Source organism: Barbus barbus, assembly GCF_936440315.1.
Source record: "Barbus barbus genome assembly, chromosome: 45".
Classification (NCBI taxonomy): Eukaryota; Metazoa; Chordata; class Actinopteri; order Cypriniformes; family Cyprinidae; genus Barbus; species Barbus barbus.
In genome coordinates, this window is record NC_136723.1 from 3,223,973 (window position 1) to 3,278,841 (window position 54,869).

Genomic DNA, 54,869 nt, shown 5'->3' on the forward strand with positions numbered 1-54,869 from the left:
GCTCCACCTGAGTTTCCTGCTCTGCCAGCTCCAGTCAAGCTCCCTGCTCTGCCGGCTCCACCTGAGTTTCCTGCTCTGCCAGCTCCATCCAAGCTCCTTGCTCTGCCGACTCTACCTGAGTTCCCAGTTCCACCCCAGCTCTCAGTCATGACGGAACCATCGGGGCTGCCTGCCAAGCTGTTGGCTCTGTTCGGACCTCTGGGCGTGCTAGTGCCCGCCTGGTTCGCCCCTCCGGTCCCACCCTGGCCGTCTGCTGGGGTTTTGGTGGGGCTGGAGCCTCCCTGGTCCATTCCTCCGGATCCGCCCTGGCACGCGGCTCGGCCTCTGTCTCCCGGTTCTCTGCCTCCACACGGACCTGGCCCACCATCCCTCCCCCGGTGTTGCCGTTCTACCCCCCTACGGATCACGGATGGAGCGTCTGGAAGCCGCTCCTTTGAGGTGGGGTACTGTCATGAGGCCGGGCTGCAGGTTTGCCCTTCCCCGCTAGAGGTCGCTATTCCCCTTTCCCCCGGACTCTATTCACTGGATTATGCACATACACCTGTTTGATCACACACACCTGGCATCTCATTACACTCACATTGCACTCACCTGGATGATTACACGCGTCTCACACAATCAGTTCACTCACAGCTGATCCGGATCACCATGAACTATAAAGTGTCTCTGCACCCGTCTCTCTGTCTGGTTGCATTGTCTTATGTTTCATGTCTTGCCTGATCCTGCCTGTTAACCTGCCTTGTTTATGTTTTATATGTGTTTGTTGTGCCGTGTTGGCCTTTTGTTATAAATAAATAGCACTCACCTGCATCTTGGACCCAGCCCTCATCTGTTCTCGCTCTGTGTCGTGACAGAATGCAACCAGCTGAAATGGGTCCAGCGGGGAAGTTGCTTAACATCCGCCAGGGAGATCGGAGCATGGAGGATTACGCCAGGGAGTTCACCAAATTGGCTCGACAGTCGGAGGTTCATGGGGAGAGCCTGGTGGTCTTCTTCTGGGGTGGTCTGGCGGAATCCTTCAAGTCTTGGGTACCATATTGGGACCCAGAGAAGTCGTTGGAGGATTACATCAACTTGGTTTTACAGCTGAGCGGCTCAACGTTCAGAGTGGAGTTAGTGGCGGAGATGGCGGTGGCCGCGCTCAGTGCCTCTGGTCCACGTCTGGAGTGTTTGGAGCTAAGGCGCAGTGTGTGGGAGCCTTCATTGATGTCGGTGCGAGCGGCATTGACCGCTCGCGGTTCCTCCAAAGCGACAGTATCTGCTCACAAGTCTTCTAAAGTGGCGGTGCCCGATTCCGAAGTGGCGATGCACGTTCACGAAGCTTCCGATGCGGCGGTGCCCGATTACAAGCCTTCCAAAGCGTCGGGGCACGCTCACAAGATTTCCGAAGCGTCGTTACACGCTCACGAGGCTTTCGAAGCGGCGGTGTCCGCTCACAAGATTCCTGAAGCGTCGGGGCACGCTCAGAAGGTTTCTGAAGCGGAGATGGCGGAGGATGCCGCAGTTGCGCCCCCTGGGGCAGCCAAAGTTGCCGCTGTATTCCGCTCTCAGAAACGGAGGAGGAGGCGGAGGAAAGCCTCCCATGCCCCACAGGGCCAGGAGGCCATTCAGGAGCTCACGGTTGGCCAGGAGGCTGGGCCAGCGCCACCCAAGCTCCTTGCCCTGCCGGCGCCACCCAGACTCCTTGCCCTGCCGGCGCCACCCAGGCTCCTTGCCCTGCCGGCGCCACCCAGGCTCCTTGCCCTGCCGGCGCCACCCAGGCTCCTTGCCCTGCCGGCGCCACCCAGGCTCCTTGCCCTGCCGGCGCCACCCAGGCTCCTTGCCCTGCCGGCGCCACCCAGGCTCCTTGCTCTGCCGGCGCCACCCAGACTCCTTGCCCTGCCGGCGCCACCCAGACTCCTTGCCCTGCCGGCGCCACCCAGACTCCTTGCCCTGCCGGCGCCACCCAGACTCCTTGCCCTGCCGGCGCCACCCAGACTCCTCGCCCTGCCGGCGCCACCCAGGCTCCTCGCCCTGCCTGTGCCACCCAGGCTCCTCGTCCTGCCGGCGCCATCCAAGCTCCTTGCTCTGCCGGCTTCACCCGAGCTTCCAGGTCTGTCAGCTCCATCAAAGCTCCTCGCTCTGCCGGCTCCACCGGAGTTTCCTGCTCTGCCAGCTCCAGTCAAGCTCCCTGCTCTGCCGGCTCCACCTGAGTTTCCTGCTCTGCCAGCTCCAGTCAAGCTCCCTGCTCTGCCGGCTCCACCTGAGTTTCCTGCTCTGCCAGCTCCATCCAAGCTCCTTGCTCTGCCGACTCTACCTGAGTTCCCAGTTCCGCCGGTTCCACCCCAGCTCTCAGTCATGACGGAACCATCGGGGCTGCCTGCCAAGCTGTTGGCTCTGTTCGGACCTCTGGGCGTGCTAGTGCCCGCCTGGTTCGCCCCTCCGGTCCCACCCTGGCCGTCTGCTGGGGTTTTGGTGGGGCTGGAGCCTCCCTGGTCCATTCCTCCGGATCCGCCCTGGCACGCGGCTCGGCCTCTGTCTCCCGGTTCTCTGCCTCCACACGGACCTGGCCCACCATCCCTCCCCCGGTGTTGCCGTTCTACCCCCCTACGGATCACGGATGGAGCGTCTGGAAGCCGCTCCTTTGAGGTGGGGTACTGTCATGAGGCCGGGCTGCAGGTTTGCCCTTCCCCGCTAGAGGTCGCTATTCCCCTTTCCCCCGGACTCTATTCACTGGATTATGCACATACACCTGTTTGATCACACACACCTGGCATCTCATTACACTCACATTGCACTCACCTGGATGATTACACGCGTCTCACACAATCAGTTCACTCACAGCTGATCCGGATCACCATGAACTATAAAGTGTCTCTGCACCCGTCTCTCTGTCTGGTTGCATTGTCTTATGTTTCATGTCTTGCCTGATCCTGCCTGTTAACCTGCCTTGTTTATGTTTTATATGTGTTTGTTGTGCCGTGTTGGCCTTTTGTTATAAATAAATAGCACTCACCTGCATCTTGGACCCAGCCCTCATCTGTTCTCGCTCTGTGTCGTGACATTAGAGGGCTATAAAGATCTAATTTTGACTATGTAAAAGTCACGAATGGCCAGTTCTTATTTGAAGCTATTTTGCAGAGGTATTTTAGAGAAATGTACCATTATTTTACGTCAAAGGCTTGTAGAGAGGTGTAATATACTAAGTACAAAAACAGTTGATTCTTATAAGTCATTTCCCATCTTCTACACATTCATCAGAGGAAAACATTTTACTGTATCATTTTTAAGGAGAATGCTATTATTTCAATTATAGAGTTATAAAACCGTACATTTATGCTTTCTAATAAGTAAAAAAAAAAATCAACAACCACTTTTTTATAAGGGGCCTCTCATACTATCTGCACCCTTTATATGAAAACATTTTACTGTAGCAATTTGGAGTTCAAAGTCAAGAAGATTCTCAGACATTGCACAATTTTTCCAGCATTGAAAACTAGAAATATTATTTTAAATAAGTAAAAAAAAAAAACCTTCTGCTTTTTCAGCACTCCTAATGAGAAGTCTGTGTACTATGGCAGTTTGAAGTTGCATACATCCAAATTCAAGTTCTTAAAAACAGTTATACATTATTTCTCCAATTTTGAGGCTTATAGGAACATCAATTTAAATATATAGATAAAAATAATGGCCTTTGCATGCAAGGCACCTCCTACTTTATCAGCACAGCTAAAGTCACACACTGTCAGAACTGTCACACTATAACTCATACACTGTCGGAACACCTAATATGGAGTCTTTGCTCTGTGGCAGTTTGGAGCACGGATGGATCATAGCATATGCCTAGTCTTGCTTATGGAGATCTCACTAAAATTTCAGCCTAATCTAATTAAGAGTCAGGAACAATAGATAGTTACAGGCAGGTTTGTTGGAGCAGGACTGACACTGAATTCTGCAGGAAGGTAGATCTCCTGAAACAGAATTTGGGTACCCTTCATGTATTATGTGCCTTTTAAAAAATAGTCAGTGGTTCTACTTATTTGGTTAAATAGCATTTTGTTGTATTCGGATGCATGCTATGTACAGTACACAGACTTCATTTTAGCTGTGCTGATAGAGTAGGAGGTGCCTTGTATGAAATGGCAATTGTTTTTCTCTACTTATTTAAATGGACATTTCTATAGGTCATAGAATTGGAGAAATTGTGCAATGTCGCAGAATTATCTTGATTTTGAATGCATGCAACTCCAAATTGCTACACTAAAATGTTTTTATATAAAGGGTGCACATTATATTAGGTGATGTCCCTTATAAGAAATGGTTATACATTTTTTATTAATTTGAATGGATAAATGTACAGTTTTATAACGCTATAAGTGAAATAATTGCATGCTTCTTAAACATTCTACAGTAAAATGTATTTATGCATACTGTAGATGTAAGAAATTAACATTTTTTTTTCCAATTTACTAGATTTCCAATTTATTAGATTTATTTAGACTAGAATTTACCTCTCTATGAGCATCTGAACTGGAATAATTGGGCATTTCTCTAAATTGCCTCATATAGTTTCATATAAAAATAGTTTCACATAAAGTGTGCATAGGACCTGAAATGTCCCCTTCAAGAACTGGCCATTCGTGTCTTGTACTTTACAGAAATTAGGTATTTATGGCCTTCTGAAGTAAAATAATGTCCCATATCTTGAATACACAGCAGTAAAATATTTTTATGAGGTGTGCATATAGTATGGGACGTCCTATTTACAAACTGACTATTGTTTTTATTTTTCCTAATTATTAGAAATGGGGTCTTTATATTGCTCTAAAAATAGAATGATGCACCATATCTCGAAAACGCTGCAGTAAAATGGTTTAATAGGAGGTGTGCCTGTAGTATGGGACGTTCTGTTTAAGAACTGACCATTAATTTCTTCGATTTATTAGAAATTAAGTCTTTATAGCCCTCTAAAGTGTAATAATGTCCCATATCTCAAAAACGCTGCAGTAAAATGGTTTCATATGAGGTGTGCATGTATGGGACGTCCCGTAAAAGAACTGACAATTAATTTCTTCTCCTTATTAGAAATGAGGTCTTTATAGCCCTCTAAAGTGTAACAATGTCCCATATCTCAAAAACGCTGCAGTAAAATTATTTCATATGAGGTGCGCATATAGTATGGGATGTCCCGTTTAAGAACTGACCATTCATTTCTTTTACTTATTAGAAATGAGGTCTTTATAGCCCTCTAAACTGTAATACTGTTCCATATCTCAAAAATGCTGCAGTAAAATTATTTAAAATAAGGTGTGCAAATAGTATGGGATGTCCCCTATAATAACTGACTATTGTTTTTTTCTACTTATTAGAAATGTGGTCTTTATAGTCCTCTAAAATGTAATAATGTCCCACATCTCAAAAACGCTGCAGTAAAATGGATTTATATGAGGTGTGCATTTAGTATGGTACGTCCCGTATAAGAACTGACCATTAATTTCTTCTACTTATTAGAAATGGGGTCTTTATACCCCTCTAATTCAAATAATGTCCCATATCTGTCATGACACGAACAGAGAGAAGAGGCGAGAACTCAAGCGCAGGGAAATGATGATACTTTAAGCATAAAAGGAACAAAACAGAAACAAACTACCCCGAGGGGGAAAACAGAGCATGGCAGAAACAAGAATCAGGAACACACACGACTGACCGTACACAACATGTAACAACGTGGCCGAACAGAACTGCAAACACCAGGAACATAAATAGGGACACAAACGAGCAGGAACAGGTGAATTCACTAAACCAATAACGAGATAACAAGAGGGCGGGGTTAGACAATAGACCAGGGAAACACATGGCACAAACAACAACAAACCCATGTGCTCAAACAAAGACAGTGACATCTGGTGGCCAACCAGGGCACACCAGCTGGATCGTGACACTACCCCCCATCAAAGGAGCAGCTTCCAGATGCTCCACCTGAGAAACACAAAAACAAATGTCAAGGAGGGAGGAGGGATAGAGGCAGATCAGGGGGAGGGATGGTGGGCCAGGCCCGTGTAGCGGCAGGGAGCCTGAAGACCAAGGCCGAGCAAAAGGCCAGGGTAGATCCGGAAGGATGGACCAAGCAGGCACTAATGCGTCCGAAGGCCTGGACAGAGTCAGCAGCTTGGCAAGCAGCCAAGATGGCCTCGACATGACTGGACGCTTGGGTGGTGCCGGCAGAGCAAGGAGCTTGAGTCTGGGTGGCTCTGGCAGGGCATGGAGCTCGGGTGGAGCCGTCCGGGCAAAGAGTTCGGGTGGAGCCGGCAGGGCGAGGAGCTCGGGTGGAGCCGGCAGGGCGAGGAGCCTGGGTGGCGCCGGCAGGGCGAGGAGCCTGGTTGGCGCCGGCAGGGCGAGGAGCCTGGGTGGAGCCGGCAGGGCGAGGAGCTCGGGTGGCGCCGGCAGGGCGAGGAGCTTTCGCTGTTCAGGAACAGCCTCCTGGCCAGCAGTGAGCTCCTGGATGGCCTCCTGGCATTGTGAGACGGAGGAAGCCTTCCTTCGCCTCCTCCTCCGTCTCCAGGAGCGGGATGCCGTGGCATAATCAGCCTCCACTGGGGGCGCAGCTGCGGCCTCCTCGGCCGCCTCGGAAGCGCTGTGAGCGGGCACCGCCGCCTCGGAAGCGCTGTGAGCGGGCACCGCCGCCTCGGAAGCGCTGTGAGCGGGCACCGCCCGAGGCACACAAGCCACTCCCGCTGGGAAACGTGCCAAAACCTCCACGAACTCCCCAAAGTTCAGGTGGTCCAGCCCCCTCATCCACCACTCATTGAGGGGCTCCTCAAGGGCCCTGTTGAAGAGGTCCTTGAGAGCCTCATCATTGTACCCCAGACCCTCCGCTGCATCACAAAACCTGAGGGCCAACCTCCTCACGTCAGTGCCCCTCTGACGGATGGAGCGCAGGAGCCGAACCTGGAGGATGCGTTGGTAGGCGGGGTTCCTCACGTTAGAGGCTGGCGGATGGTGAGAGTCCATTCCCTGCGGAGTTCTCAGAAGTCGGCCACGTTCTGTCATGACACGAACAGAGAGAAGAGGCGAGAACTCAAGCGCAGGGAAATGATGATACTTTAAGCATAAAAGGAACAAAACAGAAACAAACTACCCCGAGGGGGAAAACAGAGCATGGCAGAAACAAGAATCAGGAACACACACGACTGACCGTACACAACATGTAACAACGTGGCCGAACAGAACTGCAAACACCAGGAACATAAATAGGGACACAAACGAGCAGGAACAGGTGAATTCACTAAACCAATAACGAGATAACAAGAGGGCGGGGTTAGACAATAGACCAGGGGCCTGTACCATGATGGTGGCTGAACAAACTCAGGGTTACAGGATTAGTTTTGAGTCGACAAAACCAAACCAGTCCAATCCGGCTTTGTTGGTACCATGAAGCTGATCATCAACTTTCTCTGTCAACTCAGGCTTTGATCCTTAAACTATGATTAATCCACACGCGCGTGCACATAAAAGAGTGACGTCGACACTGAACAACCAATCGCGTTCGATATCTTCCACGATCGTTGTCTTCAGTGTCTGGGCTTCCAGCACGCTGAAGCTGCGTTCGTGGATGGTTTATGCGTTCATTCAGTGTGTAACCATGGCAGCGCTGCGATCGTGCCCATCTCTCCTCGCGGGGATGGGAGGGGCTCCCTCTGTCACTACCCGCGCTGGCTTCTCTGCCACTAGTGCTTTGGATTTCAGATCTGAGGGTTACAGTGAGAGCCTTTCCGCCGGGCCAGTCCCCACGGACCTTTCACTCCTCCTGCAGCAGCTGTTCTGTGCGGCTCCCCGGTGATTCTGCTGTGCCGTCTTACGGCGTGCCCAGCATTTTCATTCGGCGTGCCGGTAGAGGATTAGATGTCGATCGCGGCATCGGGGGATGGGCAATCGTCCTCTGAGGATGAAGGTTCGGCGCAGCTGCCCCCTCGGGGTTCGCGGCCACCGCCGAATCGGACCCAGAGTTGGCGGCCGTGCTTTCCCGGGCCGCCGCGAGATCGGTGCCCTCGCGGTGAGATGATTGGCTCCTCGGCATGGGCTGTGGCTCGTAACCACGCCCTGCCCTGGTTCCTTTCTTCACGGAAGTGCACGAGGAGCTGATGAAGTCGTGGACGGCCCCTTTTTACGGCCAGAAGCGGCGCGTCTGCCTCCTCCATCCTCGCTACCCTCGATGGCGGGGCGGCTAGGGTGACGCTGACATTTCCCAGGTGGAGAGAGCGGTCGCGGTGCACTTGTGCCCGTGAAAGGCCGCCACTTGGGGGAATTGTTCGCGCCTCCCGTCCAAAGCCTTTAGGCTGATGGCCGTTCTCGGCCAAAGCTTACAGTGCTGCGGGCCATGCCGCCCCTGCCCTGCATGCCATGGCTATCCTGCGAGTACACAAGCCATCGTGTGACCATCACGCAGTCGTGTCGCCGCTCTTTCAGCCCCTGGTCGGACCTTGTGTTTCTACGGGCAGGGGTGCCCTTAGGACAAGTGTCCTGGCATTTTGTTGTCACAACAGATGCCTCCAGCACGGGCTGGGGCGCTACATGTAACAGGCAGGCAGCCTCGGGGCTCTGGACAGGGCCTCGTCTGCTTTGGCACATCAACTGCCTAGAGCTGCTGGCAGTGCATCTGGCCTTAAGGCAGTTCCGGCTGCTGCTGGTAGGCCAGCACGTGTTGGTCCGTACGGACAGCACTGTGGTTGTCTCGTACATCAACCGTCAGGGAGGTGTACGATCACGCCGCATATCACAGCTCACCCGCCATCTCCTCCTCTAGAGTCAGACGCAGCTCAAATCGCTGTGCGCCATCCTCATTCCGGGGTAGCTCAATCGTGCGGCCGACGCGCTCTCACAACAGCTCACGTTCCCTGGAGAATGGCGACTCCATCCCGAGATGATCCGGCTGATTTGGAGTCGATTCGGGGAAGCTCAGGTAGACCTGTTTGCTTCCCGCGAGTCCTCCCACTGCCAGCTGTATTACTCCCTGACCGAGGCTCCCCTCGGCACGGACGAGCTGGCACACAGCTGGCCGCGGGCTCTGCGCAAGTATGCGTTTCCCCCAGTGAGCCTGCTCGCACAGACCCTGTGCAAGGTCAGGAAGGACGAGGAGCAGGTCTGACGCCAGGCCCAGTAATGGTGCTAGCTCGCCCGGGTCTCCGGTCAGCCCCTGTACTCGGCTAGGTGTCCGTATGGCCTGATTCCCTTCGGGTAATCCCACACGTGTATTCGTCCACGGTACGGTTTCCCTCACGGTAAACTCGTGTCTTCCCTTTGACAGAGCTCTGTCAGGCCCTGCTGGCAGCCCTCCTCCCTACTCCTAGGTAGGACCTGCCCCAGGGTCCAGTCGTATGTATTACTGCCCCAGGCCTGGGCCAGTCCATATCAGTGTCTCCACATGTTACCTCCCTTCGGGCAGGATGTGGCCTCCGTAGCGCCCTTCTCCGGAAGGCTCGCTTCCCCGTCGGTACTGCCAAGCTGTACAACAAACAGGAAAGACTTGAAGCATCTTTCATGGAAGGTTGAAATCCCTTCCGACTTCTTGGGGTAAGGAACAGCGGCTTGGCTATCTCCAGCAGCAATGTACTCAGTGGCCCCTGCGGGCACCCAGGTTAGCGGATTTGCGCTGGGGCGATGGGAAGGTTGCGACCTTCGCATGGCATTTGTCTGTCACGCGCTAGCTTGTCAACATCTGCATGCCACAAGATCGTGACGGGGTTCAGGTTGTGGCGCTTTCCATAGGACCCCTAATGTCGTCATGACATTACTCGTAGTGACCGACAGATAGGGAACGTCTCGGTTACGTACATAACCCTCGTTCCCTGATGGAGGGAACGGAGACGTTATGTCCCCATGCCACAATCCTGAATCATCGCTGGTTGCCAGGGACACGTTCTCGGCTCCTCAGCGGAAAACCTGATGAGTGGATGCACCTGTCGCCCTTTTATACCCGTATGCACGGGGAGTGGCTCAGGTATGCAAAATCCACTAGCCAATATTCATTAGCGTTTTCTCTTAAGTCAGAGATGATTGGGGCTTCCAAGTAAATCCCCTAATGTTGTCACAACATAACGTCTCCGTTCCCTCCATCAGGGAACGAGGGTTACGTATGTAACCGAGACGTTTTTCTGTGTTGTTCCTGCAATTACCTTAATCATAGTAGTAAACTAATACTAATTTCAATCGTGGTTGGTTTGACTGTGTTTTTCTGGACTGCAGCTGACTTGACCACAGTAAGGTACTAGGGATGGGAAGATTCACAGATTCGCTCGGTGAATCGGCAAAAAAAAAGTTAACGATACAATGCATCGATTTTAAAAAAGTATGCATCGGATACAAGTTGCCATTTGTATCTCGATGCAACATTTGTAACACATTTGTAAAAAACGATTTATTTATATATAATTACAAGTCGATGCGCTATACTTTTATTGTTTAGAAAGTGAGCAATAATCTGTGGCCATTATTTTATGTAGATTGATTTTTCCTCTCAAAACTGTTTCTCACGTGCATTCTTTCATCACCACTGCACGTGAATATGATGAAGACAACACTACTGAGACCTGAGGAAAAGCAGGAATTAGAGTCCAAAACCTGACCTGTAATAAAATAACAAATCATTTGGGGCTAAAGCAGTTCTATAATGTCAATTTAGGCTCACACAATCTCACTAATTTGATCCAGGTTCAGTGAGTTACTATAATTTGATGTGCACGCTTATTCTTAAGCAGACCTTAAAGGGGTCATATGAACATTATTTTGTGTATTTGGTGTAATGCAATGTGTTTATGTGGTTTAAGGTTAAAAAACACATTATTTTTCACATACTGTACATTATTGTTGCTCCTCTATGCCCCGCCTTTCTGAAACGAGTCGATTTTTATAAATCTCATCATTCTGAGAAGCGAGGCGTGCTCTGATTGGCCAGCTATGCAGCGCGTTGTGATACCTCAAGCGTGTGACGGAAATGTTACGCCCCTTACCGTATTGTGATGCCGTGTCCCGGCACGACTAGACAAAAACAATAAAACCCATTATAAACAAGGCGTTTGTTGCATCCAGTGGGGACATAATTACTGATTATAATGACTTATACTGTCTTTTTACACTTTGCGTTGCATCGCATAAACATCACCATGTCTGCATTTGTGATTGGAGAAACGACAAACAACAATCACTACTCTACACTGCCCAAAACTCGCGTTTGAATAGTCAGTAGCAAATTCTTTAAATATAAAAACATACTTACAGGCTGTGAGTCAGAAGCACCAGACTGTCCTTGCTAAGTTGTGGGAAGTCGTGACCTAATGGTTAGAGAGTCAGACTCGTAATCCAAAGGTTGCGGGTTCGAGTCTCGGGCCGGCAGGGATTGTAGGTGGGGGGAGTGAATGTCCAGCGCTCTCTCCACCCTCAATACCATGACTGAGGTGCCCTTGAGCAAGGCACCGAACCCCCAACTGCTCCCCGGGTGCCGCAGCATAAATGGCTGCCCACTGCTCCGGGTGTGTGTTCACTGCTGTGTGTGTGCACGTTGGATGGGTTAAATGCAGAGCACGAATTCCGAGTATGGGTCACCTTACTTGGCAGTATGTCACTTCACTTATAAAGTTGGAATTGCCCCACTTTATAGAAACAGCCTTTGAGCAAGCCAGCATTGTAGACTACTCTTCCAGGTTCAGGAAATAGTCCTCCGTAAAATGCACCACTGATTTCTAGTTGTGTCCTCTTATGGAAGCCCAAACAAAGTACTTTCGCTTTCACCACGAAACACAGAGTCTCCAGGACATGACGCCGGCGGCAGCAACAATACTACAGCGAGAATAAAAATCAAGCCCCCTTTCTTTCCATTAACATTTGGGCGGTGTTATGAAAATCTTCCCACATCGTGACGTAGACATGTGGGGGTGTGTTTAAATGAGGTGTTTTAGGAAGGCGTGGACAAGTCTTAACTTTTATAAAGAAATCTCTTTGGGTTTGAGACTTTAGTCTTTGCAACTTTAGGGATCATATCTATGCACGAACAGCTTGTAACACCCCAAAGAGAAACGGAAACTTGAAATCGCATCATATGACCCCTTTAATGTCGATCATGGATCAAATCGATCCACCATGGCAAACAGCGAATATATTTGAAGTGTGAAGTGAAGTGACATTCAGCCAAGTATGGTGACCCATACTCGGAATTCGTGCTCTGCATTTAACCCATCCAACGTGCACACACACAGCAGTGAACACACACACACAGCAGTGAACACACACACACCGTGAACATACACCCGGAGCAGTGGGCAGCCATTTTATGCTGCAGCGCCCGGGGAGCAGTTGGGGGTTCGGTGCCTTGCTCAAGGGCACCTCAGTCGTGGTATTGAGGGTGGAGAGAGCGCTGGACATTCACTTCCCCCACCTACAATCCCTGCCGGCCGGAGACTCGAACCCGCAACCTTCGGATTACAACTCCGACTCTCTAACCATTAGGCCACGACTTCCCAGCATATATTTGTGCTGTTAAATGCATTGGAGACGTTGTGTTTTCCTCAGTGCATAACTGACATGTCACAAGTATATTTACCATCTGTAAATGTTAGAAAGTCATGCAAATATATCCTGTCAGGAGTGGGTGAGTCTTACGCAAATGAAAGAGCGCTGCTGCGAGCTAAACAGACAGAGCGCAAAAACTCTGAGTGAAATATGTATTATGCTAAATATTTGTTGTTGGACATTAAATGTGCCTTTTGTAGAATTTTAAACCTACCCATAAGTGTATTTTTATGATATCAGTAACTGTAACGAGACTATTGTAATGGGTAAATAAAATGTAGGCTAGTACAGTCCTAATTAAGCTCAGATGTACTTTTTATTTAGTGATTTTAATGCTTTAAAGAGCAATGTTACATTGTAATGTTCTAATGTTCTGCTATTTGTTCTGCTAACTATAAAAGGTACAGCTTTCATAAAACAAGAGAGAAAGGCTGCATGGGTATAATTGTCAGTCCTCTGTCATGTGTGTCATGTGTTCCAGCCTCTTGTGTCCTTATTTGGTTTGTTTCCTGTCCTTGTTGAGTGATTATTAGTTCATTCTTGTCAAGCTGTGTTTTAGTAATTATCTATGATTATACTGTGTATTTTAGTCCTGTCTGCTCAGTTAGATTTCGTTTGGTCTACTCGTTACTCCCTGGTGCTCCTGTCTGCGTCTACCGTGCCTTGTCTTGCCCTGCCTTGTTTGGAGTCATTAAAGACTGTTATTTGCGTTTATCCTCGTCTCCGTGTTCCTCGTTCATCCTTGCTGTGTGCACCGTGACAATAATAGTGTGTGAGAGAGTGGTAATATCATTGCGTTCCTATTGGTCAGTGTTAGAGCAGCTCTGACAGTTAGCCTGCCCTGGACTAGGTTAGCTTTCCAGCATAAGTTGCCACAGTAACTAAACTTGATCTAGGCCTATGTTAAATTTGCTTTATGGAACCAAATAATTTGACAATGAGTCAGACTAACTGAAATAAACCTGACCTATTTGGTAAACTTGTTTTATGAAACAGGCCTTGAGGCCTTAAAAGTCAGAAGACACATAAGTTCATTTATGATTTGCTTTCTGTCTGATCATATTTTTTCCATTTCATTGTATAGCGTCGAATTGCATTGTGTTGAACCGAATCGGAATTGGATCGCTATGCATTGTAATAGGTGTGAATGGCATCACTAGCTGCTTCATATGTATCGTATCTTTGTCTATGCATTGCGATGCGTACCTCAGTTATGTACCATTGACATGGAGGCATATATTGGAGTTGTACAGAGAAATATACTGCCGTCATGATCAATGTTCCCTCTAAAAATGAGTTGAGAAAGCCATTTGATTGTATTCTAGTTAAAACGACAGAATTGCAATGCTCGGGTAAACCGCTATAGAGCTAGAACCAGTGAATGCGGTTTACAGGTTTCATAGAAAGAGAATGATGTGCACCAAACCGAATACTTCAATGGTTGCGTCGAAATATCTCAAATCGAGAGCCAACGCAATGACATGTGAAATAAAACGTCCTCATGTTATGTATTAAAGAAGAGTAGCTTGATTAAGTGCTGGAAATAGCGGATGATGGGCACAGAATGGTAAAAAAACGGAGACATTTTTAGTCTCACACAGGTGTATTGTGCAAACTGTAGGCCTACTTTAGGGATGTTTAGATAGCTATATAAGAATTCACTTTCACGTTTTCTTTTTTTTAATATATATATATTTAACTTACAGATCTCAGTTTAAATGCTTTGGTGTGTTTTCTATTCTCTTCTATCAGTTTAAATGCTTAAGTTTTGACATTTTATTATATTATGTTAGGCCTATATTATAAACCTAATTAACAATTGACCTTTTTTTTTTTTTTTAAATGGAGTCACTAATGCTCATCAAGGCTGTATTTATTTGATCAAAATACAGGGGGGAAAAGTAATATTGTGAACTCTTAGGCTATTGCAATTTCTAATATTGGTTTTCTATTTTAATATATTTTAAAATATAGTGTATTCCTGTGATGCAAAGCTGAATTTTCAGCATCATTACTCCAGTCTTCAGTGTCACATGATCCTTCAGAAATGACAGTGTTGAAACTGTTGTGCTGCTTAATATTTTTTGGAACCTTTTTTCTTTGATTCTTTGATTAGGCTAATAAAAAGTTAAAAAGAACAGCATTAATTAAAAATATAAATATTTTCTAACAATGTAAGTCTTTACTATCACTTTTTATCCATTTAACACATCCTTGCTGAATAAAAGTATTAATTTAAAAAAATAAATAAGAAAACATTTACTGACCCAAAACATTTGAATAGTGGTGTATATTGTAACACAAAATTTCTATTTTGAATAAACACTGTTCTTTTTAACTTTTTATTTCTCAAAGAATCCTGAACATATCACAGGTCCCAAACCATATTAAGCAGCACAACTTTTTCCAACATTGATTAAAACATAATTTATTATCCACATGATCCTTCAGAAATCATTCTAATATGCTAATTTATAAAGTATATTAAAATAGAAAACTGTTATTTTAAATTGCAATAATATTTCACAATATTATTTTGTGAAATATTCCATCCATCCATCCATCCATCTTCTTCCGCTTATCCGGGGCCGGGTCGCGGGGGCAGCAGTCTAAGCAGAGATGCCCAGACTTCCCTCTCCCTAGACACTTCCTCCAGCTCTTCCGGGGGGACACCGAGGCGTTCCCAGGCCAGCCGGGAGACATAGTCTCTCCAGCGTGTCCTAGGTCTTCCCCGGGGTCTCCTCCCAGTGGGACGCGCCCGGAACACCTTCCCGGGAAGGTGTCCAGGAGGCATCCGGAACAGATGCCCGAGCCACCTCAGCTGACCCCTCTCAATGTGAAGGAGCAGCGGCTCTACTCTGAGCTCCTCCCGAGTGACCGAGCTTCTCACCCTATCTCTAAGGGATCGCCCAGCCACCCTGCGGAGAAAGCTCATTTCAGCCGCCTGTATCCGGGATCTTGTCCTTTCGGTCATGACCCAAAGCTCATGACCATAGGTGAGAGTAGGAACGTAGATTGACCGGTAAATCGAGAGCTTCACCTTGCGGCTCAGCTCTTTCTTCACCACGACGGACCGGTACATCGACCGCATTACTGCAGAAGATGCACCGATCCGTCTGTCAATCTCCCGTTCCATCCTTCCCTCACTCGTGAACAAAACCCCAAGATACTTAAACTCCTCCACTTGAGGCAGAAATATTATTTAGTATTTTTTATCAAATAGATACAGCCTTGATGAGCCTAAGAAACTTCTTTAAAATAATTACTGATCCCAAACTTTTGAACGGCAGTGTATTGTACTGTAAACACGTTTTCTCAGGTAACCTAAAATGTACATCATTTAGTTACATCAAGGGTCAAATCAAATATAAATAGCACATTAAAGTTAAAAGTTACACACTTTTTTGTGTGCGCACTGTACGGGTCTGGTATAAAGAATGTTTTTGCTCAGGTGGCCAAAATGTTGGCCCAATAGAGAAAAGTTTTGCTCAGCAAGAAAAAAAAATTGAGGGAACATTGGTCATGATGTCTTTCAAGGGAAGTCCATGGTTATTATATCAAGACAATGCCAGCTCTCATTCTGCATGTGCTACAACAGCGTGGTTTCGTAGAGACCGAGTGAATGTGTTAGACTGGCCTACCTGCAGTCCAGATCTGACTCCGATTGAAAATGTATGATCAGTCATGAAACGGAGAATCAGATAACAACAGTCACAGACTGCTGAGCTTCTGAAGTCTTTTATCAAGTGAGCCTGGTCAAAAATTTAGCTTGAAAAACATTAACAATTAGTATCCTCAATTCCCAAACAATGAAACGTAATTAAAAGGAAGGTTGATGTGACACAGTGTTAAGCACGCCTCTGTCCCAACTTTTTTGGAGTGTGTTGAAAATCCAAATTTGTATTTAATTGTATATTTACAAAATGCATTTACGTTGGTCAATGAAAACTTTGGAAATGTTTTCTTTGTACTTTTGCCAATTAAATAAAAGTTAAAGAGAATGAACAAATCACAGATTCTCGATTTTATTGCATTTTTACAAAACGTCCCAACTCCTCTGGAATTGGGGTTGTACAATTTTGTATAAGGTGTATGGGGATATTTTAGGTAGACATAGTGAAAGCAATGTTCTGGGATTAATCAGCTGCTTTAAAATGTTTAAAATGCAGATGGTGTCAGAGCTTTCACAAAACAAGCATCAATCATCTTTTAATGATGGATTTGTTTCCTACAAACATGCACCTTTTTTACTTAAGACGTTAACTGATGGACTGAAGTGGTGTGGATTAATTGTGGATGATTGTGGTGTTTTATCAGCTGTTTGGACTCTCATTCTGACGGCACCCATTCACTGCAGAGCATCCATTAATGAGCAAGTGATGCAATGCTGCATTTCTCCAAATCTGTTCCCATAAAGAAACAAACTCATCTACAGCTTACCGTAAATGGCGTGAGTACATGTTCAGCAAATTAAATTTTTTGGGTGAACTAGTTCTTTAATATGCAGAGACAACTAAGTAGGACATTCTAAGGAATTTCCTGAGAAGAGTAAACACTGTAACTCATGACTCTTTCCAAATTTAGCTTCTGGCCAAAGGCAAAAAATGAGGAGAGCTAAGAAAACTTCATGAGTTTTTAATGATGCTAATGCTGAAATGGATTCTAAAATTCTGAAACAAGGTCAGCATCAGCATTGGATGCCCGATATGCTTCAGTTATAGACATCCAACCAACAGTTTGAAAAGGTATATCTATATTGCATTGGTGAGCAACTATCAAGTATGAGTTTTCATAGTGTCACCCAATTAGGTTTTTCTCAAAATAAAGCAAGCGTTGTATATGATGGATTTTTTCTTGCCAAACAGCGCTGAGTCGCTCAACCTTATCATAATCTTGAGTGACAGGAGAGGTCAGGTGACCTTTAGATGGCTGTTATCACCTATTCATTCAGAGGCCCGTACACTTGCTGAATTATTGCGGTGTCAAGATATGTGCTCAAACTCTGCTCTCTGCTTAGGCAAACTGCTCTGGCCTTCTGTTGCTAAGATAACACCTGTGCTGGTTTTATGGGATGTTGATGAATAACTGGAAAATGCAGTGTTCTCACAGGCACACATAACAGCTTTTATTTGTTCAGCTGTGAAAAAGACACTGCTGCAGAAAGACACTGTGAGACGGAAAAACTTACAAACCTCTGTGTTTGAGAGAGAGGAAGAGGTTCATATTTTCAGATTAGAGAGGCTGTCCTGATTTAATAAACTAAGTAGACTCAGTGGTGATTCTCAAAGCTGCAGGTCAAGAATGACCAATGAAACAAAAATTTACAGTTTACTTTAAGATGTAAACACGTTGATTTGGAACAAGAACAGCAACAATCACGGGTTAGTGGATTCAAAGATCAGGAGCAATGGTGCACATGAACACTTGCTGACAGCGGTTTCTTTAATCTTAAATTGTATATTTACAATTGCATTTTTAATGAAACCAGGTAGCATGTTTATTTTCGAAAGCTCTACACTGAGAATAGAAGACTACAGCGCAGAAGACATCCAACACATACTGCTGTAGGATTACATTTACATTTCCTAACAAAAATCCAGTGCTCTCTACTGAAAGTCCTCTTCTATAGTTATGATAAATTTCCTGCAAGCTTATATTTTCACATGAGCTTTGTGGCAAAATGTTCCAAGCAACTTCGTGGCATGCAGCGGTAGCAAAAATTTTAGTTATTTCAAATGTCCTTACAGCCTAAAACAGCAAAATAACTAAAACCCACGACACTGGCCAAACAAATAAATATAGTAAACATAAGGATACAAACGACAGATTATATTCATGTTTTTGCCACAAAATTACGTTTTATAATGTACGGAAAGCACATACGCTATCTCTGCCGCGCTCTCTCCCTAACAGACAGTTTGCACACACGTTAACATAAGGCTAATGTTGTTAGTGCTACTCTGACGATTTTATCAGTAACATAGTTTAACAACTTAAAAAGTACATGACTTCTCACAAGCGAGGTAACAACAACGGCGCTGTTCGTGAAGAAAGTTAACTTCAAGTTTCAGTATAACTAATGTTAGAGACACTGCTGCTGAACACTTTTGAGAGACGCACAGACTCACAGAAGTAATCTCTCTCTCTCTCTCTCTCTCTCTCTCTCCTCTCATAATTTAGTTATTAACTGCATTAGCTGCATTAGTCTGCTATCAACGGCTCAAGTCTCCGTTACGGTCTAAAATTACGTTTTGGATTTAGCAGGGGCCTCGTTGGATGAGATGCGGAAGAAATAATCCTACTCACAATAGAGTTTTAAGTAGAAAAACTGGACGAATGCCTTGAAATATATCATCTGATCGATGTCTTGAGGTGTGGCAACCGTGGTATAAGCGGAATAATTGACTTCGGTCCGTTGAATCGCTCCGCTTCGCGTTGTGGCCGCATCACCACCTCTGGTGTGCATTATTTTTCTATAATTCAACGGCTCGTCGTCAATTATTCCTTACGTAATCTTTTGTCATGCTTTAAATTAGTATTTTTGATGTGTTTACTAACTAAAATCTGAAAATATACATTTAGTTCACTCTTAAGTTTATTATTTTAAAGCATGTTTTCCCCGTAATAATTCTGTAAAATAATCTTTTTAAAAGTATGCTAGTTTTTTCACACAGGGCCCACTTTTTGGTTTGATTCAGGACAGTGTTTGGTTAGTGTTTCCCAGACGTACGTGTTTTAATCACTATTTTCATTTATAAAATTTACTTATAAATGGAACTGCAACAGGAATGAAAAGTGAAAATATAATATATAATCAATAAGTAAAATATAGTTTATTTATTATTTAAGATCCACATTTGGAAAGGAAAATGTACTTTTCTAAGAATATAGTAACTAGCCAGCCGCATAATTTCCAATGCATGTCACAGATCTCAGTGCAGAATTACAGTGATGGAAGAATTACATAAAATGGCAACTGATATTTTATTTGATATTGCTGATTTGAAATATGTCATCGGAATGTGAGAAGGTCAAATAGTTTATTTCTCCATTCCTTTAGATAGGAGCTGTACTGAAAATAGCTGCCTGAGGGCGCTTTCGAGATGGCCAACTGAACTGACCTGCTTTGAAGGAGACTTTGTCTGTAAATTTCCTAAATTTAGCTTTAAGTACTTTATAACTAAGCTTTCAGAATAAACACTTAAGCAGCAGCCATTGCCAAACACTGAACCTGCAAAGTCTGCTTGTAAAGTATACTGCTTGTAAGCAAAAGGCATGTCATGTGCACTTCTACTGCATAGTCTCTGTTTTCAGCTTTTCTTTCACTCTGGCTGCAGGCAATGTTTTCATGCTGCTTTCAAACTCTACCAGCGAACGTTTGTTATTAATTTCATCATACATTTACAGTATTTGGGTAATGATTCATAGAAAAGCATTCATCCAGACCAGAAACGATGTCCTTTCCTGCATCGATATGACCGCTCTTGAAACCTCTGACGTTCATTGCAGGATTTTGCACTGCCCTAAGCAGCCTTTGTACTCTGTTGACTGCAAATCATCTAGAGGTTGGCAAAGTTTACTGCAGGGTAAAAGGGCCCTTTTCAAAGCCTCCTTTTGTCTTTTCCTTTCTTTCTCCTCCACGCCCCAGCCAACGCTCTCTGCTCCCTCCCCTGCCTTTCTTTCTCTGCCACACAAATCACAAAAAAGTGGCAGCTTCAGGTCAGGTCATGTAAAACGAGCAGACATCAGTTTCTTCTTTGTCATGAGGGAGAATACCACAGGTTGAGGGTATGGCCGCATTTGTGAGATAATGACCCTTTCATTGGCCTGAGGGTGCTGCTATTGAACCACAGCAAGCTTACAACGTCTGAGGGCTGGGATCCACCCCGAGGAAACTTCTCTGGTTCAGGAGGCTTATCGGAGGCCTTCAATTTCTTAGAGGAAATAAAAATAGACATGAATGAGTCTCTTGCTGACATACAGTTCAGTTAAGGGTGTCCAATCCTGCTCCTGGAGAGTTTAGCTCCAACACTCATGCCTGGATGAGCCTTAATAAGCTGCTTCAGATGTGTTTAATTGGTGCTGGCCCTCAGGAAGCAGGATTGGACACTCCTGAGAAAGAGTATAGAGCTATACAGTATAGTATATGACTGATGTGCTTATTATAGATTCACTTGGTCATGGAAGAATTTGACTTGAATTGTTTGTTCGCAAATTATGGCAAAACCTAGAGAACGGTGGTTTTCAATCAGGGAGTCGGGACACAGTAGGAGGCTCTGACGTGCTTCCAAGAAGGCCACGAAATGGCTTGAAATGATTTAAAATAGGACCAAAATAAACTTTAAAATAAGATAAAATAGCTAAAAAAAAATTAAGAAACATTTGTAGTATTTTTAATGAGCCACAGACACTTCAAATTTAATTCTAATTTACATTCTTAGACCCTTATTGAAGTTTCTCTAGATAGTGAGACTAATTAAAGGAATAGTTCATCCAAAAATGAAAATTTTGTCATCATTTTCTCACCCTGTAGCAGTTTCGTTCTTATGTTGAACATAAAAGAAGATATTTTGAAGAATTTTGAAGAACCAAACAGTTGTTAGTCCCCATTGACTTCCATAGTAGGGAAATAAATACTATACTGTAGAAGTCAGTGGGGACCATCGACTGCTTGATTACCAGCATTCTTCAAAATATCTTTGTTCTCACATAAGAAAGAAACTCATACAGGTTTGGAACGACATGAGGGTGAGTAAATGATGACAATGTTTTCATATTTCACTCTTAAAAATAAGCTTCCAAAAAGGGGGTTTACACAGCAATGCCATAGAAGAACCTTTTTTTATTATTATTAGTGTGAACAACATTTTAATAATCTAAAGAACCTTTTTCCACTGTAAAGAACCTTTTGTAGAATGAAAAGGTTCCATGGATGGTAAAGGTTCTTTTTGGAACCACTGATGCCAATAAAGAACCTTTATTTTAGGTGAACTACCCCTTTAAAATTGCAGCTCTGCAATGTTAAAGTTATTACGTTTGTGTGTTTAGAGGTCTGTTGGTGTTCAGCCGCTTTGATAGATTTGCTTTTTCTTTATTTTTTCTGCCTTTCTGGAGTGAAGGCCTAATGTCTTCTTTAAAATAGGAAGGGCAGTTGTTTTTAAGTATTAGAGAGGGAGGTTTTACTCTTGAATAAAAGTATTTGAATGATATTGTTGTGTGATGCTATGTCGTTTGCATTAATCAATACCATTAAGCACGTCCCCAAAATGTGATATTCTTGACGCTGTCCTGCTGCACTGTACTGCTCTGTATGTTGTTAGGATAAGAAAAAAAGTAAAATATTACATGAATTCCAGCGCAGTGCGGTTTTGCATTTGTATGCAGTGAAAGAGTTCAAGGTTATAGGCTAGCTACACATTTAATATATGTCAACTGTTTTACCATATGTTAAACAGTAATCCAGTGACGCAAATTACACAACTTTTTTTGTTTTGAATTGCATCTATAAAATTTAGGGTTAGGGTAAAAAAAAAAAATACATTTTAAAAATTCTGGAACGCTTCCCAAAATAATTTATCTTTGGCTGAAGAAAGAAAGTAATACATCTTGGATGGGCTGAGGTGGAAAAAAACAAAATCATGAAATATTTGTTTTTGGTTAAACTATTCCTTTAAAAATAACTATTCCTAATGGTTAGAGAGTCGGACTCGTAATCCAAAGGTTGTGGGTTCGAGTCTCGGGCTGGCAGGGATTGTAGGTGGGGGGAGTGAATGTCCAGCACTCTCTCCACCCTCAATACCACGACTGAGGTGCCCTTGAGCAAGGCACTGAACCCCCAACTGCTCCCCGGGCGCCGCAGCATAAATGGCTGCCCACTGCTCCGGGTGTGTGTTCACGGTGTGTGTGTGTTCACTGCTGTGTGTGTGTGTGTTCACTGCTCCGGGTGTGTGTTCACGGTGTGTGTGTGTTCACTGCTGTGTGTGTGTGTGTTCACTGCTCCGGGTGTGTGTTCACGGTGTGTGTGTGTTCACTGCTGTGTGTGTGTTCACTGCTGTGTGTGTGTGTGTGTGTTCACTGCTGTGTGTGTGCACGTTGGATGGGTTAAATGCAGAGCACGAATTCCGAGTATGGGTCACCATACTTGGCAGTATGTCACTTCACTTCACTTCACACATACGCACATATATACAGATATGCATTCACCTCCCCCGATCCATCGCCTTCGCCACTTTGTACCGCCAGTCTGACAAGTGGGTCTGTGACCAGCGCCGAGAATGGCTGCAGGACCGGATGGCTGCTTGCCAGAGCTGGATTACCTCCCCTGTTGTAAAGTCGTGTGTCTATGCTGTATTGATTATGTGCTTTTGTTGCTGGGCTGTTTTTCCTGTTCTCACACTGTACTCCCAAAGGAGCATAGTCTGGGGGTTATTCCCCCCCCCCCCCCCCCCCCCCCCTCCTTCCTCATGTTATGCTGTATTTCTTCCTCAATTCCCTGTCTTCCTGTCCTGTCTACCCCCTTGTCATATTGTATGTTGTGTATGTATGGACAGGTTGATGGCTAATTTCGCTGGTACTCGTGACTAGTGACAATAAAGGGCTACTACTACTACTACTATATATATATATATATATATATATATATATATATATATATATAATTTGTTTATTATTTATAATTATTTTAATTAATTGTTTTAGTTTATTGCTAAAATGAGCAACTTTGCTATCTTTACAGCAGGACTAACAGAAATATCTCGGGAGACCGTGTCATGAACAGTGATTCAGAAACACTGGGCTGATGGAGGGGTGAAGGAAACACAAAGGACAACAGGAGCTCTATCTTGATTTGTTCACCAAGATCAGAAGTTGGGTCCAGCCAAATATTCAGTAACTTCATTCATTTCTAAATAACTTTGCCACTGCATATAAACTGGCAGTCATTAGTTGACTGTCTGCTAAATCTCTGCTAACACTTTATTTTTATTTCTACTGACTAGAACTTTGCAAGTCAACCTGTTCTATACTAACCCTAACCTAACAGCCTACTAATACTCTAATGAGAGTTAGCTGACATGTAGTTGCAAATTAATGAGAGCTGGTTGAAATGTAGTTACAAAGTTACTTACACTTTACTTATTATTTACTTATGGTTAATGCACTGAATTTGCATGACCAACAGAACTCAATGTGAAATTTGTGTGTGTTGAAATTTTTCGCTTTTGCACAAAATTTGCAAATGCAATCAGGTTAGATGCCATGCCAACGCTATCTTATGACCAATGCGTATGTATTTTACGAGGTGGCTAATTCATATGAATTCGTATGACCTCACTCGCATGAATTTGTACGGTTTGTCTAAACCCCAGTGACGGGTAGGTTTAGGGGTGGGGCTAGGTGTAAGTCATTCGTACAAATTCATACGAATTGTGCAAATAATCGTATGAATTTGTACGAGATTGCCGTGTGATTGGGCTGACCATGCTGCATTTAACCTGGATGAAAACAAGGCTGTGAGAGTCACACTTGGTCTTTGCAATTGTATGCACTATTTAAAGGTCCTAGATCACGTAACTAACAACCTTTTTTTCAGAACTGTTTTATGGAGCATTTGCCTGATACCAATTTTTTTTCAGAAAGACTTCAATACCATACTTCACCTCAATACTCGTTTTTTGTTGTTGTTAAATAACAGTATAATACATTGAAAGAACTGTACTTCTGTCCCTCACAGCCTTATTTTCATTTCTGTGAAAAATAAAATGGTACACTACCCTAATGATGGTCTGTTGAAAGGACTGGGTTTTGCCCATGAAAATTCACCAATGCAACAATAAATGTGAGCGCACTTGGATGCTCATATTAGACATTGCATCTTTCTTTACATACACACAGTGTTGGGGGTAACGCATTACAAGTAACGCGAGTTACGTAATAATATTACTTTTTTCAAGTAACTAGTAAAGTAACGCATTACTTTTTAATTTACAAGAAAATATCTGAGTTACTTTTTCAAAAAGTAACGCCATTTACTTTTTCCCCATTTATTGACTGACAGTGCGCTGTGTGAACATGCTGTTACTGTAGTTCTAGACTAAATGTGAATGCATTAATTCATCCTACTCGCAAAAAACAGATTTAGTATTCATCAAAATGAATTAAAACAGTGAAATGTTAAACAACACAAATGTATCTAATCCCATTTTATTAACCAATGTCTTTGCTGCTGACCTTTGATGATCCAGTTCAACCATACTAATAAGCAAAAATGACTTTAGATAAACTAACAATTGTGCTTCATTGTTTTTTTATTGCCGAAGAGTGTTAAACCTTCTTATCCTGAGTTTTACTTTACAGACGTGAATTTACTTTTCCTTCACAAGATACAGGGCTTTTACATTTGTATTAATGTAATTTCTTGTATTAAAAACAATCAAGCCCTGCTCATATTTAAAAAGTTACTTTTTTAGGAAGTAATGCAATATTGTAATGCATTATTTTTAAAAGTAACTTTCCCCAACACTGCATACACATCTCCTAAGGAACCTATTTACCTGCATATTTAATAAATATTAATTTGTTTAAAGTGATAATCTGTTCTACATCAAGACTTTCTGTTCACATCTGTCATGATGAACGGTGTCAAACAATGTTAGAGAGGAAAGTTCAAAGTCACTCGTGAGATCAAAGCTTATTCTTCATCCTCAAGTTTCAAACCCATACTATATGGTAATAGTACGCAAGTTTGTGGATGTGCATGTCCTTGTGCAGATAAGAGAGGGGTGTGGAGGGATGTATTAATGAGAAGAGGATGTGTGTTACATCCAGCAGCGGGACGTCCCTCCACACACTTCCTGATCAGGAGCTCAGCCCTCTCCACTTGGCAGACACTTTGGAAGCTTTTTTGTGAAGCGCATCCAAAAACGCCCCAGTGGTGCTGGCACTGCTGTTTCAAAAAAATGCTTAGAGAAGGAATATCAAAGTCATTTCTGAAAAACAAGTCTGCTCAGATGAAAAGCACTGGAGCATTCCTTCCTTGCTCAATTGTCATATTCTGTATCGCATCTGAGAGACTGTATCAGGTACTGATTAGTGATTATATACAAGATTTGTATAAAATGTATAGAAAATTCATTAATTTTGTTCTTCTGAGTGGTGTACTCAGAGATACCACTTGTGAAAAAAGAAGTGTGCCTAATTGTATTAAATGTGACTTAAATGTGTATTTAAAAAAACTGTATTTACAGAAATATTATTTTTAATATTAAAAATAAAAAACAAAAAACACTTACAGGATTCCATTTTTATGTGCACTTTTGTAAAGTTTTGCTTTAAAATATATACAATTATTATAATATAAATTATTATGATTTATGAATTGTTAGTACTGATAACATACTAAATCACACGTTCAGTTTGCACTTACGTATATTATTTTAAACTATTTTATTTCTGTAATAAGTTCCTTTTTTAGAAGTATGTTAAAGTGTACTTTTTTACCTGCCAATTTATTTTCATTTATTATAATTATTATTAATTTATTTTGCCAGTTTCACAATCTCATCACATGAATCTTTCAGGCACGGGAGTGAATGTCCAGGAGAATGGAAAATGTCCGGGCTTCATCACAAACTTTCTGAAAGTGCACAGATGCATGTACTGTATACCCACTGTCCGGTCTCTGCCGCTCCCATCCCCCTAAAATACGCCCACTCTGCTCCGCCTGGCATCTGGGAGAAGCCAGACATCTCCCACACAACTGACGTTCCCATCTCAAATTCCAAGGAACAAAAGAGGCTGCCCACAGCCGGCACAGACAAACAGCCGGCCTGCAGTGCTCCAGTGGACACAGGGCCCTTGGCAGAAAGCCACTCACTGTCAAGAGGACAAGAAATAGATTCCTCTTTTTTGACAAAATGAAGAGAGCAGGGGTGAGAACCCCCACCTCTTTAAAGGAATGTGTTAATAATTCACTTCATAAAGATGAAAAGGCCTTTGATATGATGAGGAGAAAAAAAGCATTAACATACAGTAACATCTCAAAAGGCTCTTTCCTGTGCACATGCAGTGTATTGTAGATTTTCAGTTACTGTTTGGTCAAAAAATGCTGCAGACGTACACAACAGAGCCACAGTTCACAGTCTTGATCAAAGTGTGCTGACAGTTTATACAATATACAGTTTATTTAAAACCTAGCAGTGTGGATTTGTTGACTTGTGTATTATCTATTAAATATTTGCCTTTCGTCGGTGCTAATAGCCTCATGTTTAGTGCGCCGATATGTGACCCTGGAGCACAAAACCAGTCATAAGTCACACGGATAAATTTGTAGCAATATCCAACAATGTATGGGTCAAAATGATCGATTTTTCTTTTAAATTAGGATATTAAGTAAAGATCATGATATTTTGTAAATTTCCCACCATAAATATATCAAAACTTAATTTTTGATTAGTAATATGCATTGCTAGGAACTTCATTTGGACAACTTTAAAGGAGATTTTCTCAATATTTAGATTTTTTTGCACCCTCAGATTCAAAAAATATTTCAAATAGTTGTATCTCGGCCAAATATAGTCCTATCCTAACAAACCATACATCAAAGCTTATTTATTCAGCTTTCAGATGATGTATAAATCTCAATTTCAAAAAAACGTACCCTTATGACTGGTTTTGTGGTCCAAGGTTACATATATAGCGCAAATGTGCTCGCGGTGTCACAAGATCAATTCCTGTCCTTTCCAATAAAACATAAAAGTCTATAAATGTAACCTTATAAAGAAAATGCAATTTTTTTGCATGTTTAAGATTTATTCCTTGGTGGTATTTTAGTCAGTGAGAAAAATAGCAAAATTGTAATGCTTACTGAATGTTCATATGCTCTTCTATTTTTTTCTTTAAAAAAATAAATAATGACATCATATTTCAGGACGTTCTATTTGATTTCATCTGTTTAGATGAGAATGTTTATTTACCATAATTGCTCCAAATTCCAGTGTGTGTGTGTCAGCTTATAAATGAGGGTTAAAACAACTTCAGCCAGGATAGAGACGGCAAATATCAAAGAACCTCTTCGTTCACATCTGACAGACAAATGCTAAAATGGTGAATAAAGTACTGAGTAATACATTTAAGGCTGCATAGCCATGTTAGAAGACAGCATCTCTTGAAATTTGACATAATTGGGCTTCACTTATTTTGTGCGTATGGTGCCCTCTGCTGGACCAAAGGTGATTCAGAAAGAAATGGTACACTGATTTTGTAGAATTGAGTTCCTTCTGTGGAGGCTGTATTTTTAATATAGTATTTTGTATTTTTGAAGAAACACCCTGCTGTTGGTTTCAAACAATTTAGAATTTGCCATTTGATATTGCATATCGTATACTGTAAATGGACTAATTCATGTATTTTAATAACTTATTTTAAATTTTGCCATACTTTCTCTTAGTTTTCTGTGTGTCGAGAGTTAAACACCCAAAGTAACTTTAATCAAATATATGCTTATTTTATTCCATTGTGCACTCTTAAGAAAAATGGCTCTAAACAGTGCCAGAAAAGTGCTAAATAGAACATTTTTACATGTGTTTATGTAAAAACAATTATGTTTATGAAGGCCAAAAGCAAAAATGGACAGTATGTGAGCCCTTCACAATCTAAATAGAAAAAAGTGCTAAAAAGTCATAGGGTAGTTTTAATATTTTTTTGTGACTGGGTATGTTTATACATAAACCCAAGTAATAATTTGAAAAGTCTAACAATATGAATTTTAAATTCATTGTCTCTTTTACTTAGTGGAGAAGAGGAGAGAAGTTTCCAAAGCTTAGAAGAGCTGCACACACTTAGGCTATATGTGACCAAAAAAAAAAAAAAAGATAAGAACATGTTTGTTTGAAAACCGGTTACAATTTTAAAGTTAAATTTGTATTGTTGAGAGTTTCTGTGTAATTGGATCACTGATCACTGAAAATCAGTAATGAAGTGCTTTGACAGGAGGAGACAAAGAACCCTAAACTCTAACAAAGAACCATTTCGGCATAAAGGCTCTTCAGAATGCTATGGTTCTAAATAAAACCATTACTGCATGTAAAGAACCTTTAAAGAACCATATTTCTTTAGAGTGTGTTTTAATCAAATTTATTTCTCTATGTTCATATTTTAGTGCATCCAAGAAAACAATCACAATTTTTTTTTGTTAAAAATGACTTTATTTCTTTTTAAAGCATTTTTTGACAATCGTATTGCAGCCATACTTGTTCAGTTTGCTCAGTATCTCATCAAACTGAGGAAGAGCAAGATTTTAATGTGTCATGCCATGCTGTTCAGTTATCAAGTCTGGAGCGACTGAATCAAGCTGACAAATCACAATGAACATGCAATGAATTCACATATAGGACAGCAGAAACATGGAGGACACAAATCCTAAAAGAAGACCCTGCTTAGACTGTCATAGATGACATGCAAATGATCTGATTACATTGTACCACAAAGTTGAGTAACACTCAACTTTTTAACCATACACTCGATGTAAAAAAAAAAATTGAATTTGGCACTTAATACTGTAGACATGTTTAGATCTTGACTGGTCATCCTACTGCTGTTACATAAAATACTGGCTTGGCTTCAAACACAAAACACTGATGCTCTTTCTAAACATGCTTTTAGAAGCAAAATCAACCTTTTTTTTTTTTGCTCATTAACACAATTTGTACAGTTTCTAACAAAAAGAGTTATTGCTTTTACATGATTAAAAACAAAATGCTGTCAATCATCTAATTAGAATTTGCACCAATGATGGAGGGAAAAAAAACATATAAACAAATATTTTCATGAAAAATGTCACAAATCACTATACCACCTTATACGGACTGACTGTTTTGGAATACTGTATTGCATAATTGTATATGGTTGCTCATCACTGAGATATGTCATAATAGTAATGCCGTAATCTGGGTTCAACTACTGAAAATCCAGGTCTCTCGTCCGCCCTGCGGAAACAGAACAGAACCATTTATTATCCTTCAATGTACTGAATTGAATTAATCATTATTACACAGGAATACTAGACATTTCTATATGTGACCGTGGACCACAAAACCAGTCATAAGTGTCAATTATTTTGAAATTTAGATTTATACATCATATGAAAGCTGAATGAATAAGTTCTTTCTTTGTTAGGATCGGACAATATTTGTCTGAGATACAACTATTTGAAAATCTGGAATCTGAGGATGCAAATAAATCAAAATATTGAGAAAATCACCTTTAAAGATGTCTAAATGAAGTTCTTAGCAATGCATATTACTAATCAATAATTACGTTTTGATATATTTACGGTAGGAAATTTACAAAATATTTTCATGGAACATGATCTCTACTTAATATCCTAATGATTTTTGGCATAAAAGAAAAATGGATAATTTTGACCCATGTGTATTGTTGGCTATTGCTACAAATATACCCCAGCGACTTATGACTGCTTTTGTGCTCCAGGGTCACATATGATAAATAAAATGATATAATTTATTGCTTATAATCAGTGTTGTAGTTTGATCTCCTATCAGTATCAGATCAGTATATTCATGTGCAGGATATTAAAGACTGCTAGCATAGTGCACTGTAAATCATTTTTCTTTTCATTTATGGATTGATTGCAAATGGATTATAATCCAGAGTTATCAATATATAAATGCTGATATATCCAATAAACATACTTGTATGTCCAGCATTTCCTCATGAGGTCGTACATCTCAGCCGGGCAGTCGGCCGGGGCAGACATTCTCTCTCCACTATCGATCATTTGGATGACTTCATTTCCTTTCATACCCTACAGACAATATGGAATAAACCAACATTGCTAAAATAAATGCTCATTTTCAAACAGCGGCTCACATCTGGAGGTTTAAATGGATGGATGTGCAGTTTGTGATTTAGATTAAGTTCAATATGCAGTATATTTAAGGGATCCTAAAGCCCACATGTCATAGTGCATACAGTTTATTTAATGCTATTGAGTTTATTAAGCTGTATTGAATAAAACAAACAAAGCCCAGTGTGAGTGTAGCTATATTAGTGAAACAGTTGTGGCTTATAAGCCACTATTTACTTTTCAAGTTTGCGAGGTTAATTAATAATAAGTTAAATAATATTATGTATTAGTGTAGTAGGTACCATGAACTAACAAAGACAGTATTTTTGGTTTTATTAATCACGGTTAATGTTAATATATTATTGTGTTCTAATACATTTTTAAAATTTCATGTTGTATAAACTAACATTTGTTAATGTATTATGAATATTCATTATTTATATTTACATTTATCAAGTAGATAGAACAGAGAGAGCTAGTGTTACAAAGTCAAGTATAAAAAAATAAAAAGAAAGGTGTTTTATTGAATAAAAAGTAAATAGAATATAAAGTGCTAGTGTTAGATGGTCACGTTTTTTTATGAATAAAAAGAAAACAAGAAGCCAGAATATAAATATAATTATTAATCATTATTCATTAACAAAGAACATATTTATAAATGAACATTAACGTTGATTAATAAAGGCTAAAAATATCTTTATTGTTAATTCGTGATAGCTAATGCATTTAAATTGTATGAATGAATTGAACCTTATTGTAAAGCATCACCAGGAAAAATTAAAAGCATTGTGACCATTTCACAATGTTGCCTCATTTTCAAACATATTCACTTATCGATATATTCAATCATCAGTATATCACCCAGTCCAATTAACAATGCAAAATATGTCTTGCATATTATAAAATATGCATATTCACACCTTGTAGGGTTTCTGTCCGCATGAAAAGGCCTCCCACATCAGGACACCGAAGCTCCACACGTCGCTCTTGGACGAGAACTTCAGGTAGTTCATGCACTCGGGAGCGTACCACTTCACCGGCCATTTACCATGACCTTTGGCCTACAGGAGCAGCGAACAAAGATCAGTCAGGGCTACGCTCTGCTTAAACCCCCATTCTGTGTCACTAACATGACGTTTTTGTAATGAGGGTGTGTACTGTACATCTAAAAGGGCTTTCGTTCTTACTTGTAATTGAAGCATGTATGCGATTAGTTTCTGGTGACTATACCTTGTAATAGTTCTCATCTTCTGTCAGGGCTTTAGAGAGTCCGAAGTCGCTGATCTTGGCATAGTGCTGAGTGACTAAAAGCACGTTCCTGGCTGCAAGATCTCTGTGAACAAAGTTGTGCTCTTCCAGATATTTCATTCCCATAGAGACCTGATGAACCAGCTCTGTGATGTTCTTCACAGAGATGTTTCTGAAAACACACAAAGTGAAAAGCTATTAACAATAGACAAGGCAAGGCAAGTTTATTTAGGTAGCACATTTCATACACAATGGTAATTCAAACTGCTTTACATAAAAGGAAATAAAACAATAATTTAAAAATTGATTTAAACAGTTCAGAATAGAAAATCAGTAGAAATAGAAATTCAGTAAATGCACAGCTACTATTGTTTATAACTCATGAAGCTGCACAAGCCCAGTTACTGGTCCAAAACCAATGACCAAATACATTCACTTCTCAAATCCATTACCGGGATTGTATGCAAAGAGTATTAGTTTATTTTTGGTGAAATTTTGGGTAAAGAAGTCAATAGTGTAGCAATGCATGAAGCACAGCTCACACAGAAGTCAGCTTTCCATTAGTCAATTTGCATAACCAACGCAAGCAAAGTCTGCTTAAGGAACTCCTGGTCCTGTGAATTATCATTTAAAAGATTAGATAATGTCCATCATATTTCAACGGTAAGTGAGACCAATGGTTCTTCTCATGTCACTCAATGCAATGCTTACCTGTTATTGAGGGGAACTTTTTCAACTTTACAATTAGGCCTCATTTTTTTACTTTATTTAGCTGAAGTATTTAACATGAAGTAACAATGAACAATACTTTTATTAATTATACACTCAAAGAACCTTTAGTGAACAGTTCTTAAAAGAACCATTTTTAAAACATTTAAAAAAACAGTTTTTAACCTTTTCTGCATTTGAAAGGTTCCATGGATGTTCAAGGTTCTACATGGAACCATCGATGCCAATAAAGAACCTTTATTTTTAAGAGTGTAGTTAATCTTAATTTCTAAAATCTAAAGTTGTAGCTGTTAAAATGTATTAATTCACTGTGAACAAACATGAACAATTGTTTTTCTGGTAACTAGCATTAACAGAGATTTAAAACTTTAGATTAGGGGAAATTAGGAGATTATTGAGGGAAAACTATAGTAATTAATAGTGAATATGTGATCTAAAGTGTTACTACATAGAATAATAAATGCTGTAAAAATATATTGATAATTGTTAGTTCATGTGAGCTAATGCATTTACTAACAAATTAATTAACAAATGAAAAGCAAATTTTCTCTGTGCATCTCACACAATGCTATCATGACTTCAGAAAACTTGGAATATACAGTTTTTAGGCACTATGACGAGTTTTGGCTTATTCACTGAACTGTTTTTGTATAGAAGAGTTAAATAGCTGCAGAATGTTAATAAAATCTTGTGAATGTAGTTACTGCACATTGCTTATCAATGCATATTACTATATTCACAGTTCAGCACATGTTCTGAAGTATTTCGAGCATGGCGTACTTGTTCTTCTGGAGGAACTTGTGCAGGGGCCCCAGCTCAGCGAGCTCCATGACCAGCATGAGGCTCTCAGCTTCACAGATGCCGATCATGCGAACGATGTACGGGTTATCCAGCTGCTGCATGACGCTCGCTTCCCGCAGCATCTCGTCCTTCACCGCCGCGTTATTATCGTCGTTCTTCAGGATCTTAACAGCGACAACCTTCTGTGTCCTGAATCAAACATAAAAGAACATCCATTCTGATGTCGTGTCGGAAATCATGTTTATGAGCTGAGTGCACACGAACGACGCCATTAAGAGGGAAAAGCAACACTTCTGCAACACATGAGGAAGCAGACAAAACCACTTAGCAACCAAACCACATTTTCCATAATACTTGGTGGCAAGAAAGAAAAGAAAACACACAACATGATTTCAGGCTTTTAGAATACAATACCAATACGTCATTAATTTGATTGCATTTTTTAAGAGTGAGAATAAAGGCTTATAAGATCGTCCACTGAATTCAGACTACCTTGGGCAGCATTTACAGAATTGATATCCTTAAAATAACCAAAGTCTTCTATGTAAACTTGGTCGACTAACTTTTTCATCTGGTAGACTCCTCTCAGGACAGTGCCGAAGTTGCCTGAGCCCAGCTCTCCATCTTCCAGAGTCAGGTCGCTCCGTTTCACTGTCGTTGTCCGCAGCTCTTCAGGATCCGCATATGGACTCTCATACACCTGCGTGTCCATTGGCATAGCCTCTGTCAAAACAACAGTGTGAGTTTTAGTCAGAAGAGAAAGACTTTAGACTTAAAGATCGTTTAAACAAGTGGTGGTGTGTTGAAGCAAGTCAACTAACCTGCGCTGAATATATTAGGCTTAGGAAGTTCACCTCTGAGGTTTCTGAAGTTATATGGATTTTCAGTATGACCCTACAAGCACACAACACAATTACAACAGTGAAAATACACAGATCCGCATAGAAAAAGCTGATAGGACACAGGCACGTTCTCTGAAATGCCTGCATGCATCAATGGGACAGAGGGACAGGGTCAAACCAAACTTTCCTGTGTTCTTCATGGCACCTTAAATCAGAATTGAATGCATAATTACATTTACTGAGATGTTTCAATGTTAAATGAATGGCAATTCATTATACGTGATGCGATCAGTGTCCATGAAGAAGAGGAGAAACTTCTTCCAAAAGGTCAAAGCCAACGCACAGTGTATAAATAAAAAAAAGAGATCTCTTGCATATAGGATTGATAATTATGTCATTTACATCATTAAAAAGGAGTGATAGAGAAGGAGGATGAAAATATGGAGGTATGATTGGGGTAATGGCACCTCTTAGAAGCTGAAAAAGTCAATATCAACACAAATGATTGCCAGTCGTTCCTTTCGTTCAAAGAAGATTGATTTGGTGACCGACTGAAACATTTGGCACAGGCAGCAACTTTTTACTTTTAAACAGCACTTCTTATACAAAGTGTCCAGCAGACTGATTCCAGTAGACTGTGGTATCTCAAAAATGAGAACAACCACCTCTCTTTTGTGCCAGAAGTACCATGATGCCTTCAAATGCACTGAATCTAATAAATAATCAAATGTATAGTTCTGGATGGAAGGCAACATTTATGATCCACCTTATTTTTCAATGCGGAAGTAAGCGGAAGACTTCCGGGTCATTAGCTGCTGTAGGGAAGAATAACAAAGTGCAGTAAACGGTCAAACTGTTTGCACTATATACCAGTGTGTTCATAATTAAGATTATACATTAAAGTAATGTGGCAAGACACACCAGTTTGCAATATCAATCAGCAAAACGAGCTGTTTTTTACAGCTAAAAATAGCTGGAAGCGAATGACACCGGAAGCTAGAGACATTCAGTTTACAAATGTCCCTCTCTTACAGGAAAAATAAGGTGGATAGTGATGTGCCAAATTTCTTTGTTGCTCAATAAACATAAACAGCTGCTATCTGTGTTATGATAGCTCGTATCGACAATGTAAAAGTTTTTACTCTCACTTTTGATCAATTTAATGCATTCTTGCTGAAAACCCACATTTTTGAATAGTAGTGTATCTAAAAGTAGCTTCATTTTAAAATGATGTAATTATGCTGACTATTCCAGTCTTAGTGTTTAACTGTGTTTTTTTTATCTCTCTCTGATGGATGTAAGAGCTAAATAAAATCCAAACATTATATTATGCAGTTTTCTGAATAAATACTGTCACCAACATTACCAATGCAGCTTAATAAAAATTAATTTACAGTTTTTTTTTATTGTTGAAGAGGAATGCTTTAGGTTTTTCAAATCCTTGCTGGAAAAGCATCTTAAACCAGTCTAAACTGGATTAGCTGGTCTCCCAGTTTAGCTCCCGAAACCCAAGACCAGCTCAGACCAGTAAACCACATAAATACTATTAATGTTGTAGTATGTATATATTCCAAAAAACGTTTAACTACAGAAAAATACAAATAAACTCAAGCACACATGCCCTGACTTACATCCTTTATCCACCTTATTTTGCAAGGCAGAAGTAAGCTATTTTCTTTAAATGTGCGAGATTCCAATTCATTAGCCACTAATGTAAAATAACCAGAAGAAAAACAATGCACTACAATAAATTTGCACTACAAAACAATGTGGTTTTGATTTTGCTGATAAATTTTAAAAATAAGTTTTTGTAGAGCTAAAATAACTGAAGCCAATGACACCGGAAGCCTCGCACATTAAAAATAGTCATGCCCACACTTATGTTAAAAATAAGGTAGATAACCAGTCAAGATGGGTCAACAAAAAGTGTGCAACCATTCTTTTAATTTATCTGAGTGTAAATCAGAACTTGATTATGTCTGTATATGAATGTGAAGAGTTATTGCTGGTGATTGGATGTGATGGACAGGGCAGTCAATGGAGGAAGAGATCAGAGAGGGGGTCAGGCGTCCCACAGGCGAAGTTAGAAGCAAAAACCACACGCAAGCAAGGCGGGTGTCCTACCACTGCCAGATGGGGATAGGGAGGAAGAGAGGGGTGTGTTAGTGCACCTGTTTTTGGCCGGGTTTGGGGAAGGAGTATGATTTGATTCTGGAGAGAATCCCACCTGTGGCACCTAGCTAGAAACCACAATTTTAAAGAGCATAAGGTTATTTTTAATCCTACACTATTTGATGCTAATGTTTAATGCTATACATCCATGACCCATTCTTCAATAATTAGCTCTGCAAACTCACTAATTCAATGCACATTCAGCAATATTTACATGACAGCATTTGCAGTGGTGCTTGTGTTAATTGGATTTGTACAGTCAGTGGTTCTCAGCAGGCTTTACTTCTGGACACAGATTTAACACTGGACGTCAAGTGGTGACTTGGTTAAATGTCTTTAAAATCAAATGTTGAAATGGATTATATAAACTGCATGAACCCAGTAATGTGTAAATTAGTTTATGTGAAATTAGAAAATTATTTTCTGAATAAGAATATGAACGCTTTTGGTTTCTTAATGTCTTTAACTTTAGAGGTTTCATGCTCTTGGCAGCCAATAATTCAAAGCACAAAACAAACTGTAGCCAGAAATATAATGTTTATCCCTGATGTCCTTAATCATTCTTAATCTGCTTCTTCCTCTTATTTTTTATTTCACGTAACTGTTTGAGAATGAGGAAATGTAATAAGCTTTATTTTGTTTTGCTGTTCGGAACATGGTGATGGGAAAAAAATTAGATGAGAGCGAAAATTATATTTCAGTGCATTTGTGGTTGCTTGCAAAAGTTTTGGATGGAAAGTTTCTTGGCTAACTTTTGAGTTCCTTGAGAGCAAATTCAAAGTTTCTTGTAAAGATTTACAGAGGAATGCCAAACGTTTGCGAGCGAATAGAACGTTTCTTAGGCCAACTTTTGTGCAACAAGCGCATGCAATATTTTTCAGAGCAAAGCAACATTTTTTCAAGCAAACACAAAGTTTCTTGGGAATGCTAAATTTTTAAGAGCAAATGCAAAGTTTCTTGGACTAACTTTCCTTGTGAGCAAGTAAAGATTGCATAATTTTTGCGAATGAATGCAAACATTCTTGGGGGAAATTTAGCCTTTCATGAAATGGGAAGTTAATTACGCAAATTCTTGCAAGTTTCTTGAGGGAATCCAAAATTTCATCACATGCAAGTTTCTTGGAGTAAAGCAAAACTTTCATAAATGAACGCAAAATTTCTCTGTGAATCTTTTCTCGCAAAACCTGTGTTGCAAAGTTTCTTAGAGGCACTTTTTCTTCCATCTCATATTGTTAACATCACCATGTCTGTAAAGGATTTAGTCAGTTGCATTTTATTACTGCACTTAGCATCGTCTTTCCCTATTGTCTGTGACAATATTTTGGGGTCATGACCCACCAGTTGAGAACCACTTTATTTTCAATTTACACTAAGTTTAATGAACTGTTAACAAGTTTAATTACAATTGCGTTTAAAAAGAATTCAGTGAAACAATTAACAATTATCTGTGGATATTTCAAACAGTACACCAGTCGTGAGAAGTTTATATAGTCTGACATGTCAGTGCAGTCTCTTTTCTTTAAAGCAAGCTGATATGAGAACACATTGTCATTTGTTAGAGATGTGAGTGTACTTACGACCGAATTCTGTGACGGTCTCGGGCAGGTCTCGGTGAGCACTCGGAGCAGGCCGTCAGGCTTGTACGAATAATGCTCTACCAGCTGTAACACACAACACAGTGCACATCAAAGCCAGATTCTGGACATCATCTCAGTGTCACACAGTATTGTGGTTGCGCTTCTTACACCGAGGCCTGTTTCACAGAATGCTTTGCTTTTCATGAACGGTCGATAAACTCTAATCAATGTACTGTCACGTAAAGCTTCAGCTGAAAAGAATATACAGTATATACACAATATATATATTTTATAAACACACTGCTTGATACAGGAGGCTTTGTTTATATAACTCTAAGCACGACTTCTTTACATTCTCCAAATGAGCTCACCTTTGAAAAGCTACACGGTAGTGTTGTGACGCATCACTGAAATCTATTTGTATATCAACATACGCTTTTACTCTCACACTCACCTCATTCGAACCATGCACTTCTCTCCTAATCACAGTGAGATATGTTTCTGAGGGCTAGTTTATGGCCTAGCTGTAGCATTTACCTTGCTTGGCCTTTGATGCCATGCATCATGCGCAGCCACTCAACCAGGAAATCTAAATATAACATGGCGTTTGTCCTGTTGGTCACCACACCAAAACAACTGTCTAACTCTACAAGATCCTCTTTAGGACATCAGCAAATACCACAAGCCTGAAAAATAATACATCACTTATTTTGCTAATTATCTAAGGTTATTATTTTCTATATATACAGTACTTGGCAAAAGTTTGGAAGTCTTCAGTGTCACATGATCCTTCAGAAATCACAAATATTACTGTTTTTGCTGTATATTTGAGCACAGCCCTGGTGAGCAGATGAGATTGGCCACACTTTATTTGAAGGTCCAATTCTCATTAGTAACAAACCATTAACTACAACTTTTGCCTCCATAAACTGCTAATTAGCTGCTTATTAATATTTAGTGCAGTAGTTGTTAAATTGAGGTATTGGGTTATACATATATATCTACATCTACATCTATATTATATATATAATATGTGCTTTATAAACAGCCAATTTGTTAATAGCAGGCATGCTATTAAGCAACTAGTTAATAGTGAGAATTGGTTCCTATACTAAAAGAGATTTCATTCAAAACATTTAATAATGGTAAAGTTTAAAGTAAAGTGTGTGTATAGACTTTGAGGTCTGCTGATCTGCTCTGAAGTCAGGTTTCTCTTGACAGGTTTATTTACCTGCCAAAGTGTGTCGAACTTCTTCCCGTCAGGAATGGAGAGTTTGCCAGCCTTGTCTTTATCAATGCGATAGTGCATGACTTGGTTATTATGCAGGAGACACAGAGCATAGGACACGTTTCTGCCAGTGTTTTCTCTTTGTCTAATTCTGTCAGGAGGAGAGAGAACGGCACAGTAAATGTTAAGCAGAGGATGGAGAATAATTCAGTCATTTACAGAGGCTCTTGCAAACCGAGCTCTGATTATATTATACACAAAGCAACACTAGATGGAGCTGGAGGAGAAAAATTCACGCTTATCAAAACAGAGATTCGGTATTGAGATTCGATATACAGTGGATGCAGTTGTAAACTAATGTTTTAATATAAATAATCTAAACAATACAATATAATATAGATATATTTTTGGAAAAGCTTTAGTAAAAAAATAGTAAGTTCAAAGCTAATGACATGACTCTCATGATGATAAAGCCATGTTTTTCTTCTTTTTCCATTGTTTTGTACACTTCATAGCATACGTGTGTTTTAAGATGGAGGCAAGTGCTCTATTTAAAGCAAGCACACACTGTACTGACACACACCACCCCACCCAGCCTGCTCTTGTTTTCCGCCTCCACACTGCATCTTCGGTCACTTCAGGAAGTCCTCTCAAACAGTGTGACAGCGGAAACCACACGCTGCCTCTCTGCCTCGCTTCTGTCACTTCAGAGCGGTCCAAAGCCTGCCTGGAATCCACTGCTGAATTTAACCTGCACCTTTCAGAAGTTATTTCTTCGCAATAGTTTTGGGATTCAAATTTTAAGATGATTGATTAACTTTTTTTTTTCTAGGTTATATCAAATCTTAATCTTGACACTTAAAATGATTAGAGTGCATGCACGTATGTTATAATTTAACCACAACTCTAAATGACTAACATTCATGTAAACTAAGATATATAAAAAATATATAATAATAAAATACATATTGCTTTACTTTGGTGTCCTTTAAATGCTGATGCAATATAAACAATTATGTATTTTTATGAACTATTTTATGCCATTTAAAAGACTCTTCTGCTCTCCAAGGCTGAATTTTTAAAAAAAAAAATACAGTAAAAGCAGCAAAACTGTGAAATATTATTACAATTTCACATAACTGTTTTCTGTGTGAATATATTTTAAAATGTATTTTATTTTATTAGTTTCCAGCATCATTACTCCAGTCTTCAGTGTCACATGATCCTTCAGAAATCAATCTAATATGCTAATTTACTGTTTAAGAAACACTTATTGGAAACAGTTGTGCTGCTTCATATTTTTCTGGAAACTGAGATACATTTTGTGCAAGATTCTTTGATTTTGAAAGTTCAAAAGAACAGCAATTATTTGAAATCTTGGTTAGACTTTATTTTAAGGTCTCCTTGTTACGGTGTTATTATACATTTAATTACTGAGTGATATTAATTAACTGTTTACTGTTTACTGTCGGTTTTGATCAACTGAACGCCTCCTTTCTGAATAAAAGTATAATTTCTTAAAATAATAAATAAAGTATGACCCTAAGCTTTCGAATGGAAGTATAAATCTAGATTATAAACTGTAGCTAATAAGGTATGTATTCTGGGTACACTCTTAAAGGTTCTTCACAGCGATGCCATAGAAGAACCATTTTTGGTTCCACAAAGAACCATTCAGTCAGAGGTTCTTTACAGAACCATCTCTTTCTTACCTTTTTATAATCTGAAGAAAGGTTGTTTAAGGTTCTTTTTGGAACCATTTTTACAAAAATGGTTCTTCAAGGCATCGTGAAGCACCTTTATTTTTAAGAGTGTAATTCTTAACACCCAAGATTATGTCTCATTTATCTTGGACTTGCAGAATAAGTCCAACGAGGGAATGAGACTCACAGGAATTTGCCGTTGACGTGTGAGCTCCTGAGCAGCCGCTGCTCTGAGTCCTCACGGTCGATCTTGCCATGGAACCACGGCATCTTCTCATGAGCCGTTGTGGCGATGAGTTTCTCCAGCTGAGGCCTCTGGCTGATGATAGCCTGCTCCAGAGCCGAACCCTGCCACACGACAAACACAGCTAACAAACTGCTCCTGTCTTACACCACAAATGTGCATTTATTTGTTTAATGCAGCACAGGGGTGGCATAAATGTATTCACAATTCCTGTAAATGTTCAAAAGTTGACTGCAACAAAAACAAAATGTGTGAAGGTTGTTGTGACAAGTTAAACATGAAATATTCACAACTTCTTTTATTCTCGTAATCTCACACACTTCTAACTGAAATGGTGTATTCGACAGGAAATAAGTACGATGTGACTATCTATTAGGAACTGGGTGAAAATAGATGTAAAAATGTGTATTATTTAAACTGAAAAATTTGGTTTGGAAAATGTCCACTAATTTCATTAAATTTCAGTAACATTTTCAGACTGAAATAGCATTTTCTCATAAAATATACTCCAATAATCTTTGTTTTACTATTGTAAAATAGTCCATTTTTACAGTGTACCAAAATGAGCAAGGAGATTGGAGGGGATTTGCTGGAAAAGTAAGGAGGATTTGAAACATAAGCCAAAAAAGAAAGTTGTTTCATACACAAGAAGACAAAGAAACAGTAAATAAATAGTAAATGCATGAGCTCAACGCTCTTTAAGCAATTGTCTCTTAGCATAACTGAAGTCGCAAAAAACAAACTCATGAGAAAGCATAACTATTTAACATTTTGGCATAAAAAAAGGTATTTAGAAATAAAGTAAGCATGAAGGTCCATTAGGGTAAGCATTAGGGTTTGGCTTAGTGTTACTTGTATGTAATTATACATAATTTATTGTTATTATAATAGTATGTAACGTGTAAGCTTAAAATAAAGTGCTACCAAAATTAAATAAAGGATTACACTTTATTTCAATAAATAGTGCATGTCAACTAGCAGTCATCACAGTATAGTAGACTGCTGGGTTATGGTTAGGGTTAGTAGGCTAAGCTGACATCTACTTACAAAGTTACTTATTAGTGGACTTTTGAAATAAAGTGTTACCAAATGAAGTGTTAAAGTGTCACCTACCTGTAGGTTCCAGGTTTGTTTGACGTACTGCCGGATGAGCTGCTCCTTGAGGTCCTCAAAGGGCCCGACTTTAGGCTCGGTGCCCCGGGGCCGGTTGAAGGGCTTCTTCAGTAGGCAGACGAGCCCGTCCGACTCCTGTAAGTGGTAGTCGATCACATCTATAGGGGTTCTGTGGGATTTTCCGCCGGCGATGGCGTAGGTGTCGTTCATGTCTCTCTCGATGGTGTAGTGGTAGAACTGGTGGCCATAGGCCACCGACAGAGCGAATCCGCCGAGGAAGCTGCGGCTCTGGCGCAGCAGGAACAGGCCATCCCCCGCTCCTCCGTGCCGCAGGTACTCCTCCGCCTCCTCTCGCGTGATGTTGCCGAAGAAGTACGGCAGCACATGCACCCTGTCTACCATATCTGCTCAACCGTCTGCCGAAGCTCAGAGGACCGCAAATAACCTGAAAAAGACAATGGGCCCCAGTTATAAAATGTTGCGCAGAAACCATCCTAAATAGGATCTTATGATCATCTCTCAAATGTGACCCTGGAGCACAAAACCAGTCATAATATTTGTAGCAATAGCCAACAATACATTGTATATGGGGCAAAATGATCAATTTTTCTTTTATGCCAAAAATCATTAGGATATTAAGTAAAGATCATGTTCCATGAATATATTTTGTAAATTTCCTACCATAAATATATGAAAACGTAATTTTTGATTAGTAATATGCATTGCTAAGAACTGGATAACTTCAAAGGTGATTTTCTCAATATTTAGATTTTTTTGCACCCTCAGATTCCAGATTTTCAAATAGCTGTATCTCAGCCAAATATTGTCCTAACCGTACATCAATGGAAAGCTTATTTAATCAGCTTTCAGATGATGTATAAATCTAAATAAAAAAAAAATGACTGGTTTTGTGGTCCAGGTTCATATATATGTGATTCATAAAATGAACGTACGCAAAGAAAATGCACATACGCCTCTCTTTCAGATGGGAAATCTATGAATCACGAATGATCTTGAACTTGTGCGCAAATGAATGGTTTCAGCTCTCTGCCTTGTAAACGACTCCTAATTAATGTCATTAACATGTAAAAGATCACCAGTCATCATCCATATTCTTTCATTTAGAACAGCGAGCTGCAAGAACAGCTTACATTTCCAAAAACCAGCAGTATTTTGACAAGAAAAAGTGTGTGCGTCTGCTCAGACCCTGACGTGACGCTAAGCACTTTTCCACGTCAAAGACAGCTTTTACAAATATGAGCGTTGGCGTGGATTTTAGCGTACGCACACACTCTACGATCAAATCTGAGCATGCTTTATAAATGAGGCCTGATGTGTGGATCATTTCTTAGAAAGTTTCGATCATATTGTTAGTGAAAATCAGAGAGGCTTCAAGAAAACACCCATCTGTAAACACAATTTAGAGATCGAAACCCTGTAAACGCTGCTAAGAATGCCAAATAATAACCTTGCATAACAGGGATGCCATAGGTGAAAAAATAAATGGTTAACACTTCATTTTAAGGACCAGTTCTCATTCCTAACTACATTACTAGCATATTGGCTGGTTGTTAGTACTTATAAAGCACATATTAATGTCTTATTATGCATGCCCTTATTTTAGATCCCTTAATTTTAACCAATATTTAACAACTACCTAACTAACTATTAATAAACAGCAAATTAGGGGTTTATCGAGGCAAAGGTCATAGGTAATAGTGACAAATGGTCCCTAAACTTAAGTGTGACCAATAAAGGTTTTATTTGAAACATTTAGTTATGTAATGACAATGGTGTAAAGGCAATAAGCACTCAGGATTGTACATTACAGTACATTATGAATCAACAACATCAATTTGCCATGATAGCGTTATAAATGCAATATAATTTCACAGAAATGAAATATTGCATCAAATGCAGGAACCACTATTTTTTTGAGTAATGTTGCATTCTGTTCACTCACAGTCTGTCACTGGATACTAATGTCATTCCTTATCTTTATCACAGTCTTTAGCGTTTCATTTTAATCTGACTGTCTGTTCCTTCTCATTTTTAAAAAAACTATACTCCCAAGCATGCATTCAATTATTTTATAGGTCATTATGAATTATGAAACATTGTTTTAGATTTGTGTACTAGTTTGACATGTTTTTTTTTTTTAGGATTCTAGAACATCCAGTTAAATTCTGTTACATTCTAGTGCTTTCCGGAACATTATGGGACTAGTCATAGAAGACAAAAATCACCCAGCATGCACTTCTGAAGTTTTGGACGACCCACTTTCGGTTAATGTTAAACTATAGGCAAGTTCTTAGCTTAGTGTTACATGTGTCATTTTTATGCATGAGTAATAACAGATTATCTTGTATAAACTGTCAACATATATTGTTTTCAAGGGCACTGTTAAAGAAACACACCAAGTAATGTGATGTTTGTATTTAGCACGTCAAACTTTATAAAGAAACATTAAAAACTGCGTTTCACTGCGTAATTATTCATTCCTTGTTGTTTAAGTTTCCCACATTTTCTACAATAGCAAACTATGAAATAACACAAATGGAAGAGTGAAAAATTCTATGAATAAAATGAAACCTATCTTATATTTTCACCACGCTATATTACAGCTCATGCTGTTTCTATGTATACAAGCCACTTTTTGGCTGTTTTACCTTTCAGATCCATATCCATTTAAAAAATGTTTTTACATTTATATTCAGCCACATTGTATAATCAGAGCATTTAATCTTATAGATCAAAAAGGCTAAATTGTATTTTCTTTCCCCACTTTTTATTTTATTTTTGGCAAATATGTTCTTACAAAGTAATTTACACAAACGCATGTATGTGTATGTCTATGCATATTTGAAACTCTAACTTGGGTAAGAAGTTAAAAGACATGCGCCTCTGAGAAACTAGTTCACGCAGAAAGAGGAAGCGGTCAAGTCTTTTGCAATAGCATTCAGCCTCTACTACAACTTAAGCCCACTCCCGTGAGATGTTTAAGGCACTTAAAGATGATACACGGCAAGCAGATTAATCCACTCACGTCAAGGGCACACAGCTGAACACCTTACATGAGCCATTTCATGATTAATGCAACATTACTGCTATAATAAGTGCTTTGCCACAAATGATAAACACTCACATGCAAACTCATTCATTTCTGCAATTTAATCCCAGTTTAAACTACATCTTGATACGACTGTTGTGACAATGTCTTTTTATTTATTTTCATTCTGCTTCATTTTTTTCTATAGAAATGTACATTAATTTTCCCATTATTACCAATGATGAGAAATTATGTGGATGAAGTATTTGTCAAAATGCCAAATGAAGCAAACAGAAAATACATCCTCTAGCCTTTTTACTTACTAAAAAGCAACCTCAAACACAAACGCTAATACAAAACCTCAGGGCCTCGTGTTCATGCATGAAAGAAAAGCAAGTCTGAGAAGATTCATCAAATTCAACCACAAATGATTCCATAAAGAAGAAGCTAAATTGGCTGAGCAAGAATAGGTCAGTGTTAACTGCAAAATGCAAGGTTTGCAATGGAAAATGAGGTTGTAGCTTTGTGTTAAATCAGTAAATGCAGCGAAGCAGCACAATGACTTTAATAAAACATGTCTAGCTACAGAGACGTGCATCACTGGTTAGATTTACAAGTTTTAAATATGTAATTTACTACTAGTAAATCTTTGGCATTTTTGCGAGCTATTATAAAATGTATTTTATTAAGTTGTTTTATTAAGCCAAAATGGTGGAATAATAATATCATGCCTAATATTAAGATCTTTTAAGTAAGTTTGGCTTTGTGTAAAATACTACTACTAATAATAATCAACAAAATCTGGACAATAATGTATATATATTGAAAAGTCTAAGAGCAATAGTGAGAAAACTTCTAAATTATACAATTCTTTCATTATAAATTATATTAGAACACAATAAAAAAAAGGCAACATAAATGTTTCAAAATTTTGCAGTTTTTGTTATGTTTGTCATAACATCTTTCTCGTATAAGTTTCAAAATCCTATAACTTTCTGTTTTTTCCTTTTTAATTATATTTTGAACACCAAAGTCTCCGTAGTGATCTACAATTTAGACATTTGGACCTAACGTGAAAAACCTCAATACAAATATTCAGGCTTTTTATATGCAAATCATTAATAAATGATTGTTGAATTATTAATATACATTAAACACATTTTTATTTAAGAAATAATCACTAATAATTGCCTCCTTTAAAAGAAATATCAGAGCACAATAAGGCAGAGAAACATCTGATTTGCTTTTTTACTTCAAAGTAACTAAATAATGCCACAACAAAGTGAGATATTATACAGATAATTTCAATATTTTATTTTCACGATTCCATATCAATATATTAAAGATTTACTATCAGATTTACTAGATATTAAAGATTTACTATCAGAATATTTCATATGATGCATCCTGGATCGTTCTAATTTTATAATACAACACTGCACATGAAATAAAATAAAATTGTAATTGAAAGTATTTCGATTTTTTTTCTTCTCATCATTCACTTAATTGGTTTAATTCACGCTTAATTTACTCAGCGTTTACCAGTTTAACATCATACTTGAGCACAAAATCTTATGTACTACATATTCTTACCTTATAAAGTGTTGGACTCCCCTCACTTTGGACAGTAACTACATGCCATGTTCAAATAAGCTGTCGAACTGAGCAGGATGTGGTATGACCAAAAACTCAGTGGATAGTTCAAAAGAAGCTGCCAGTTCAGGAACACCAGCGCTAAGAGTAAACTGAAACTGAGCGAGTGCTGGTGTACTGAAATGTTTTTCACCTTTGCGTTGCAGTTATTGTACTGACACAAACTTAGTAAGTAAATGGAACTATTTGGAGACTTCCTCGTTTTGAGAAACTTCTGCCTACTTCCTTCACTATTTTTTGTCCTATCTTTGACTTCCTCTTCTATCTGAGAACGAAAACATATAATAGCAGATATTTAGTACCTCCTAATTAGTACACATCTATTGAGATAATACTTTAAGATGATAACAAGTAAGCAATGAAATAAAAACTTCAATCAATGACTGAAGCATGCAAGCCACAACCTTCGCATAAATCATAATAACCCAGAAAATAAGGCAGAAACTAAACTGTAAATTAACATGTTTAATATATGCAAGGTTTATAATTAGTAAACTAGCAGGGAGAGCAGATGTGTTTGCGGTTCATTGAGCTGAACGCAGCTGTGATATTGTACAAATTAAATTGTTTACTTCTGTTCACAATGTTCTTTAGTCTGTGATTATATAAAACAACATGTATTTCAAAAGTGTGATTTATGCAATTATAATAAATGCTAAAATAATATATCTTATGCTACAAAAGCCAACACAGAGGGCGTTTCATCCTAGCAACAGAGAGAAATGCAGAGTTGTGCTACAAACAATCAAAGAATTTCGCAACAAAGTGACATTTAAACTCTGAACCCTGGATCGCATTTTACGCTTCATGATATGTGGAGACCTGGCAAATGGTGGCAGCAATTCATTGTCTTTCATTCTTTCTTTCTTTCCTTGAGCATGCACTTGAGGTACAGTACCTGTCAAATGTTTGGAAACATTATCCCCCGGTTTCACAGACAAGGCTTAAGACTAGTTCTAGACTAAAATGAAAATCTGAGCGTTTTCAACTGAAAGAAACTTGCACTGACTGATCTTAAAATATATCAATGCCTTTGTTTTGTCTCAAGATGCACACCAGTAATGTTTTTTTCTAAGCATGTTTATTAAAATGTCTTAATTGAACAATGTCCTAATCCTGGCTTAGTCTAAACTCTGTCTATGAAACCGGGCCTTTGATTTTTAAATGTCTTTAATGAAATATCTTATGCTCACCAAGGCTGCATTTATTTGATCAAAAATACAGTAAAGCTGTAATAATCTGAAATATTATTACAATTTATTTTTAACTGAATATTATAGTAAAATGTCATTTATTTCTGTGATCCGAGCTGTATTTTAGCATCATTACTCCAGTCTTCAGTGTCACATGATCCTTCAGAAATCATAATAATATGCTGAATGAATAATGCAGTGAGTTTATTAGTAATGTCAGGGGTCGGTTTGTGAAGTGTCATCTGCTCTCACGAGGGGGCAGCACAATGCTTCAGAACAACTGAAACTCCTTCATAGTGACCACATCTGTTATACCAATAGACAGGCTGTGGTTAGCAGCCGTTTATTTTCCTAAACCGATCAAAGATGATTTTATCAAACCCACATGCACTGTAGTATACACTTGGGTCTGTCATCATTTTACTGTTTGAAATGTGTAATGCAAATACGTTTATGTACATAATGTACATATAACACAAAACAAGTTATTTTAAAAGCATCAAATGTTTAATCCGTTTAGATTTTGCTAAAAAAAACTCATGAAATTTGGCAAAATCCTAGTTATGCATTAATCATAGGCACAAGTCAGCTCTAGAGATGGCAGAAGTAAATAACTTGGTATACACTACCAGTCAAAAAGAATCCTCTTCTGCTCACCAAGCCTGCATTTATTTGATACAAAGTAAAATTACGGTAACATTTTTAAATATTTTGACTATTTAAAATAACTGCTTTCTATTTAAATATATTTTAAAATGTAATTTATTCCTGTGATTTCAAAGCAAATTTTTTTAGCATCATTACTCCAGTCACATGATCCTTTGGAAATCATTCTATATTATATATAATATTCTGATCATGTATTATTATTATATGAGTATAATGTTTTCAGAATGAATAGAAAGTTCAGAAAAACAGCATTTGTCTGAAATATAAATCTTTTGTAACGAGTCTTTTGTCACTTTTGGTCAATTTAAAGCATCCTTGCTAAATAAAAGTATTAATTTCTATATATATATAAATTATACTGGCTCCACGCTTTTGAATGGAATAGTGTATAAAAACCTTTTTGTGCTATTTTTTTAGTTATCTAAAAATAATGATTGTAAATAAAAATCTATATTTACAAAAGCAGTCATAAGTCACACATATTTGTAGCAATAGACAACAATACACTGTTTGGGTCAAAATTATAGATTTTTCTTTTATGCAAAAAATCATTAGGATTTTAAATAAAGATCACATTCCATGAAGATATTTTGTAAATTTCCTACAGTAAATATATCAAAACTTAATTTTTGATCAGTAATATGCATTGCTAAGAACTTCATTTGGACAACATTAAAGGCGATTAAAATGTGGTTCAGGGATTCAGTACCATGGACAGGTCTCATGATGGGACAGGTCTCTCATCCCAACCAAACCCAGTGGAACCAGTGTCAATGACGAGAACATCGTGCTCATAATCAGAGGAAGGTTCTGAACAACACCAACCTATCCCTGCGCAACTCAGACACTGAGTAAAATCCCCAAAATCTGCTGCTGTATCCCAGTTCACATACTACCAGTCAGATATTGTATTCAAAATTATAATTAGCGTCCTAAATCATAGTATGTTCAAATGAGTATCCCAAAGGTACCCAGATCGTCTACTTTTTCTGGTGGAAATTCAAACTGCAGATTCATGTATGACTTTCTAATTCACTCACTCTCTAAGGCTGATGATACAGGGGACAGCTTTTTGAGCAAGGCAACTTTTTTTGAGCAGTGTTGCTTGAACACTTTCCCGCTGAGAATGGGTAACACATTTCTATCTGCATAATTTAAATCGGTCGTAGGCCCAGCAACATTCTTCAAAAAGTTGGCCCGAGATCTGTGTCTCACCTGGTTGCCCGTTGACGCCAATATTTCCCAAAGTTGCCTGACAACATTGCTCAAAAAGTTGCCCTGTGTATCATCAGCCTGAGGCATCCCATTGCAATATACTGAGCAAATGTTTGATAGAAAGAGGAAAAGCCTCTGCCATTAGACCTCCAGACCTGTTTTGAAGACTGAAGCTGTATTTCATTTCAAAGGCTCTGGAGGTTGCATTTGTTGGCCACACATGTCATAGATGCTGTATTATTTCAGAAAAGTAACCATTATATTCCATAGTAATTTACACCTCAAAAGGAATGACAGTCCGTTTTTATAATGGTTGCTTTTCTGACAAGAGACAGCCTATAAATGATGTATGTAGATGACAAATGCAGCCCCCCGGAGGGCGCAGCCTTTGAAATGAGACACATACCAATACTAGCATACTAATCGTACTATTTTTGCCTCAGACAGAAATGGTAAGAGTTGCAGGTGTACGCGTCCGAATTCAGCAGCAGCTTCTGCATGGTGAACTCACAGCTCCAAATGTATATTATATCTCTCCTTTATATAGTAATATACGTAAAACACGTTTTCATGTTCACAAGTACATGTAAAAAATATATGTTTTTATGTTATTTTCTGGTCTGATTTGGTAACAGTATTAAAAAAAAAGGGTTGATGGGGTTTATTTTCTGGTGAGTATTACAAAAAATGTGTTGTGTTGTTCTTGTCTGTATGAATGCAAGCTGGTATAGTTTTAGAATGTATTTTGCTTCAAACATTAGTCAAACATTGGGGGAAGTCATGGCCTAATGGTTAGAGAGTCGGACTCGTAATCCAAAGGTTGCGGGTTCGAGGGATTGTAGGTGGGGGGAGTGAATGTCCAGCGCTCTCTTCACCCTCAATACCACGACTGAGGTGCCCTTGAGCAAGGCACCGAACCCCCAACTGCTCCCGGGCGCCGCAGCATAAATGGCTGCCCACTGCTCCAGGTGTGTGTTCACGGTGTGTGTGTGTTCACGGTGTGTGTGCACTTTGGATGGGTTAAATGCAGAGCATGAAAATGCAGAAGTTAAATTTTTTAACTTCACAAAAGCTTAGCATCGTTATTTTATCGTTCATCTGTGTAAACAATTTGCTTTATAAATAGCCTTAAGGTGACTTTACACAGAAAGCTGAATAAGATGCAAAAGAAAGTATGAATGAAGTCTGTATGCCTTACAAACACTATAAAACCAAATGTTGTTGGAATACATAATGAGGGCTGCTCATATGGAGCCATGTGTTTTGCAGCAGCAGGGGACAAACACACGAGGCATTGACGTCACGGGGCGAGAACGGGAGAGAGTCAGCGCCTACAGGAAACAGCGCTGCCCCTTTAAATATCAGTCATGCCTCAGATGGATCTTTAGAGGAATCGCAAACCACCAGAAAAAACAGCCCACATCCCATCATTTCCATCGTCTACCGCGACATGACAACAGCAATTACGTCTTTAAACATCAACATTTAGGTGAGTTTAGTATCGCATCCATTCAAAACCCGCGACTTAAATTTGAACAGTGTTTTGTTTTTATATATATAATTTATTATTTAAAATACACCGTGTTTATTATGCAAAATGTATTATATATCAAATGATCGTAAAGAAATTGTCCATTATCTTGCCTGTTTCTTCTGCGCATCTTGCCTGCACCATCCGACAGCTGCTGCATCAGTTTACTGCCAAATAAAATTCAATCAAATATTTCCACGAGTCGTTCTTGCTCGCATCCTCCATGTGCTCACTGAGTAGATGCTCTCCTGCATCGAGCGAATCAGGGAAACGCAGCCTACTAATCAGGCAAGTCAGACTGGCAGAGGTCTCATTGGCCACTATCTCTGCTGACTCTGGTTATATGTGAAACAGTTCATATAAAAGCTGAGGTTAGTTTGATCTGAATTGCATTCATTTTTAAAAGTCTTACATGATTTATATGCTTAATATATTATACTGTATAATGCATTAATTCATGGTATGTCAAAGGCAATAAGAAAGTGTCCCATTTACAGGTATTCTGATGTTATATAATATGATGTTTGGCTGATTTTATGTTTCGGAGTGATGCAAATGCTGTGTTTTAAATTGTCAACTTTTGGTACACTCAGAAAAAAACAAAGCTGTCACTGGTATGGTACACCTTTGCAAAGCTAACAAGTGCATTTATACATGTTTGTACCTATAGAGCCAGGTCTCATGAAAATGCATATAAATAGTACGCCAAATAAAAACAAAAACTCCTGGTATTTATACGCAAAAATCGACTTTGGCGTGCATATGATACGCAGTTTTCGCATATATAATACGCATCTACACCACAACCCTAATCCTACCCACCGCATAGCATATACACGCATATAAAGTCCATTTTTGTGTATAAATACCAGGAGTTTTTATTTATATTTATACGCACTTTCATGAGATCTTGTTGACCTATAGTGTGCATATTAGTAACTTTTAAAAAGGTACTGCTCCAGTGACAGCTTTTGTACCCTTTGTACTTATATTTCATAATCATTCCTTTCAGTTTGCCCCCATCCAGGTCATTTTGAGCAACACCATGCCAGAACAAAGCAATGATTACCGGGTGGTTGTGTTTGGAGCTGGAGGAGTGGGCAAAAGCTCCTTGGTCTTGCGCTTCGTGAAGGGAACCTTTCGCGAGAGCTACATCCCCACTATCGAGGACACCTACCGGCAGGTGATCAGCTGCGACAAGAGCATCTGCACGCTGCAGATCACAGACACCACAGGCAGTCACCAGTTTCCTGCCATGCAGCGTCTGTCCATCACCAAAGGCCATGCCTTCATCTTAGTCTACTCCATCACCAGCAAACAGTCTCTGGAGGAGCTCAAGCCCATCTTCGAGCAGATCTGCCTGATTAAGGGGGACATCGAGAACATCCCAATCATGCTAGTGGGCAACAAGAACGACGAGGTGAACGCTTGTGAAGTGGAGAGCGGTGATGGAGAGGCTTTGGCCAAGAGGTGGAAATGTGCCTTCATGGAGACATCAGCTAAGACAAACCACAACGTTAAGGAGCTGTTTCAAGAGCTGCTTAATTTGGAGAAACGCAGGACTGTTAGCCTTCAGATCGACGGCAAGAAGAGCAAGCAGCAAAAACGAGCCGAGAAGCTCAAAGGCAAATGTGTGGTCATGTGAAAAACCAAAGTGTGCTTGGAAAACCAAAATGGTTTCGCTTTCACGATGCTCTGGCTAACACTGTTTTACAAGAATGTTGGGCACGTATTTACCAAGGTACACTTTTACAGGAACAAGGATTCAGTGAGACTCCAAAAATCGTGGTAAACTTTTCTTTCTTCTGTGAAACACTAAAGTAACATTTTTGAAGAATATACTGGCTGCTCTTTTCCATATTACAAATTATACAGATTATTCAGCTCTTTGACACGTTTTCCTGTGGAGAAATGCCTAAAGATTTCATGAAGTTATCACTTTAATTACATAACTTCTCTAGCTTGTCACAGATGTGATTGTGATGCCGCTGCAGATTTTAGTAACCAACCTGTTCTACTCTGTTCAAGACCACAAAAAAAGACGGGCTGATGTGCATGAACCCAATGGCCGTACTAATACCCTTTCTTTTATCAGTAATGTAGACTAACAATTGCATATGACATTTCAAAACGCAGTAAAATCAGTCGTTACAGCAGAGGCTGGGCTACAGCATATTAATGTACTGTATAACAAATACATCATATATGGCAGTTCATGATCGCATATATCGGCTGAATGGGAACGTGTAAAGGCATGCAGCCTGTAGTGAAGGTAGTAGTCAACCAAAATAAGCTAAATGGTTGTTGCTGTGTTAGTTGTGCAATTTATTATCTAAGATTTAAGTAAGGCTGTTGTAGTTTTATTTTACTTCCATATGCCTTAGATTTAAAGCGTAGGCTATAGTTTTCTTTTTAGGCTTTCTATTAAGGAGTTTAGAAATGTGCTTTTTGAAAAGGGAGTTGACTATTTTCCTAGTGTAGTATTTGTATCAAGGGATATTGTAGCATGGCAGGAAAGATCAGCTAAATTCACATAAACTTTAATTAATTGTAAAACTTAAATGAAAACTGCACTGGCAAAAAAAGAAAAAAATATATTTTCTTAGTATTTTTGACGGGGTTTTTTTTGTTTTGTTTTACCTTTTGAGTTAAAATAGTTTTTCTTAAGCCACTGACAGATATTTGTCCTTTTTGAGCACATTTTTGATCATATTTGTCACAAAACAAGACTTTATGTCTTAAGTCATTTTGCTTCTCAAGTAAATGTATCTTGATTCAAGAATGTTGAGATAATTGGAATAGAAAACGAGACAAAAATACTAAGCCAGAAAATCAGATTTTGCAGTGTGTCTGTTTCATTTTTAAATATTGTAAACAATAATATTAACTGATGACAAAATGACTAATAATTGGCAGTAGTGCTTTTTCAAATGAGCTAACACGAGCTATCAACTACTGTAGATGCGTTTACACATTTAGTGAAATATCAGCAAGTGCTTTTGAGAGTGATATATTTTGTAATTATATATTTTTAGCATGACAGGTCTTGTAATCAAGTGCTATACTGTATTGAAACTCACTTGTCTTAAATCTGTGCAAATGTTGCTAATGAGAATTGATGGCCATATGTAGCTATTATGGATGCTCAGTCCCAAAGCTTACAGTGGGTTTCTGTTATACAGTAGGAGTTCTGATATATAAAATGGAATATTGTTTTGATGAAATGCCTGTATAGACTTCATGTGTGCCTACAAGTTTATATGATTGTATTATAGGTCACAAGAATAAATAATATTATGCATTTGATGCTGAATAGTCTTATTATAATGAGAGGCTATAATGACAGCGGTCAGTTTTTCTTCATCCATTAACTAGAAATGGATCCAACATTTTCACATGAAAACATTTTATGAGTTGCAATAGAAACCTCTTGCCTTTGAATTCCAACAATTGTGTTAAGGTCAGTCTACCAGCTGCTACGTTTATCTGTGTACTTGAT

General features: G+C 39.5%; 2 protein-coding genes across 3 annotated transcripts; one reads left to right on the forward strand and one right to left on the reverse strand.

Annotated features, from left to right (window-relative positions):
* Nucleotides 1–28,727: 28,727 nt before the first annotated feature.
* Nucleotides 28,728–46,918, reverse strand: LOC306864488 (tyrosine-protein kinase SYK-like). Of its 2 annotated transcripts, XM_079408525.1 has the most exons (13): nucleotides 46,703–46,918; nucleotides 42,061–42,505; nucleotides 40,891–41,051; nucleotides 39,004–39,151; nucleotides 37,773–37,856; nucleotides 36,195–36,263; nucleotides 34,003–34,075; nucleotides 33,745–33,904; nucleotides 33,161–33,370; nucleotides 31,634–31,823; nucleotides 31,324–31,464; nucleotides 30,249–30,361; nucleotides 28,728–29,522 (listed from the first exon to the last, which is right to left on the reverse strand). In XM_079408525.1, the coding sequence occupies exons 2-13, from the start codon at nucleotides 42,460–42,462 to the stop codon at nucleotides 29,450–29,452; spliced, it is 1,824 nt and encodes a 607-aa protein (XP_079264651.1). In that variant the 5' UTR covers nucleotides 42,463–42,505; nucleotides 46,703–46,918; the 3' UTR covers nucleotides 28,728–29,449. The 2 variants fall into 2 exon arrangements, with proteins under 2 accessions (XP_079264651.1, XP_079264652.1); XM_079408526.1 differs by lacking the exon at nucleotides 36,195–36,263.
* Nucleotides 46,919–52,415: 5,497 nt separating this feature from the next.
* Nucleotides 52,416–54,669, forward strand: LOC306864489 (GTP-binding protein Di-Ras2; the record flags this gene model as incomplete). The annotated part of the gene is made up of 1 exon (XM_079408527.1): nucleotides 52,416–54,669. One exon carries the CDS (start codon nucleotides 52,416–52,418, stop codon nucleotides 53,013–53,015), a length of 600 nt encoding a protein of 199 aa, XP_079264653.1. The 3' UTR covers nucleotides 53,016–54,669.
* Between the last annotated feature and the right edge of the window lie 200 nt (nucleotides 54,670–54,869).

What these genes read in the sequence shown, in the direction of transcription:
- LOC306864488 (XM_079408525.1), bottom strand. Translation starts at nt 42,462, where the DNA reads ATGGTAGACAGGGTGCATGTGCTGCCGTACTTCTTCGGCAACATCACG. An exon ending in AACAAACCTGGAACCTACAG is followed by an intron (nt 41,052 to 42,060) that starts GTAGGTGACACT and finishes GTCGTGTGGCAG; the next exon opens with GGTTCGGCTCTGGAGCAGGC. An exon ending in AGTTCGACACACTTTGGCAG is followed by an intron (nt 37,857 to 39,003) that starts GTAAATAAACCT and finishes TGTGTGTTACAG; the next exon opens with CTGGTAGAGCATTATTCGTA.